The sequence below is a fragment of the Leucopleurus acutus genome (assembly GCF_964270905.1).
Source record: "Leucopleurus acutus genome assembly, chromosome: 2".
NCBI classification, from domain to species: domain Eukaryota; kingdom Metazoa; phylum Chordata; class Mammalia; order Artiodactyla; family Delphinidae; genus Leucopleurus; species Leucopleurus acutus.
In genome coordinates this window covers 169,375,179-169,445,711 of record NC_139143.1, presented here as the reverse complement: position 1 = coordinate 169,445,711, position 70,533 = coordinate 169,375,179, and the positions used below count along the sequence as shown (strand labels likewise).

Sequence of the window (70,533 nt, the reverse complement as noted above, 5' to 3'; positions counted from 1 at the left end):
AAAGCTACACTAAACTCAGGCTCTAGGGGACACACACTGGGCTCTGTGAGCTGCACTGGGGGCAGGGAGATGGAGAGGTCGTGGGGGACAGGTAGCCTTAGACGATTCTGTTCTCCAGGATGGCCAGCCGCTTACTCACAGCTTCCAGTGGACTGGGAGTTAAGGAGATATGCAGGTTGGCCAGAGCAGGGCAGTGACGGGGTGGCACCTGCACTCAGGGCCCCCCTTCCAGGACTTTCTCTCACTTCCCCCTCATAGCGTGTGTTCCCCCCAATGTCAAAACTTATCCATCCACAGCCCTCGGAATGGTGCTTTCCAAAAACAAGCAAGCAGTTACAGTGAGCCCGGAAAGCCCAGCGCTGTCCAGTTGCAGGTTTAGGCCTGCTGGGTCCCCACCTAGTTCTGCCTGAGCCAGGGGAACTGCGAGGGCTCCAGCCCCATCTGAGTGGAGACTGGTGGGTAGTCATGTCACCGAGAGCTTGAGCAATGGAAGTCCATGGGCACCATGTTTTCCTGAGCGTGTCCAGGACTCTGTGTGTGTCCAGTCTAGAGCTTGGTTCCTGCCTGTGCTTTGGCAGGGTCAGTATCAAAGCCGGGGCCAGCCTACCTGGCCAGGATCCAGCCTGTCTTCAGCAGGAGGCAGGCAAGGAGGAGCCTGCCCCGATCACACCACACAAGGGGCACGGCTTTCTCCTCTCCTGACAGGGACCTCCCCTCCCCTCCCCTCCCCCTCCCCCTCCCCTCCCCCGTCCCCCTCCCCCCCTCCCCCTCCCCCTCCCCCTCCCTGCAGCAGCCTCTGGAAAAGGATATGCTTCCTGGTCAGGGCCTGCAGCAGCCCCTCCACTTTGGTCCGGAATTTCACGATGGACTCACAGGCACACAGGTCTTCCTCTGGGGTGGACAGAAAGTAGGGAAAGAGAAAGAGGATGGTAAGCGGTTGCCTGCCAGAAAGGTGGGTCAGGTGGGTCACTGCCCAGGGCCAGGACTAGGGTGTCTTGGGGGAGTGTGGGGCCTAGGAGATGCGAGAAGGCAGAGAGACATGTGAAATTCTTAAGACAGAGCTCCTAGGAATGATGGAGGGGGGACGACCCCTGAATGTCTTCCTGCTCCCTCAAAGCCCTGATAAAGAACTCCAATATTAGCTTCCCCACGCTGGTCACCTACTATGCAAAGACACTGTCATCAGGGGCCTCTAGGTCATCATGGTGACTCCTCACCCCGATTCTTTGGGGTTGAAGTCATTAACCCCATTTTACAAATGAAGAACTTGAGAAGGAAAACAACTTGTCCTATGGCCAACAGCTAGTTAGTGTCAACAAACATGCAAACCCAGGTGTATCTGGCTCTGGAATCCATACTCTTTACCACTGGGAACCAGCTGGCAAGGTCACCGGGGAGGATCAGGGGAGGAAGCACGGTTCAAATCCTGGTTCCTCCAGTTATTAAGTGGTTCCACCCCTCTGACCTTGGCTTTCCTGTCTGTAAAATGGACATAACAATATTCCTACCAAATAGGATTAAATGATTCATATTTGGAGTGCACTGAGAAGAGTGCCACATGTGTAAGAGCATTCAATATACAGTTGCTGGTTGTTAAAGTCTGACAGGCCAGCCTTCCTCCTGATTCTGCCAACTCATGATGCCACCCCAGCTCCCGTTTTCCCCACCCACATCCAGTCCAGGATGGTTACACACACACACACACACACACACACACACACACACACACACACCCCAGAGCCCCACCTGCTCCTCCCATCAACACAATTTCTGGCCTCACTCACCCATGCAGATCTTCTTCTGCAACTTCTTGCCAATCTGGTTGATGGTCTTGAAGTCAGCCGTGTAGAAATAGTGCTCTGCCACGGGCTCCGAGGCAATTTCCCTCAGCTCATCCTCCACAGCGTTGCCCACACCCACAGCAAACATCTTAAAGCCTGCCAAGAGGAACAAGATGAGTAGCAGTGGCCAGGGGGACAGGCAGCCATAACTGAGCCTCCCGGGGAATCCCCAGGCAATCAACAGCAGACACCTCCTGGTGGCAGATGCTGGAATTGCAGGTACAATGATTGAGGAAATCAACATCTGCTGAGCTTCTACCATATATCAGACTTGTACTGACTGTACTGGGAACTTTGCAATCTCATGTAACCCTAATAACCATCCATCTGGTGGTTATTATTATTCTCACTTAATAGGTGATAAAACTCAGGCTTGTCCCAAAGTGGGGTTGCCTGCCAACAGTTGGTATGTTCTTGGGAACATTCAACTATAAAAGTTCCAAGCCTCACCTACCAAAGGACCATTAAGCCAGCCACTTACTTTTCTGGGACCTCAGTTTTCTCATTAGTATAAAAAAGAGCTGGACAAACCAATCCCTCCTCATTCACACTGAATCTGGGTTTAGGGCACTCATCAGAACAGACATAAGATAAACTATAGTTGAGCTGTTCCATGTGTACCCTTGGCCACTGGTGGTGTTCAGGGTTCAGACAGCACCTACCAAGGTCCTTGGCTTTCTTGGCAGCATCATTAATGTAGTCCTGGCTCCGACCATCAGTGAAGACAATGCCCACCTTCTGGGCACCAGGCCTGGCCCCGCTGGACACACTGAAGGAATTGTCGATGAGGTACTTGAGGGCAGCCCCGGTCATGGTGCCCTTCTCCATGTAGGACATGTTCCGCACAGCTGCCTTGATGTCCTTCTTGGTGTGGAAGCGGCCCAGTGGGAACTCCTGGCGCACAGAGCTTGAGTACTGTACCAGTCCCACTTGGGCCAGCTTGTCCGACACATCCAGCGTGTCCACAATCTGGTTGATGAACTTCTTCACCAGCTCAAAGTTCTCTGGCCGCACACTCTTGGATCCATCAATTAGGAAAACCAGGTCAGTAGCCGAACTGCCACCTCCACCGCTGCAGCCTGAGGGGGGCGGGCAGGATAGGAAGGCAGGGGAGTGATGCTCAAGTTCATAGTCATTCATCACAGCCACTGGCTGGGTACGCACCACACCCAAGATCTGTACGGAGAATCATCCCATTTGGTCCTCAAAACTTCCTCTGTGAAGCCTAAGTTCCTGGCCCCCATGTTACAGCATTGAAACCCGAAGCTCTAAAAGCTGTTAAATCAGACAGCTCAGAAGTAGTGGCACCAAGATGTGCACTCAAGACTATGTAACTCCTTCCACCATATTAAACCTACCACCCACTGTGACAGAAGGAGGGACGGTAGTGAGAAGAGAACTTCTGCTGATGCCAAACTCCAGAAGGCATCTATTGCAGATTGGTCCAGAGGCCAAGTACAGAGAGGCTCAGGTGGGCTTCCTGGGGAGGGGCCAAGGCCCCGTCCCCTGCCCGCCACCTTCCCCAGGCTTGCCTGTGTCTGGCCCACTGACCATTGCAGGTCTTGCCATCACTGTTCAGGGTGAAGCCCTCGCGGCAGGCGCAGGTGTAGGAGCCCGGGGAGCTGAGGCACATCTGCTCGCAGTCATGGTCGCCTGTGGCGCACAGGTCTGACACCACTGTGGGGACAAGAGGAGACTCAGAATCTCATGGTCACGGGGCCTCGGACATCTTGGCAAGGATGGCCCCTCAACACGCTCAAGGAAACTGAGGCCCCCGACTGGATGGGGTCCCAGACCCTCAGCCCAGGGCCAGAATCACTGCAGCAGGGCTGACATCCCCGGAGAAGATGATATTGCGGATAATAAGCTAAAACTTCTCGCTAAAAATGTAGAGGCCAAAGAGGCGGGGCCTTTAATCCCCTTTGTTCACTTTTGTATTCCAAGTGTCTAGAACAACACGTGCAGCAGTGAACACAGCACAAAGAAGATGCTCAACGAATACTTGTTAGATACCATGTACTGAGCATGGTACTATGCATGGAATTCTCACAGTCAGATTCAGACTCTTCCTAGGCCCGCCCCGTGCCCAAGACCCACCTCTCCTCTGCAAAAGACTCTGAACTTTCTCCTGCCCAATGCCCAGGCCCCTCAGACCCTTCCACATCACAGAAGACTCTGGCACCCCAATACCCCACACCCCCCACACACCCCCACCCCCTCTACCCCCCGCTACCCCCACACACACACACTCCCCCACACCCCCACCCCTGTCCAAATAGCACAGGTTTTTTTAGGCCCTCCCCTTACTGGCTTCTGGCCCCTCCTTGGTCCCTGCCAGTACTCTACCACGAAAAGGACTTCTTTTTGGTATCGCTTTTCCCCAACTCCCTTAACCCCAGGCAGGGGACAGCCCCCAGATCAGGCGGCTCTGAGCCCTGGCCCCGCCCCCGAGGTTGGCTCTGTCTCAGTCCCTGCCCCCGTATAGGGCACCTCCAGCCCAGGCCCCGCCCCCACGCTGCGCTCTAAGCCACGCCCCTTTTCTGGCCCCGCCCAGACACCGGTACCCACACCCACACACCCCTCACTCCCCCAGCACCCCTCCCAGCCTGGTCCATCCCCCGCCCCACGCACAGCAGAAGGCCTCCTGGAACTTCTTGGACAGCTTCTCGATGACGCTGTAGCTCTCCACGTAGTCCACGTGCTCGTCCTGAGGCTCGCTGGCGATCTGCTGCAGCGTGGCCTTGTCCACACGGCCTACGCCGATGGCGAACAGCTCGATGCCACTGGCCCTGGCCCTCGCAGACACGTCCCGCACGCTGTCCTGGGGCCTCCCGTCCGTCACCACGATGACCACCTGCGATACACACGCGGGGCCTGTGTGAGGACCCGGCCTCCCTCCCCGCGCTGGGTCAGCCGCTTGGCCCTCCAGTAAACCCTTAGGATGGTTGGCATAAGAGGAGGTTGACCCAGAAGGGCGGAGTGGCTAACCCAGGTCACACAGCTAGTCGGCAGCAGGTGGATCTGGCCCCTCACCAACACCAGGGTTTGGGCCTAGGGAAAAGAACCTGGATAGCGGAGGAGGCAACAGGTTTTCTCTGACTGAGAGACGTGGCTGAGCTGTTCTCTCATCTGACTATGGGCTCTGGGTGTCTCTTCCCTCGGGCATGACCGCCTGAGGGCAGCGCCTCCTCTCCCCTGTCAAACGAGAGCCTCTGACAGTCAGGCCCAGCCTGCGCGCAACACCGTACAGTTCTACCCTTTGGCCACCAGAGGGAGGCAGAGGCTACGGAATGGCAGTTTTTCCTCCGGTCTGGACATTTTCTCCCGTATGCCCTGGGAAGGAGGCTGTTCCCACATTGATGCCCAAGGAATGAAGGAAGATGCTGCCTTTTCTCCCTCCATTCCCCAAGATACTACCTGCCCTTTCCTAAGAGGAAAACACTCTTCCCCTCCCACAAGGCACCTGTGTGCCGTACCCCAGAAAGGGCAACAGGAGGGGACCCTGGCGCTGAGCCTGGCCCTCATCACCCCCTGCCGGAGCCCGCCCTGAAGTTGGGTCCTCACAGCTCTGCTGGAGTCTGAGACTCGGCATCCAGCCCCCTTAGCTGCTTTTCTCCTTCTGACCTGGGTCTGCTTCTGATTCCTGAGTCCCCACCCCTGGCCCAGATGCCCAACCCCTTGGATTGGGTCTTGGTGATCTGACAGGCCTGGGTTAGAAATGCAGCTCCATGAGGCACAGCTCACCTTCCTGAGCCCCTGTTCTTTCATCTGGATAAAGGGGGTGTAGTGAGGCCCACATGAGACGATTCATGGTAAGAAGCCCGGAAGGGGCAGCATTATTTTTAATATCATTACTCTGGGGCCCCTGGGGAGCAGCCTTGCACAATCTCTTCCCCTCCAGAGGCCTAGGCTCCTGGCACTGAAAACCTAGCTCTTCACTGTCACCTGCTGCCACGTTCCCGTGAGTCCCCACCTTGCTGATGTCCGGTGAGCTGGGGCGACCGCCCTCAGCATCACTTAAGGCCTTGGTGATGGCGAACTGGATGGCCAGGCCCGTCATGGTGCCTGTGGACAGCGGCTGGATGCGGCGCACGGCCTGCAGCAGCATGGCCTTGGAACCGTGGGCCCGCAGCGGGAACTCCTGCTTCACGGAGCTGGCGTAGTTGACCACGCCCACGCGGGTGGCATTGGGCCCCACGTCCAGTGACTCGATGACCTGGGACAGGAACACCTTCACCTTCTCAAACTCCACTGGCCGCACGCTGCGTGAGCTGTCGATGACGAACACCAGGTCTATGGGCCGGGTCCGGCAGAGGTGCCCTGGGAGGCGGCAAAGGTCAGGAGGATGGACCAGAGACACTCAAGACAAAGGAGCAGCGCACCAGCAGCTACTTAGGTCTGGACGTGAGGCCCCAGGCAGAGTAGACCAGACATGAACCGGGCTGGCTGGGTCCTATCATCAGCGTGGGGACACTGGAGCAATCAACTTGCCAGAGGTTGCTCAGCCCGTGGGAAAGACAGAGGCTCGAATGGCGCCCTCACCTCTCTGAGCCTCAGTTTCCTTTCTGTACAATGAGCAGGTGGTCCCTTACAGGATCCTTTGAGGACAAGCAAAAAGGCACGTAGGGTGCCAGCACAGGGCTGGGCATGCAGGGTGTTCAGGGGGCAGCAAAGGAGAAGACAGCCTTCGTGTCTCAGATTTCAGCCCAGAGTGGCTACCGCCAACAAGGGGCAGCTCTTTCCCCTGGCTGGGCAGGAGGGCCCTGAGCGTGGGCCCTCGGGCGGGCGCGGCCTTGAAGGCCAACGCAGCACCTGTCAACATGGCCTCTTTCATCTGAGCATTAAAGCAAATCAGCAAAGCAGACCCAGTTTGCCTCGATCTGCCAGCTGGTGTCCAAGAGCAGGAGAACAGGCAGGAGTTCCTACTGGCCACCTTGGCAGCCTGACCAAGTGGGCCCCCAAGACACACCCCCAAGGAGCGATGTCTTCCCAGACAGCCTGGGAGGCAGCACCATGTGCTGGGTGGTACACAGAGCCCGAGTGAGGTAGACAGGGGTCCGAAGCCCAGCTCAGCCACTCTGTGGCCCTGGGCAGATCATTGCACCTTTGAAGCTTCACTTTTCTCATCTGTCTGGAGGGAAGAATAGGCCTAATGCCTGGTGTTATCACCAGCCTGGACCTGCAGACTGGTGGGACTTCGTACAAAGGCCAGCGCCCTCCGTCCCACACTGAGTCTGAGCCGCTCCCAAACAGGGATGCAGGAAGAAGAATCAGGAAAGGCAAGGTGTGCGGGACTGTCCCAGCCCCCAGCCACAGTGCCCTAGGCCCGGGCGTCAGAGGTCCTCAAGGGACCTCAGAAATCACCTTGCCGCTGGCTCCCCAGTCTCCACTAGCTGAGGCTACAAATGGGTAAACTGAGGCCCAGAGAGGGTGAGGGAACTGGCAGTGGACCAGGAGCCCAGGGGCTGAGGCTTTCTCGCTCTGTGGTCTTAGACAGGTCCTCTCCTCTCTGGCCTCTTTTTCCCCATCTGTACAGGAGGAGTTGGGCATTCTAGGATTCTGTGTCCAAGGCTGAAACTCAGAGGGGTACAGCCCATGGGGAGGCCAATCGGGAATCTGCTGGAAGGGCTGGTGGAAGGGGTAACCCCTTCTTGGCCACCCCCACGTCTGCACTTATTGGAGAGCCGTGAGCTCAGCCCTGGGCCTGGTGCAGCCCCAGATGTCAGCAGGCTCTCTGGGTAGCGTCTGCCCTTGGTGACCCAGAAGACCGAGGGCCCTGCAGTTTGCGTGGTCCCTGAGGACAACCTGGGAGCTGCAAAGCCCAGAGAGAGGCTCAGAGAACCCCACTCATGTCCCTGGACAGACAGGGTCACCCTGCCCTAGCCCTTGTGACTGTCACCACCTCTGTCTGCTCCTGTAGGCCACCCCTGCCTCCCTGCCCCTCTCCCCATCCTGGATCTCACTTAGCCTCTGTCTGTCTCGGTGCCCGGTGTCCCCCACCTCACATGGGCCCCCTCACCTCTGGACAGGGGCGCAAGGCCAGGTACGCGTGGGACCTGCAGCAGCAGCAGGCCGCAGAGCACGAGGCAGGGGCCACAGAGTGCCCTCATGGTTCTGGCAGCGCGGGCAGTATCGGCACAGTGGTGGGGACCAGTGGGGGCCAGGTCTTATCAAGCTCGCTGCCTGCCCAGACGGCCCCCCACTGACGTGGGGCGGCCCCCTTCGGGGGGCGGGGCCGGGCTGAATGGAGGTGTGTGTGCCAGGGAGGGAGGGAGCCGCCCGGCCTGGGCTCCGGAGGCCCCTCTGACCACAAGGGCTCCTTTGCCTGCAGGAGCTGCAGCTGGAATCCAGGAAATCTCAGGTGGGTGGAGGGTGGCTCCTCCAGGGCGCAGAGCCTGCGCTGGCCCGAAGTTGCCACTCCCAGCCCAGGGAGACCTGAGTGCAGCGGCCTCGCTCCCCTGCACTGCCCGCACCCTCATCCCGCAGCCACGCTTTTCTCGCCCCTACCGTTCCAACCCCAGTCTCCCCGTTGGCCTCCGCTGCCTCTCCACACACGCCCTGCTCTCCAGCCGCGCCTGGATTCTGAGCTCTCCTCAAGCCTTTGTATACGCAGGACCATCTACCCATAATGCCCTTTCCTCCCGATCACTCTCTGCCTAACCATCTTGCAAGGTCATATCGGGGCGAACATGTACCCGAGCCCCTAGTATGTGGGGGGCAGTAGGGAAGGTGGTTGAAAGCTCAGACTTAGGAGCCAGGTGACCTGGGTTGGCTTTGTACTGCCTGTGTGACTGTAGGCAGGTTACTTCACCTCTCTGTGCCTCAGATTCCTCACCTGGAAACACCGGGAGGGGTTGATTGGAAGAGCAGATTTATATGAACCATCTCACTGAATTCTCTTGACAGCCCTGTGAGGCAACCAATATTATTACTCTCACTTCCCAGGTGAGGAACTGAAAAACAGTTTTGAAGTAACTTGTCTAAAGTGCAGCTCAGTGTCGGTGCCAGGAAAGGTCCCCAAACCAGTATTCTCAGCCACCCTGCTTGCACGGGTAAAGCTTAGTGGCGGGGCCTTCTCCATGCCCACCTCTCCCGTGGCTCCTCTGGGGTTAGGACCCCCTCCCTGTGCTTCCGTGCCTTGACCATTTCATCCATGAGTGGGTAAGTGTCTGATTGATTCATCTCTGCGTCTGGGACCAGCCCAGGGTCTGCACAGAGGAGGCAAAAATAAGGCTTGTAAGTAAAGGAGTATAATCAGGAAGGGTCCCCACCATTGCATCTGGGTCCAGTAGTTGATGGGATAGAGCAGAGAGAGCATGGGCTTGGCCATCTGAGAGAACCACGTTCAAATGCACTTCTGCTGCTCACCAGCTGTGTGACCTGGAGCTGGTGACTTAGCCTCTCTGAGCCTCAGCTTGTTGCCATACAAGATGATAAGGGAACGGTAGCTCTTGTCTTGCCCGCCTCACTGGAACCCTGTGAGGAGTCGATGAGAGGACGGAAGCGGAGATTGGGGACTGAAAGGTTATCATCTTTGGGGAGGTATAATCGCTAATACTTAAGGCCTGTGACTTCACTCTGTATAAATTATACCTCAATAAAAGGAAGTGTACAGATGCTTTTTAAAAAGTGATTGCCGGGCACAGCTGATCCAACAAATATTGTCACAATCTTCAGCGGTGATGATGATAACAGTCCCTTCCACGTGTGACACGGCACAGTCACTCGCTCTATCACCCTGTCTCCTTTGTTCCCCCAACAAACCGGTGAGGTCAGCAGATCCAACTATATTAGCCCATTTGTCAGATGAGGAAACTGAGGCCCAGAGGGGTTCGTGACTTGCCTGAAGCCACCCAGCCTGTTTAGGGGCAGAGCCAAGCTTAGAAATCAGGTCTCATTCCCCTTTGCCCCTATTTAGAGAGCAAGGAAGTTAAAAGCATTTCCCTCTGAGTTTTCCCATTTTCATTTCATTTTTTCACAATTCACAGTCCTCCCCAGTTCCAAAAACCAGTTGAAATGGATTTCTTTTCTTCTCTGCAACTTGAAAGTCTAATTCTCTTCTCCAGAGATGCCACAGGGTGTGGTCATTGTGGCCCTTATCACTTCCCCAAATTGTGTTATGAATGTGGTATCTGGCCCCCACCCCCACCCTTGCCCCAGAGGATGTCAGCTCCCTCCCAGCAGGCAGCTTCTCTGTCTCATCACCAGTAAACCCCCCAGACCCAGCTTGGTGCCTATCACAGGGTATCTGGTGAGCAAATGAAGAAATGAATTAAAAGAAGGAAGTAATGATGAACTGGGTCCATTTCCATGTTAACCATCAAAGGTCAGGCTGGGGTTGGTGATGGTGACCAATGGCGAGAGAGGCACAGTGCCCGCCCCCCACTCCCCTGCTGAAGGTAGACGAGCAGAACGTGAGCTGGAGTCTCCTAGCCCACCACCCCTCTCCCCAGTGGACAGAACTGTGTCTGGAGCTCAGGGTACAAAGCCCTCTTGGCCAGGGCAGCAGCTGGGCCCATGAAACAGCTCTTTCAGCTCTGTCTCTGAATGGCAGGTCTATGGGCTCCTCAGAGGAACAGAAGCGCCTTTTCTGTGTCACTTCGCTCATTAACAGAGCCACAGAAACTGCTACAGGTAAGTTTTCAGGAACAGAGATGGGTTCCCCCCAAAGGGGCAGCTTTAACATTCCATAGTGGGAGTGGGGGCTTGGTGGGGAGGAGACCTGGAAGTTGAGTATATACATTGAGGAAAGAAAATAAATATTTGTGTTTTGAAAATGTGAAACATTTTACCCCAGGAATCAAAATCGGGAACAGTGTGGCCGGTATTAGCCAAGGAGAAAAACCGCGTTGAGGGGCCTCCATTAAGGCAGCTCCCGAGACACCAGGCAGCCGTGAAGGGCTCCCCCTGTTCCCTCCTTGTTTTCACACACCTCGGGTTTCCAGAAACTTAAATGCTTTAGTGTTTTATCCAAGAGAGAGGTTTTGTGATCCATTGAGAGGCCCCTGGGCACAGTGTGGGTCAGGAGAAAGCACACAGGACTCCCCCTCCTGTGCCCCAAGCTCAGCTCTTTTCCTGAAGAGCAAACCTGGGTATCTCTCGATGCAGGGCAGTCCAGGGCTGCCTGTCCCCTAGACCTTCCAAACCATCATCACCGTTTGCTGGATCCACATATACCTTTACTCTTTTTTGAATTAATCTTTCTAACATTAAACCAACTCACTTTTGGACAAAAATTTCTCCTCTTTCTTATTTGAAACAACAGCCGTGAAATCGCTGGTTTGATGTACCGATGACATACTTATTCCAAAATGCCTTCAAATAAATTCAAAACTAATTAAACTTAACTTTTTCTTCCACGTATCACCGAAATTATCTTGCTTTCTGTCAGTGGTGCTCATGCCAGACATTGAGGAATCCTATGAAGTGAAAAAGTTTTGGAATCAGACAGAGCTGGGTTTGAGCCCCCGTTCTGTCACCTGCCAGCTCTGTTGACATCAGATGAATCCCCTCACTTTTCTGCTCTTCAGTTCTATGTCTATAAAGTGGGGATCTCAATGCCGATGTCAGAGGATGGTGGAGAACGAAAGGTATTGAGTGCCGCATCCATGCTTACTGCTTTCACAGTGCCTTCTTGTATTAATCAGCATAGAAGAGGCCAAGTTACTGCAACAAGCAAGCCCTCGGATCACAATGGCTCAACACAAGGGTCTGTTTCTCTCCTGTGACGCAGCCCAGCGCTAGACAGGACCTCCCCAAAGCTGCCTCTCTCTTGGTAGCCCATCATCATTTCCACATCCTTTGTCTCCAGACACACGGACAAGAGAGAGAAAAGGAGCACACATCACCTGACTCCACCTGGGGATGGAATGACTCCAAGGGGTGGGATGTGGGTGTTTAGCGAGAAGGACGTGCTCTATCACGCTTCCCAAGGAAAAACAGCTTCTGTTGGCCTTATATCACCTCTAGATGAAAATTCAAATTTAGCTGGGCATTTAAGGTCCTTCAAAATCTGTTTCTTGACACCTTTTCCAGGCCGTTGCCAATCTCTCTCCCTCCCCCCACCATCCCCCTCTCTTCTCTGCCACAGAATGAGTCACTCCCTCCTCCGTCTTCTCTCACTGCACATTTTTATTGGCTTTTATCCCTTCTCTGCCTCACTTCCCTGCTCACTCTACTTCCTGGGACCACCTCCCAAATAAACAACCTGTACCCAAGTTCATGTCTCAGGATCTGCTTTGGGGGGAACTTAAGCTAAGCGAAGGTAAAGCTTTGGGGTCCAAGATGAGGATGCCTTTGGGGCCGTCCTGGGGGTCGGGAAGAACAGGACCCCAACAGGTGGGGAAGAGGAGAGCCAGGAAGGGAGGTGCCCCTACAGGACCCCAAGGGCAGCTAGGATCTGCAGGGCACTAAGCAGAATCCTCATTCACATGCATCTGCAGGTCACTCTCTGTTTTACACTTCCTTCCGTTACCTGCAAACTGTCGATAGTTTGGTTAAGGTGGTTCGAAAGAAAATGCAGATTCCCAGGATCCTTCCCAGACCCAGTGAATTGCATTTCTCAGGTGCTTCTGATGTAACTAAACCACCGATCTCACCCAACCTCCCATACGAAACATAAAGTCTCTCTCTGGAAAGCTGTCGTCCAGCCTATGGTGTTCAGCCTCTTGGACGGGGAGCTTGGTGCTTCCCAAAGTATTTTCCATCCGGCTCTGAGAGCGAGCCAGTCTCCCGGTATACCATGTTCAACGACCTGAAGATCACGGCCACACCCCCACTAAGCTGATTCTTCCCGAATGAAAACGTCCTCACATCCTACAACCATCCTTTACAACACATGGATTTCAGCCCATTACCAGTGGCATTTCAATTTGTCTCTCCCCCTCCTAAAAATGTGAGCTCTGAATTTAATATAATGCTCTGGCTCGCAGAACAGAATATATTTTCTCTCCCAATTTCTAAGGTACCTAACTTCCCTTGATGTTGCCTGAAATCCCTGCTGTTGTCCCCTCAGCCTCAAAACAGAGCCTCTGGAGACCTGAGAAGACCACCTGAGGTTGTGTAAACAATGGTTGGCTTACCTGTTTCATCTTTCAGAACTCTGGATCTACACTGACCAAGACTTCAGACGTACAGGATTGTCGTTACTGCCGTCACTTAGACGTTGAAGGACGAAAAATAAAACTTCCTCCAAATCGGGAAGGGGTGCTACATTCTTTTTCCATTGCTATGTAGCAGCTTAAACACAGCACAAATATAGCCCCTCATGGTTCCCGAAGGTCAGAAGTCTGGGTTCTCTGCTCAGTGCCTCACAAGGCTGAAATCAGGCTGAAATCAACCTGTAATCAAGGCTGGGCCTTGTTCTTCTCTGGAGCTGAGGATCCTCATTCAAGCTAACACGGTGGTTGGAAGAATTCATTCCCTTGCGGTTGTCAGACTGAACTCCCTCCCCACCTCTGCTTGTAGGCTGTTACCCAGGGGCCACTCAGCAACCAGGGGTCACCCGACAGTCCTTGTCATGTGCTCTCCCCCAAGGCCTCTCACGCGTCACATCTCTCCCATGCCAAACCTCCTCTTTCTGAAGAGCCCAGTCCCTTTTAAGGGATCAACTGATCAGGTCAGTTTCACCCAGAATAATCTCCCTTTCTCAAAGTCAACTTACCAGCTAACATAACCCAATCCCAGGAGTGACGGTCCCATCAGAGTCCCAGGCTCTGTCCACACTCGAGGGGAGAGAACTAGACAAGGTCATAGGTCATTGGAGTCTTCTTAGAATTCTGCCCACCCGGTGGTATATATAGGCATAGAACAAGGGGAGGGAGGGAAGAGGACAGGAGATTGACAAGGAAATACAACATTTTTATAATACAAGTGAATCTACAAAGACAGAAACAGACTCACAATCATAGAAAACAAACTTATGACTACCAAAGAGGGAAGGGAGGGGGCGGGGGGAGGGATTAGGAGTATGCGATTAAAAGATACACACGACTATATATAAAATAGATAAACAACAACGATTTACCGTATAACACAGGGAATAATATTAACACAATATTGTAAATCAGATCTACTTCAAAAAAAAATCTGATTCAAAAATGGACAGAGGCAGTAAATACACATTTTTTCAAAGAAGACACCCAAATGGCCAACAGATACCTGAAAAGATGCTCAACATCACTATCAGAGAAATGCAAATCAAACCACAAGACGTCTCCTCACACTTGTTAAAATGGCCATCATTAAAAAGACAAGGTAAAACAAGCATGGGTGAGAACGTGGAGAAAAGGGAATCCTTGTTCCCTGTTTGCCTGTTGGGGGAAACGTAGATCATTTCAGCCACTACGTAAAACAGGATGACGGTTTCTCAAAAAATTAAAAATCGATTTGGAACTTTATGCTACAACAAGGCCACTTCTAGACATATATCTAAAAAGATAAAAACTGGATCTCGGGGCTTCCCTGGTGGCGCAGTGGTTGAGAGTCCGCCTGCCGATGCGGGGGACACGGGTTCGTGCCCCGGTCCGGGAGGATGCCACATGCCGCGGAGCGGCTGGGCCCGTGAGCCATGGCCGCTGAGCCTGCGCGTCCGGAGCCTGTGCTCCGCAACGGGAGAGGCCACAGCAGTGAGAGGCCCGCGTACCGCAAAAAAAAAAAAACTGGATCTCAGAAAGGAAGAAAGAAAGAAATACAGCATTTTTCAGTTCAGGAAAAGTTGCTTCAGGGTCAGTAGGGGGAGGACTAGGTGATAATTACACCAAAACTACGCCTGGTGGTTACTGAGTCTGTAGGTCCTTCTGCCTCCGGTGCCTTCAGCGATGGAGGCTGCTGGGGCAGCACCCTGTGGAGTCTGACCACCTGAGAGCAAGGTTTGGCCCTGTTCTCACTCGCAGAGTGACCATGGGCAACCGAGGGATGTTACAGCGTCAAGGTTGTTCCACCTACAGCCTCCATAAGGACACCCAACGCCACGAACATCTAGATCTTTCCTTCCCACACTCTCCCTACAACAACTGCCGTCACCTCTCAGGGCAGAGGAGCTGGGAAGGTGCACGGTGATGTCCCTGGCGGGTTTCTGTTCCTTCCACTGTCCCACCTGAAGCCCCTTAGAACACCTTGGCTTTTCCCCAAACCCTCTGACAGGAGCTCAGCTCCACCTACGTGTAAAATTTCAGCAGCTTGGCCCTGGCAAGGTCAAGGCTGAAAGAATTATGGTGTTGTAAGCTGTGAGTTATCAGAGGGGAGACTCCCAGGCTGGAGTCACCCTCTGACCTGTGGTCGCGTCTCCAGGCCTTTGCCAAGGTTGCCTCCCTGCCTGGACTGTCCCCGCAGCACGTGGAACAGAGGAAGCTGCAAGGTCAGTGTCCTGCTTAACCACCTGGGCCGGGGAGACGGCAGCAAAACTGTTTACCAGATGGACTCTGTTTGTTTAAGGCTGCGGCTCCCTCGTGCTGGCCGCTCCCTGCCAAGCCCACTGCCTATTGAAACGCCCTTGTGGCTAATGAGGCCCGCTTCCTCCGGGAGTCCCAGGGGAGAGGCTGGAATATGAGCGCCAGCTCCCAGACAGCCCATCCAGGTGGGCAGTGGGAGCCCATCCAGGTGGGCGGTGGGAGGGGCCTGTGGCCGCAGAGACCCACAGGAGCAGCTTCTCACACCCAGCGTAGGTGTTCTCACACCCCCCCGGGCCCAGCTTCCTTTAACCTGGGACTTAAAACTTGAGTCTTTAAGACTTAAAACTATTTCATTGCAAATTGGAGATTTCATTGCCTGATTGGACATGAATCCCTGGTCTCCCCAAAGTCAGCAGAGACCTCACAAAATGGAGAATTTGCCCATAAATCCAGGGCAAGGCCTCTTCATCCGCCATGTGGGTATCATCCCCAGCGCCCGCGGGGCTGTTGCAGTGTAGCTGCGCTGTCCAGATTTATGGCCCCTTCAGGCCACAGCCTCTGTGTGTGTGAACCACTCTCATGGGCCGTCAGACCTCACACGTGCTGTCTTGGTCTCAGTCCCTACAAGCAGTCAGGCGGGCTGGAAGCCAGAGGCTGGACAGGGCAAGGAGACGTGTGCTTTCATGTGAGGGCATGCCCTGGGAGGCCATGGGCCAGTATCACGTCCTGCTGATGGGTTAATGCCTCCGTGAACCCAACCGCTTGGTGACACGCCATCCACATGACATCGCACCCACGTGTCCACAGATGGCACTCACATCTCAACCTCCCTCCTTCCTCACTCTCCTGACTCCAGATCTATAGACACAGCTGCCTCCTGAGTAACTCCCATCGTGTGGTCCCCAGGGTAGCTCAAATGCAAGCTTAGTGCATCTTCTTTTGTCCCCCGTCCTATATCCTCAGCTCAGAGCTAGGCACCATCATCCCAAAGACTCTCCAAACCTGGGCACCCGTCTCATGAGCCTCCTCTTCCTCACTTCTGCCCTGCAGGTCCTGCTTCCCTAATGCCTCATGGATCTACCCAGCCCCATGTCCACTGCCTGAGTTTGTGCCCCCAACATACCTCACCTGGACCACTTCCCCTGTCAGCTTCTGTCTGGGTCCTGCACCCACAACGGAGGCCTCCTCTACCGCAAGCAGCGTAGGGCTCTAGAGCCAGGCCTAGAACGTCCTCGGTGCCAGGACGTTCAATGATAATTATGCCTCAGTCCCCATCTTCAAGGGACTCTTCAAGTTTCGGAATCATGTCGTCACTCTGCTCACCCTGCAAGGTGCCTGAGGTGGGCCAGGAAGGACCAGAGGGAGAAGCTCGGGTTCCATCAGGCCTGTCGGAGTCAAAGCCCAGCTCTGCCCCTTAACCAATGGTGACTCTGGGCAAGTGGCTTGCCCGCCCTGAGCCCCAGGAAGCATCCTTGCATGGCACCTGCACGTGGGGCAGGTGGGAGAGTCACACAGACGACACACTGAAGTGCCCACTCAGTGACCTTTCCTGCTGCCATCACAGCCTTGAGAAACTGGGGTGCGCCCTCCCGCTCCGCCACAAGGGCTTGACTTTGTCGACTCTCCTTCCCTCCAAGAGACAGCCCGTCTGGGCGGCGCTCACCTGCCTGGCCTGCACGAATTCCCTCTTTCCTGGGGCCAGCCCCTTTCCAGGCTTCTGGTTCAAACAGGCCCTCTCAGTGGGTCCAACCTGCCCCGTCAAAGGACCCCTGCATGAGCCTCAAATGGGCATTGATAGGGCCGTGGTGAGGGCTGCCCAGCAATGGTGGGCTGCCTTGGCTTGGCCCGGGCCACCGTGACTTCCCCAAACACAGCTATTTCCTGTTCCTCGGGCCAGCCCCCTCCCAGCCGCCTGGCCACAGGGCACAATTCCACTATACACCTCTGCCCGTTCTTTGGCTTCGAGCCAGGGTTGGGGTGGGAATGAGGATGGGGGTATCACCTCAGCTGGTCCTCAGGACACACGGCCATGGCCCCTCGGCATCTTCTTGATGAGGATGCAAGGCTGGAGGAAAGGCTAGTCCCCTCCTCCTGTGACCTCTGCCCCCAATCCCCATTTGATGGGGGCTTCTGGGGGGCCTCTTCATATGGATCTTCACGAGAAGCAAGAACTCACAGAGACTGTGGCCCCAGCCCTTTTAGCCTCCACTTAAAGTAGAATGAAAAGGCACTTAGTCTAACCCCTGACTGCTGTGTGGCCTCAGGAAAGTCACTTGATGTCTCTGGGCCTCAATTACCTCATGTGTGAAAGGGAGGTCGCTGTCCGTCTCTATTAGAGCCTCACTTTATCAGTTGTTTGGGGATCTGATAAAGAGCAGATAAAACCCATGAAGAAATCTGCTGTCCCCAAGAAAAGCTGACAACTCCAGAAGGTTGACAATTCCTCTCAAATCCCCTTCTCTCCTCCACAGGAGGACTTCACCAGCCTTCTTATGGGTCCCTGACTTTGGTCTCTTCCTTTCTAAAGCCCAAGCCCGATCCTGTAACTCCCCTGCCCCCAAACCCTCAAAGACTCCCCCTGTCCCAGGATGAGCCCATGCTCCTGGGCACAGCATTCAAGGCTCTGTTAGGTCTCATTTGGTACTGGGGGTGGAGCCCAACTCAGACTGCCTCGTGCTCTCTGCCAGCTTCACTCTCAGGCAGCTCAGCCCGGGAGGAAGAAGCCAAGAGGTGGAGAAAGAGAGAAAGAGGTGACTGGAGAATTTGATTCCTGGGTCCAGCCACGCCTGACCGGATTCCCTGGACTTTCATTTATGTGAGCCAAGAAGCATCACGACCACCCTTCAGTTGTTGTTGTCATTGTTTTCAATAAACTTGGTTCACTAAGGCTCCTGTTACTTGCAAGCATCTCCTTCCTGTAAAGGCCCTTCTTGGCTGAAGTTAGCCAGGGTGGGCCTGCAGCCAAAGAACCCTGATGTTCACAAAGGCTCTTTGTGATCCAGGCCCCCAGCCCCTGGCAGCCTCCTCTCCCTCCCCTCCCCACTTGCAGCCGCACTAGGCTACCTCTCCAGCTCCTCTCCCCACTTCCACATCCTGCCACTTCAGCCCAAAACATCCTCCCCCAGTTTGCTCCCTGCTGCCCCTTCATCCTTCAAACTCAGCTTGGTGAAACCCTGTCCAAGAAGCCTCCTCTGGCTGTCCTAGGTCCCTCAGACTTTCCCCGTGACGGGGTTATCATCATCACAGGCCATGATAATCATTTACATATCTGTCTTCCCCTTCCCCAGATGGGGGGTAACTGGAGGCTAGTCTGACCTATTGTGGTCACCCCAGTGCCCAGTGTAGGGCCTGGCTCCAGGTGGGTGCTGTCCAAGTGAGTGGGGTCCATGCCTTATCAGGGAGACATCAGGGTGCTTAGAGGGGCCACGATTTGCGATCAGAAACAGTGCCAGGTCATGACACTCCCTAGCTGGACATGGCCTCTGAGAGTTTCTGGACTGAATCAACTGTCGTGCGTGTGTGTGTGTGTGTGTGTGTGTGTGTGTGTGTGTGTGTGTATGTGTTGAGGTAATGGAGGATGTGTTCCCAGGCCTGGCCATACACCATATTTTAGGAACCACATCAACCAGAGAGAAGCGTGTTGCTGCTTTATTGAAACTTCTTCCCCGTCACACAAAGCAATGACACAGGGGTGCGGTGGGGAGCCCCTTGCACAGCCCTCGCCCTCTGCACCCCCCTCGCAGACCCCAGAGAACCCGCCTCTGTGGCCTTATCTCCGCCTTTGGGTCAGCGACCTCAGGAATCCCAACCCCCAGGGAAGCAGGCAAAAGAGGGGGTGCAGGGACCAAAACCTCCCCTATGGCCCCACCAACACGAGCCCCCCGGGCGGGGACTGTGCCCACAAAGGGTTTGCCTGTTTTGACTGAACTAACCTGTGGATTTAGTCCAACAAATGGGTTTGCCTGATTTCAGCACTGAATTTCTGCTCGACCACAAGTGTCGGGCAGAATTGGGTGGCCTACAACCTATCTGGCAACGGATGGGCTGTGGGTCAGGACTCACAAGTACTGAATTGACCACAGCGGGCAGCCGGTTATTGGACTAGATTGAATTGAATGGTTTGGGGGGCTAAGTTGATTTTTCTATTATTGGATTTTATCACTATTCTAAATTAACTGAGGGTTGGCTGACTTAATAATTGCTTAAGGAACTATTGGAAGAGAATGGATGGATGTATTTGGTGGGGAGGACTAACTGATGATTACTTGACTAAATTGCTCTGTGAATTGACAACTATTTACAAACTGACACAATGGACTCTTTTGTTTGGCCACATTGTTTTCACTGAAATGACAAGTGTGTTTTTGATTTGTCAGCCACTTGGTAAAACTGGTCAAGTTGAGAGGTATTTAACCAAACTCACTGACTTTAGAAAGACCAGTCGTTTAAACCAACGTCAGAGCTGATCAAAAGAAGCTGAGTGCTGTTGGACTGAATTTTTGAGACCCAATCATTCAGCCTAAAGGGGGTGACCCAGTTGTGAGCATCTCCCAGGCCCCGCAGGAAAAGCAGGCCAGTGAGCGGGACACAAGCGGATTGTCCTGAAGTCAGCCAGGTGGTTCACCCAGGCCACAGGGGCCACCTAAGCAAAGAAGCGGATTGCGAGGTAGCTCCGCCCCTCCCAGCACCAGGGCTGGGGCCTGGTGAACGTCACGCCTCTGAGTATGGGGGTGGTGCTGGGCCCCCCTCCGGAATCTTGTATGGCAGAGACACGGCTTCCTCATAGGATGGCAGGACCACCTGGGAGAAACAGAGAGATAAGGGCCGAGAACTGACCAGATGGGACCACTACCCCAACCTGGGGTTAAGGGGCTCCAACCCCCACCCCTGGCAAAATGATGTTGATGATGATGATGACTAGCATGCCTTGGGCACTTACTATGTGCTAGGCATGGCATGCATAAGACAGGTACGGTTTCTGTTCCTGTAATGGACAGACTTGCCTCTGCCTGTTCCGCGTCAAGCCCCCTTGTTTTGATAACAACACACTGTTTTCCCTGGGAAAACATTCTCAGTCCATGTGCTTTCAGAAGAATTGATCAGCCCTCTGATCTGGGGAAGTGGGCATGAGACCTCACGTCTGATGGGGTGGTCGCCCAAAGTAGAATCTCATCCCCCTGGCAATCGTCACTGGTTTGGCGATAGGCTTGTAACCCAAGCTGGACCAATCAGACATGCTTCTGGGATGTCTTTCTTACTGCTGGGGTTGCTGAGAGGGTGGGATGACAGCCTAGGGATTTCGGCAACCATTTTGCTACCATGAGGAAAGGGCTGCCTTTCATCCTGAAAATAAGATCATGTCTGGACATCAGGCTTCAGCCATGCCTGAGCCAGACCTACATTGGACTTTCAAGTTCTATAAGCTAATAAATTCATTTTGTTTTTTACATAAGTGAGAGAGTGTTGGGTTTCTGACACTTGCAACCCAAAAAATTCTTGACTAATATAATCCCCGTTTTACAGTTGAGGAAAGTGAGCCTCCAGTAATTTAAACCAGCTGCACTTTTCCCATCACTTTTCCAATCAGCTGCTTCTAAGCGCACTTAATCCCTCTGCCTGGAAGGCCCCTTCCCCTTTCCCAGCTAACTTGTACCTGCTGACAGTCTAAGACTTGATCAAGTGTCACCTCCTCCAGGAAGCCTTCCCTGACACCCCAGGTGAAACCAGGTGCCTCCTCCATGCTCCCATTGCCCCTGTGCTTCACACCAAGTTGTAATTGGATCTCTGTGTCTAGATTCACTCTGGACTATACTCTCCTCCAGGACAGGGTGGCATCTTAGTTTTCTCTGCATCCAAAGGGCTGGATATGAGTCCAGGAAAGAGTAAGAAGCATAAAATGTTTAATGCATGAATGAATGAATAGAATCCTAGACAATCAGAGTGGAAAGAGATCTTCCCATTTCTTCTGGTCCAACCCTCATCTTACGAGTGGAGAAACTGAGGCCGAGCAAGGCAGAGAGACCTGCCCTAAATGATACAGTGAGTGGCAGAGCTAGGACTTGCCCCCCCCAGCAGGCTCACCTTCTGCAGCATCTTGGAGCTGCTCCTCTCCTCGGTCGAGTTCATGTACTTCATGAGTCTGTAGCATCTCCACACACACTTGAACATGTAGACCTAGAAAGAGACCCAGGTCAGGCTGTGCTTCGTGACCCTCCTTCGCACCACCCCAGCAGACCCAGGACAGATGCTGGGCGCTTCCTGGAGACCCCCAGCTTACCCCGAAAGGTCAGCCCCTCTTCTGGTTGGAGGGGGCCTCACCTGCCCATCTCAGGTGTTCCAGGTGTTTCCCTTTTCACTGCCCCACAGACTCATCACAGAAAGGAGCTTTTTAGAGGCCTCTGCACCACCCTCCAGCCTCCCCGGCAATAATCCTGCAGATTCTACTTCTCCGCCCCTGAGGACTGAAGCTTACCATCTCCTGAGGTGGCCCCACCCATCCTGAGACAGAGCTGACAGTGGGAAATGTTGTCTTCAAAACTGCTTACGATATGTTGTTGTTGTTTTTGCGGTACGCGGGCCTCTCACTGTTGTGGCCTCTCCCACTGCGGAGCACAGGCTCCGGATGCGCAGGCCCAGCGGCCAAGGCTCACGGGCCCAGACGCTCCACGGCATGTGGGATCTTCCCGGACCGGGGCACGAACCCGTGTCCCCTGCATCAGCAGGCGGACTCTCAAGCACTGCGCCACCAGGGAAGCCCGATATGTTGTTTTTTTAAAGCAGATTATCCAACAGTGTATGCAGTAGTATCCCATGTTTATAAATGCAGAAAAATTATATGTATGGATGTATATATCTGTCAGATAATGTGAGCAACGGCTTTCTCTTAGCAATTGATGTAAGAATAGGGGAGAAGGGTTCCAGGGTGGGGAGTGAAGTCCCCAGGGGTGTGTTCAAGGAACAATAGCCAGTAAGTCTCTCTCTGCCCCCAAAGGAAGGAGAGCAGGTCTTGGCATCTAGAAGGTCCCTTGTTTTATGGAGCCCCATGATGGGGACTTAAAAGGAGCAGAAATAAATAAAATGAATTATGAAAGAATGAAGTACGAAGGGCCAGGGCAAAGCACGTAGGTGAAGGGTAGCCAGTGAGGCAGGGTTGGGAGTCGGGGTACAGAGAGAACTCCCACTGGATGAAGATAAAGAACAGGAGAGGGGTGGGGAGGGATGGAGGTGTGCGGTGGGGTTTGGGCAGTTTCTCTCTAGCAGAGTATATGACGTAAACCTCCACGTTGGTCCCCCCAAGCCTTCAGGAATGTTCTCACTGTGCAGCACTAATGCGCTTGTGCTAGGTCAGTCCTTTGAGGAAAGGTTAAAAGGAGCGAAGTTGTTTCCAGTTTGGCACTGGGTGAGAGCAGAGACTGCTCAGGGCCTGGGATGTAAGGAGGCAGTGATGTCTGGCTACACCACCCACATTAAAAGAGGGGGCGGAAATGCACCCAGATATCAGAGGTGCTGCTCTCCGAGTGGCGGGGGTTGGTGGGCTGATCGTCTTCTTTCTGCTCATCTGTAGTTTCTAAATTTCTACAGTGATCATATGTTACTTTCACAATCAGAAAAGAACACTTTTAAAAACCCTTCCTTTTCTTGAGTCGACATCAGCCTTCCTGTGGCTTCCGGCCACAGGGCCCCATTGTGGCCTCTAGAATCCCCATGAGAGTCCTTTGGGTACTTGGAGGCTGCGATCAGGTCCCCCTTGAGTCATTTCTTTCCCAAGCTGAACTGCCCTGGTTTCCTTGACTCCCGAAGACGGCAGCGTTTTCTTGCCTCTTCACCCTCCTGTTGTGCTGCTATTTTTTTTTTAATATAAATTTTTTTATTTATTTTTGGCTGTGTTGGGTCTTCATTGCTGCACACGGGCTTTTCTCTAGTTACGTCGAGAGGGGGCTACTCTTCGTTGCGGTGCGCGGGCTTCTCATTGTGGTGGCTTCTCTTGTTGTGGAGCACAGGCTCTAGGCACGCGGGCTTCAGTAGTTGTGGCACATGGGCTTCAGTAATTGTGGCATGTGGGCTCAGTAGTTGTGGCTCGTGGGCTCTAGAGCACAGGCTCAGTAGTTGTGGCACACAGGCTTAGTTGTGGCACACGGGCTCCGCGGCATGTGGGATCTTCCCGGACCAGGTATCGAACCCGTGTCCCCTGCATTGGCAGGCGGATTCTTAACCACTGCACCACCAGGGAAGTCCTGTGGTGCTGCTATTAGTGCACTCCTGTCTGTCACCATTTCTCCAAGAACTGGGACCTGAAACAGGACTCTATCTTCTGGGCCTGACTACCCGTGAGAAGAATAAAACCAATCCCCTCCACCCTTCTCATCACCAAACCTCTAGTAATATGACCTCAGGGCTCATCTACATTTTGGTGCCTGAATCACGTAAAGCTGTTAACGTGGGCAAAGCAAGACTTAGGGTGTCCCTTTCACAGGTGAGACCCAAGACCCAGAGAGAAGTGACTTGAAAACCAACCACACAGCTAGTGAGGGGAGAGCTGGGATTCAGACCCAGGACTCCCTGAATCTAATTCCAGACAAAATAGCTCCTCCTTCCCCTCGATCAGGTCTCTCTGAGTCACACATTAAGTCCCCGACCCTTGAACACAGGTGGGTCTTCACAGATCCACTTGCTCTAAAGGGGGTGTCCCCGAGGATCCCACGTGTGGGCACAGGGGCTGATGTGGGGAGGGCTAGAGTTAGGAGCTAAAAGCAGGGGGGGCGGGGGTGGAAGACACACTTCCCTGCCTCCTAACAGTCTGGCATGGGTGGGCCCGGGGCAGCTCAGCCTCTCCACCCCTCCCTGAGCCGTGGGGCAGGGGCCGCTCACCTTCAGGATGAGGACAGTGATGAAGGCGATGGAGAAGATGAACATCATCTTGATGAACTGGTTGTGAGCCATACCTTCCTGGCTGGGGAGGTAATTCTGCAACAGATGTGGGGGCCACGTCAGTGTCTCTGGCCATAAGGAACTCTAACAGTACCCACACATCGAGGACTAAAAGCCAGCTCTCCACGCACACAGGAACGTGCAGTGGCACAGCCATTATCCTGGCCCAACCCTTCAAGGGCCCTAGGAGGCCCCCTACCATCAGCCTCATCTGACAGGTGGGCAAACCCAGGGAGACAGATGCAGCTGATACCTGTCCAGGTGACCATTATCTGGCTGCTGCCCCATCCCCCAGCTGGTGGGCCACACCCGTGTCCTTCTCTGGAGGATAGTCTTGGTTGACGGAACCACCTAATCCTGAAATACCTGGGAGGTATGCCTCGTCCCCTAGGGGCACCTCACAAGCAGGACTTGTTGATGGAAGGTTCCTGCTCTGGTGGGACAACTGCTGTGGCATTTGCAAACATGTGCACACATCCTCTGACATTCTTCCCTCGAGTGTGGGCTAGAGCTAGAGACTCACTTCTCACAAATAATAGGATGTGGCAGAGGCGAGTGTGATCTCCAAGACCACAGGGCCGCTTCCTCCTTGCTCTCTCTCGGATACTCACCGGGGGTGGGGGGGGGGAGGGGACCGGCAGCATGAAGATGCTCAATCAGCCTCATCAAAGGCGCACACGGTGGGGAACCGAGCCAAAGATCCCACAGCCACGCCAGTAAGCCAGCTTGGGAGTGGATCCTTCAGACCTAGTCAAGCCCTTGGCGTCCACAGCCCCATCCTCATCTCAGGTGCAACCTCAAGAGAGACCCTGAGTCTGAACAACCCAACTAAGCCACTCCCACATTCCTGATCCTCAGAAACTATGTGAGGTAACAACTGTTTATTGTTTTAAATCACTACGTTTGGGGATCATTTGTTAGACAGCAATGAAAACACCAATACCATTTCTGCGCTGCAGTTCATACTCCAGGGCACCCTCTGGGATCCAGCAGTACTAATTCTAAAGCCACATGTCTGCCTGGCTTCTTCCTTTTGTCTAACTTGCTTCCCTCATTCCTTTCAAGTTTCTTCCTGAGAGCTCTCCTTCAGGAAATCACTCGCACAAGAATCCCTCTCCAAGCTCCACTTTTAGAGAACCCAGCCTAAGCACTGAGGCACAGAGAGGGAAAGCAACTTGCTCAAGGCCACAGAGCCAGTGATAGGAGCAGACCCTCAGCCCAGACTCACCATGTGGTTCATGGACTTGAAGTTGAGATAGGTGGGCACTTCCATGTAGGAGCTGCAGAGAGTCAGGATGCTCAGGCAGAAATCCAAGAGCTGCAGGGTCATCAGTGGGACCTTGGAGGGGCCCTTTGGAGGAAGAAGACAGACAAGCAATTCAGCCCCAACCCAGAGGCCCGGGTACCACGGGGCACAGTGGCCCCTCAGCTTGAGAGACTGTCAGCCAGAGACATCGACGACTCCCTGGTCCATGGTACCCAGAAAGAAATGGAGGTCCATTTCTCAGACGTTCACACCATGGGCTGGTGCAAACCCAGGACTAGAACCAGGGTCTCCTGACTCCCAGCCCAGGGCCTTATAATGTAGCTTCTCAGCCTCCTCAAGGACCACAGTCAGGGGAAGTGTGAAAAGCAACTTTGGGGAACTGCGTCTGTGATTGGCACCAGGCGTCACGGGCATTCCCACCAAGGATGCTCACCATCCTTACCTTCCTTTCTTCAACGTGGTTACAAAGGAGAGACAAAACAGGGGCTGGGGAGGGAAACGGGGCATGTCCTGGTTCCTATGGTGTAATTCACACGTGGTTGGCATTTTTTCCGTTCTTACCACGTGCTAAGCACCCTGTGCACGCTTTCCTCATGTAATGCTCATAAGACATATTGATGAGACATGATCTCAAGACACATTTTACAGGAAGAAACCTGGGGTGAGGGACTTCCCTGGTGGTGCGGTGGTTAAGAACCCATCCACCAATGCAGGGGACACGGGTTCGAGCCCTGGGCTGGGAAGATCCCACATGCCATGGAGCAGCTAAACCCGTGCACCACAACTACTGAGCCTGTGCTCTAGAGCCCACGAGCCACAACTACTGAGCCTGCATGCCTGGAGCCCATGGTCCGCAACAAGAGAAGCTGCCACAATGAGAAGCCCACGCAACACAATGAAGAGCAGCACCCCACCCCCCGCCGCAACTAGAGAGAGGCCATGTGCAGCAACGAAGACCCAACGCAGCCAAAAATAAATAAATAAATTTAAAAAAAATAATAAGAAATGTGGGGTGACTTGGAGGAGCTCAGGGACTTGCTCAAGCTCACCGACTAGAAAGGGCCCTGGGGGCTCCCACGCTCACTGGCCTGGGCTCCTGCACCTGCCCCGCTGGCCGGCTATGGGACATGGGACATACTCACCGCCCGGCTGCTGCTCCGGGAGACAAACTTGAGGTAGGCGGGCAGCTCGATGTAAGAGCCCAGCAGGGTGAGCAGGCACAGGAGGAAGTCCATGGTTTGCAGGGACAGGAAGGGCAGCAGGTACTTCTCCCGGTTCTGAAAGGCAGGCCCAGCATGGCCAGGGGTCCCTTGCACAAGGCGCTTCCATGCAGCCTGACGGCTCCACGGGCCCCCTGGCCCACAGTTCCCTTCCGTCCCGGGGAACTCGGTGCTCTCCTGAATCACCTGTGGATCTTGGCCGAGGTCACCCCAAGGGGATCCCCATGCCTTCCTCTGAGTGAGGCTCTGGGCGCGGGGAGAAGGTAAGGCCCAGGCCCTGAGGGTGAGCAGTCTCGGCGTCCCAGGAGGAGCCGGGAAGAGTTCCCATCTACAGAGGTAAGCGCCTGGGGGCTCCAGGACCAGGGTCTGCCTCAACTCGCTCTTAAGAACCCAGTGACGAAAGACTTTGTGTCCATTTGACAAATGAGGAGGGATCAGAGAAGACTTCCGGGAAGCGGGGGCACCAGGGCTACAGCTGGAAAGAAGCAGGAGGGAAGGGGAGGGTATTGGTGGCAGAAGGGCTGTCCTGAGCAAGGCCCGGAGGTGAAAACACTTGTGCTGCTTTAACAGTGGGTCTTGCCTCTGTGTGGGCCACCCCCGGGGATGTTCAGTCATAGTGAAGGACCCTGGGAGGCTGAGGCTGAAGTCCCTCTCCTTCAACTGAAAGCAAGTGACCACTATGACCAGTATAAATGTGTAGGAACCCACAGCTGGGGACAAAAATCACAGAAAAGGTGGTTTCGTGGTTTCTCACGTGGTTGTCTAAAATCACTCAGGAGGCAGCCGAAACAGCCCAGACTGAAGCTCAGAGGCTTCAGGGATGACCTGACCCATTTTCCTAGCTGGACCATTTGTGTTTCTGCATGGACCACCGGGAACCAAGGTGAAATCACTCCCTGCGGTGTAGGGCTCCCGAGAGAGCAGCGTTAGCTAGGGAGTGAACAATGGCATTTCAGGCAAGGTGGAGCCATTCCAAACTAGCACCAAATCTCCACCCCATCCTGCCGGCCCTGGGAGTGCCAGTCCACCACTGTCTGTCCGGGAAGTATTCTCTTTCCGAGGTCTGCTCTCATGGCTATGTGGCGGGGCCCTGGCTTCCTGCCCTGCTGGGGGCCAAGGGACAGACAGGCTCCTTTCTGCAGGAGGCTGAGTCACAGCCCGCCTCTCCCTCTCAATCGCCAGCTGGATGGCACTGAGCTGGACGCATCTACACCCTCCCCTCTGCTCCTCTCACTGATCTCAAACCCCACTGCTTTCTCCCCTCCACCTAGGCCTCAAAATGACCCTTCTTTTCTTCTCTACCAAATTCCCTGCCACCATTTGCAGTTCAAAAGGATGTGGGTTGCCAGCTAGTTCAGCCGAAGTGTCAATGATCGGCAGTGGCCGCAGCCGGCTGTGCACACCCCCGTGCATGGAGGGTGTATTTTCACAGGGAACCGAGGCCTCCAACCTGACGGATCTGGTGTGAAAAAGGGGGTTTCCAAAAAGTAAGTGCGAAGATTTCTAGGGTGCCGTTTGGATCTCCTCCAAATACCCACCTCCCACCTCCCAGCATCCAGTGCTGTCCACATAGTGGGTATGAATAGGAGGGACCCGGGAGGGCAGCTGGGCCTCCTTGCCAGCCCGCAGATCCTGGCTCCCCTTCCCCTCCCCGACCGGCACTCACCTTGACCACGCCCACCAGCAGGCTCAGGCTGATGATAAAAAGCATGGTGATGAGCAGGAAGCTGGAGATCAGTTCCGCTGAAAGGCAAAGAGAGCGGTGAGGGGCCCGGAAGTGCCCCCAGGAACCCACACCTGGGGTTCCAAGGACCGCACTTTGGGAACCACTGGTGTGGGCACTATGCCAGTGAACCAGAAAGCCCAGGCCCCGCCCTCCTGCCGTTCTCAGTCTCGAGGGGCACACAGCACATTTCAGGTGACACAGGACAGTATGACACAGGGTGCAGGGTGGGAAGGGGGCCTGGGGTCTGCTTTCACCAGGATGAGGTGGGGGAAGGCCTCTGAGGAGGTGGCCTGTGGGCCGAGTGGCCAGGAGTCCAGATAGGGACCCCAAGACAGGGCCCAGCTTGGTGGGGTCAGCGCAGCTGGAGCGCGGGGAGTGAGGGGGAGCGTGGACGGAGCCACGAGGTGTGGGAATGTGGCCAGGGAGGTCAGCAGGGGCTGGAGCCCCCATGAGGAGCTGCGATTTTATGCTGGGTGACGGGCTGCTATCGAGCAGGAGAGTCCCGCTGTCACCGTTCTAAGCTGATTTGGTTTGCAAAGCGCCATCCTATCTGCTCTCACACCTGGAGACTTCAGTGTGAACAAGTGGAATTTCTCCATTTGCAGACGTCAAAAAGGACAAGTGGCAGAGCCTCAACTCCACCCCTAGCCGGTGCCCATCCCCCTGCTACCCCACCCCACTTTGGCTTCCCCTGGACCTACCGATCCTGAGGTAGCCTGTCTTCGAGAACTTGCAGGAGGCCTTGCCGTGGGCCACCTCCACTGAGTGCTCAATGAACAGCAATATGCTCATGATCTGGGGACAGAACAGAGCATCAGTGAGCCGGGGCCTGCACAGCTCCGCCACCAACCCCTCCCACCCCGAAGGCGTGCAGTCAGGGCCTGTGAGGAGGGGTCCTGGAGGAGATGGAATGCGGGTCAGTGGGGCACCCCAGGTAAAGTGTGGCCTGTACAGATAGACAGCTCAAGCTCGTAGTTCCTCCTTCTTCCTCTTCCTAGCTGTGTGAGCTTGGGCAAGTTACTTGACTGCTCTGTGCCTCAGTTTCCCCATCTGTACAATGAGAATAATACTGATAGCTACCTAAGGAGGCACATGGGAGGAGTAAATGAGAACATCCCAAGAGGGCACTTAGAACCACACCCAGTTATCCGTAAAGTGATAACTGTGACCTCTGAAGGTCAGGCTTGAGGAAGTGGGGGAGACTGAGGGCTCTCACCAGTGACTGGGCCCCTGCTCTGCACCCTCTTTTATAATGACAAACTCTGAGCATCATGGGATCTTAGTCACAGCATCTGAGCATCACAGAACTTCAAGTTCTTGGGATCATCAACACAGGCCTGGGAGCATCTGACCTGTGAATCCCAGCCCCCATGGCCCCTCAGTCCCCATAGGCAAAATGGAGATAATAATAACACCTGTCTCATAAGGTTGCAGTGGGGCCAGATGGGATAATTCACTTACAGTACCTGACAAATAGTAAGCGCTCAATCTGTGCTATTATTATTGTTATTATTCCCTCTAGACTATAGGTTCTAGGTAGGGAAGGACTGTGTCTCTCTTGTTCACTGCTCTAGCTGTTGTAGATGAATGAACAGAAGGATGGACAGAGGGATGGATGCATGAATGAATAAACCCTATTCCCTCAGGGGAACCTTGCTAAGAATGACAGAGAAGGGGCAAATCTAATGGGCATGAGTGTTGCCATGGCCCTGGCAATAACTGAAGTCCAGCCACAAAACTGCAGATTGAAAGAACCTTGGAGGTCACCTTACCCCTGCCCTCCATCTTCTAATGCAAGAATACTGTGCCATGCAGCCTCTACTTAAATGCTTCCAACCACGGGGAACTCACAACCTTATGTGTGTCCATGTTCTTACAGCAAGGCTTTCCCCCCACCATACACACACACTTCCCCAGATGCCATCTGCCCACTCTGCCAACAAGATGTCTCCTCCCTTGTAGCGGATGTCCTACCTCTATTAATATGGCCTAAGTTTACACTGGCTTTCTAGGCGGCCCTCCACTAGTAACTGATGCTCGGCTGACAAGCAAATAGACACCCACCATCTGTTTCCCCCTAGCTGATTGTGTGGGTTTTTTTAGCTCAGACATAGGTTTCGATTTGTCTTCCTACCATATTACATCTTGTTCAGGGGACAGAAAGGGACAGCAGAGAAGACTGATGAGGAACTGGGCTCCAGAGCCAGTCAGAGGTGGATTTGTATCCAGGTCATTATGTGACCTTCAGCAAGTCACTTTACCTCTCTGAATTCCCTCATCTGGAAACTGGCAATCACTGGATTTAATAAGGAACAAATTGCATTTTTGCAAGGAACAAATTGTATTTGCGAAGCACTGAGCTTGGAGGCTGGCAGCGGGTGCTCAGCAAGTATAATCTGCTTTTGGCTGGTGTGAGCTTACGTGGGGCAGTCTAGCAGTACCGTGAGGAGAGTGCCAGGGGGCTGACAGTGAGCTTGTTCTAGCTGCCCCCTCTACGTGGTGTGGGGTGAACCAGAAAGGCTTTGTTTCACCAGGAGAGTGGAAAACAGCTCAGAGCGGAAAGCAGACATGGCGGGGGCTGTGGCTGGTACCCACAGGAAACAGCTCAGAGAGAGAAATGTGGCTTCCTCATCCCCTAAAGCCTGGAGCTCCAGCCCCTCTTCTCCCAGTTTCCCCTGTAATGAGGAAGAGAGAAAAGGAGGCAGATGACGGTTCAGTCCAGGACAGAACAGGGCACCCTGAAAGACTGGGAGCTCTGGGGCTCCTGCGGTATGCCAGCAGAGCACAAATGAGTCACCACAGCTGGGCTTAGAAGGGCGCTAGCATTCATCAGCCGTGGCACGAGAAGGCTTTTGAAGTCCCAAGAGCCCAGGATTGTCTGAGATCTAGATAGAAGCTCAGAATCAGACAGCCCCAACGTCCAATCACCGGAAAGAGCCTCTGCCCACTTATCTTATAAGTTCCTTCTGCTTGTTTTCTAAGCTCAGAGAGGTTAGGTGGCTCGCCCAAGGACACACAGCAAGTTGGGGACAAAGTGGAGACTGGAGTCCCAGTGTCCCAGTGCTGTCCTGATGCCTTCCCACACACCCCACTCCCCGAGTCACCTCAGAGCCCTGCTAGCCCCGACCCCAGAGGGCTCAGATATTTTGATCATGTGCCTATGTCAACAAAACCTTTTGCACACACTACTCTCTATTTCTTGATTTCCAAATTATATGCACGTGCTCCTGTCTTGATTTATAACGAACATCATAAAACACACATACCAAAAAAATCCAGAAATGAATAAAGAACATGACTGACAAATTTAGAAATTCTAATATTGCCATTCTGAGGCCCCAGTGGTCACCTTGGGTATCACCCCACTTTGGAGACCAGTGCTAACCCACAAACCACTCCCCAGATCCTCAGTTCTGGCCCCAACATCTCCCACAGCCCTGCCACCATGTCTGCAATCCTGCCATTAGCGTCCCAGCTGCCCCTCTCCAACCACGCCTCCTGAATATCCTGGGACCCCAGGAAGGGGAGGGAAGAGGAGGGACATTTGTACAGCCCGACTCCATGCCAGCTTTGCCACCCACACCATCCCAGCGATCCTCCCAAACCCAGCCAAGAGACTGTTCTTAATGCTCCCACCCCCATATCACAGATGAGGAAAGCGAGGCCCAGAAAGGTCCAGTAATTTGTCCAAAGCCCCCCAGCTGATCATCTGTAGGGCCGCGATTCAAACCCAGGCCAGTGGGCCCTGGATCTGATTCTCTTCCCCCTTCCACTGTCCTCCCAGCATCTCCCAGCCTCCTAGCTCTGCCTGAGGCCTGCCCTCCTCGCCCACTCCCATGTGGGTGCCCAGCAGAGTCAGCAGGGCACCCACCTCCTCTTCCCTCTGCCGTCTCCTCCACCTCCCACAGCTTGTGCAAGAAGCAGCAGCAGACACCAGAAGCATTTCTACTTTTGTAAAAACCACCTGTGTTTAAAACCAACCTCATCCTTTACTCCATTTCACCTTCTCAACCATCCTGTAGAGAGAGGGAGATAATTCTGTCCCCATTTGCCAGACGAGAACCCTGAGTCTCACCGAAGGCAGGAACCAGGCCCAGGTCACAGAGCAGGGCAACCTCAGAGTCTGACTCAGACCCTCTGCTGGCCCCTAACCTTCAATGGAAGACACCAGTCCCTGATCCAGGAGAAAGATAGGCGTCTCAGCTCCCTGGGAGATGGGGTGGAGAGGAATTGACATTTCTTGTGCACCTACTGTGTGCTTGGACCTGTACACACAGGCTTGCACCACCATCTCCCAAAACCCTGCAAGAGAGGCAACATTTTCCCCATGGTATAGATGAGGAATAGAGGCTCAGCAGGGAAAATTCACACGCCCTGTGTCACATGGCCAGCCTGGGATGTGATCACTGTTGCCTGGGTTCCCAGGGTCCAGGCTCCACTCAAGGCTGAGTGGTTGCTCTGGGGCCCAGCCCTGGTCTCACCAACCATCTGCCCACTCTCCCCTGGCAGCTGACCCCCATCCTTGGACACCCGCAGCTCAGAGGACAGCAGCTGGAACTTGAGACCGCTCCCACTGCCTCACGGCTGTGTAACCCCGGCCAGGTCCTGGCTCCTCCGTGGTCTCAGTTTACCTCCTCCAGTCAACGTGGAGAGTCACCCCTATTCGCACTGGAATGATTGAACTCCTGCCAACTGCAGCACGTCACACCTAGGCTGCCCAGGGTCTCCCACCCCAGAGCTGCACCCCACTCATCAGAAGACCCTCACTGCTCCACCCAAGTCCCCAACCAAGAGCTGTTTGTAATTCCAGAAAGTGCCTGGCTTACCTGTAGCATAAGCTGGGAGAGGCCAGGAAACTCCAAGAGTCAAGATTTCCCAGGCCACCTGGCCCTCCCCTTCCCCTCACGCCCCTGGTTTCCACCTGGACACAGAGCTGCCCTCTCCCTGATCTCTGAGGACCTGCCTGGGCCATGACTCATGCCCTCCTGCTACAAGAACGGGGCTTCTCTCCTCCCACAGTGCCCAGGCAGATGGCATTCACTTGCCCAACTTTTCCTCCATAATAGCATCTTCTCACTCACTGTACCTTAATTCCACATGGTGAGATCACGTGGTTAAGAGCCAGGTGCTGGAATCAAGTGGCCAGGGCCCCAACCCCAGCTCTGTGGCCTTGAGCAAGCCGCTAACCTCTATGATCCTCAGTCTCCTCATCTGGGAAATGGGGATAATAACTGGACCTGCCTCGTAGGGTTGCTATCAGGTCAAATGACGTGGCAGCGCCAGCCCTGGCATACAGCAAGTGCTCCATCAGTGCACAGTGCTGGGCAGGCATACACTTGCTCCCTCGTTTCTTCATCCAGTAAGCACTCTCTGAGCACATACTGCCTCCAGGCCCTGTCTGGGAAAACCACGGACCCTGGCCTGCAAGTGTCACAGTCCCCAGGGGAACCCAACAGGTGACCAGTGTGTTTAGAATCACGACATGGGACATGCAGGGGACTCAGAGTCCCTGATGAGGGAGTGACGACAGCTGTTTGGAAGGCTCAGAGAGGGTTTCACAAACAGGAAAAGCTTGACCGTGGCAGAGAGGAGAGAAAAGCATTCCAGACAGAGTGATCATCGTGTGTAAAGGCCCAGAGCCAGCAGTACAGACCCAGCGAAACTCGGGGGCAGGGAAGAGGCAGGGAAGGCTTCTTCCCTGAAAGAGGGGATGTCACTGGTGGGAAAGTGAAGCCCAGAGAGAGGCAGTAGCCAGCCCAAGGCCACACAGCAAGCGTGTTGCAGAGTCAGAATCAGCCTCAGTCCTCCTGACACCACACCGGGGCTCGGGCTGCATGACCGAATCAGTCCTGGCCACGCTCAGCACGCCCACTGCCACCTCCACTCTCCATTCCCCTTTCTCACCTCTTCCCTCGGCTTCTCCCTGGTTTCAGTTCTCATTTTCATCCCCTCCCCGACTCTTCTTTCTCAGTAACAAACACAACTTCCCTAAGCTGAGCAATGGAGGAAGTGGCTGGGAGGCCAGGAGAATTTCTACTTGTTTTCCTGGTGGCTCAGAGAAGCAACCAACAGTCTGAGCTGAAATGAAGGGGGCAGCAGTTGTAGGAGGAGAGGAAGAATCAGGGAGGGTGGAGGGATGAGAGCGCTACTGAACATGGCCGTGGCCATAACGGTGGTGATGCCGCAGCTGAATGGAAGAGAGATGAGGGTCAGGCGGGACTGACAATGGTGACGTGCTGGGAGGCGGAACTGGCCGTCCTGTGGCTGCATTTGGCATGCCGGTGACAGTTAGGACCCTCTGGGCAGTGATAATAGAGGTGGCGGTGGATGCAGGGGTGCTGGTGATAGAGGTAACCACAGGGCTGCTGGGAAGTGGTAATTAACTGCAATGACCGTCAGGCCGTGCTGTGCTGCTGCTGTTGATGGCAGAGGTGAGAGCATGTTCTGATGGTGGTGACACCAGATCCCCTGGCTCTGGGGATCAAACACCAATTCCCAGTCCGAGAACATGGGCCCACCCTCTCGGACCTCCTGGGGGGCTTAAGACACACCCTCTCATAAGCAGGCAGGCAGAAACCCATCCTCTGAGCTTCCGGGGGATAAAATTTACAGGGACACCCAACACTCAGTGAGCATTTACTATGTGCCAGCCGGTGCATGGACACTTTACTGTCTGTTAACTCCACTTCTCCTCACAAGTCTGTGAGGTCAGGACTGTTTACCCACTTATGTCCAAGGAGAACAGGGACTGTGGGTGCCTCGGCCGAAGCGGCACAAGGAGTCCAGCCTGGGCTTGTCCTCAACCCTTCCCAACAGAGATTACGCCGTTTGCACAATGGGAAACCGGTCCCAAGTGCACAGCCCTTCCTGCCCCTCTCCCCTTCCAGGGCTGCTCCACCCTGACCCTACATCCTCCGGCTCTGGCGGCCTAAGAACTCAGGGGCTCTGACACTCAGACTGTTATTATTATCACTGTCGTCCTCTTCGTCTTCAGCAGCAGCAGCATCGTCCCCACCCTGAAGCTCAGTCCCCTCTACCTCACCCACCCACCCTGTTTTCCCTGGGGGTCCCCTGGGGCTGTCTGGCGAGAGGATGGGAGCAAAGAACCAGATGTGTCAGCGTCAAGAGGAAGCTCCCCTCCCCCAACCCCACCCCATACTTCCTGTCACAGCTTATCGGGGGCAACTGCGTGGGGATCATTCCCCCGCCGCTGCAGCACTATCTCCCCAGCCGCCTCCCCAGCTGGCCCAGATAAACATCACGATGTGTGCCCCCCCCCACCCCCGCCAAAGCCAAGGCTCAGCTGTTGCCCCAGCCGGGCAGCCTTCACCTCCCTGGGAGCCTGGCTCCTCTGGAGGCTGCGGCTCTGCTGTCCACCCTCCCATCCCCACCCCCTCCTACTATTAATTGTCCCCCCACAACCCCGCCTGGCCCCTTTACTCCTCTGTGCCTCAGTTTCCTCATCTGTAGAACAGAGAGAAGGCTCCTCCCACCAGCAAAGCTGTAGTGAGGAAGGAGCACATGAGGTGACATATGTCTGCTACCAAAGATGATGATTCAGAAAGATCGAGTGACCAGCAGAAGCATTTGGTGTGGACTCCAAGCCACAGGTCCCCGTGGCCGTTGTAATAGCCCACCCTGGAAACAACCCCAATGTCCTCCCCCAGTACAACAGGCCAAATACATTGTGATATATTCATGCAGTGAAATACTAGACAGCAAGGGGGAAATGAGCTGGATACACACGGCCACACGGAGGAAGGTCACAAATGCAACGCTGAGAGAAAGAAAGAGCCCATGTTGTGTAATCTCATCCCTGGGTACTTCTAGAACTACGTGTGCTGGAAGAAGTCAGTAGGGCCCACGTAGTGACGAGGTAGGGACACCAGGGGCTCTTGGGGGCTGGTCCCATCCTATTTCTCAATCTGGGTAGAGGTTACCTGGCTGTTCACTTTGAAAAAGGTCACCAAGATATGCACTTATATAAATTATGCATCAATAAAAGGTTTGCAAAAGTAAAATAAAATCGAGATTGGTTGCCACTGGGTCAGACCCTGGGGATTACACAGATGGATCAGGCTGGGCCAAGCCCTGGCTGAGCCTCCGGGCCTCCAGGGCGGACCACATGACCCCCAGGACCCCAGCAGGTGGGGGTGGGAGCTGCCCTGGGATGGAGGGAAACGCTGGGAGCTCAGGGTCCAGGAGTTGGGGCTCCAGGAAGGCTTCTGAGAGGCAGTGAGTCTTAAAAGAAGATTTCTCCCAAAGAGCAGTGGGAAGGGTGTTCCAGGCAGAGGGAACAGCAGGGGCGAAAGCAAAAGAGAGTGAGACGCATTTAGGAAACTGCAAGAAGCTTCTCTTGGGGAACTGTGACTTGGGCTTACCATGTGCCAGGTACAGAGGAGGCCCCCAGGAAATGGCAGCTTCTGGGTGGCTGGGCCAGTGGAGGGATGCAGGAGATGCTAGGGGGACATGTGGTTTTACAAGGATGTGACTTTGGGGTCAGCAGGGGTGGGAGAAGGAGCACCCCGGGCAGAGGGGCAGCTTGTACAAAGGCCGGGAGCTGGCAGAGATCACAGTTCGGATGGCGTGTGCCAAGGTTCATCACCCTGCAGGGTGGGAAGGGCCAGGACGGGAGCAGCTCGCTCTGGCACCACGTCCAGGAAAGCCAGCGTGTCATCCTCTGAGCCCTGTCCCTTGCCTGTGCCCTGCGTGTGACAGCCCAGCAAGGCCTGTCCTCTGCTCTCTGCCCTTTGACCTTTCAGACCTGCCCCCATGAAAGAAGACAGGATGGCAAGCCTTCCCCTGAAGGAGCAGGCACTAAGGGCAAAATTTCTGGCCCAGTGAATCCCAGTGGCTTCTGCCATTCTTGGTAGGGGGGGCAGTGGTCATCCTTTATGGGCACCCATTTGGGAGCTCAGAGTCAGCCTCCAGGCTTGGTCCACACCCCCATCCTCCTCCACTTCTTGAGTATCTAGAGAAGTACCCTGCACCCACCAAACAATCCCCATAAAACATCAATTCCTTATGTACCTTCAGGGCAAAGGTCCCCACGTGACAGTAAATGTTACTATGACTGGAGCATTTAGGAGATGCCAGGTCCTCTGAACACTGACACACACTCATTCATTCGTCCTCGCCTCAGCCTTTTGAGGCAAATTCAATTATTATTCCCATTTTCCCCCGTTTTGCAGGTGCCACTGAGACTGCATCTTTGCATGTGGGCTCCGTGTTTCTAAGAACGAGGCTCCCCGGATATTACGGTTGAACCCCACCCCATTGCTGCCAAGAAGACTGCCCCTCCCCCACTGCAGCCTGGAGCAGCAGCAGGGGAGCCTGGGCCCCGAGCAGGACACCCGGGCTCTTGTTCTTTATCTACCCCGGGCTCCAAAGTCGTTTGGCCTGTCCAAGCCTCAGTTTCCTCTTCTGTCACATGGGGGCTCCAGGGGTAGCTACAATGTGTGGGGCACTCGCTGGGCGCTAGGTGTGTCTCCCATCTGGTTTCCTTTGAGTCTCTGACCTTGCAGGTCATAGTTATTGGCCCCCAGTTGACAGGGGAGGAAACTGAGGCTCGGGGAGGGGGAGGGACACGCTGGGCCTGCAGCAGGGCTGCGGGGTGGAAGGCGGGAGCCAGCGCCTCACTCTGTACAGCTCCCTGCTCAGCTTCCTGCCTCATTAGAGGTTCTGTGCACCCTCCCCTTCCCCTGGTGGGGTGCGGGTCCCCTGGGAGACCAATGCAGGCCTCATAGAGAGCTCAGAGCGAAGTCCTGGTTCCAGGCCACTGCCCTGGGCTCAAAATAAAAGCCTCACTTCCTGGGAGGCTCTGGACTAGGGTGGTGACCAAGAACCTCGGCCCACCCAGGCTCTGCCTTCCAGCCACAGGGCCGGGTCTGAGTGGGGCCCCAGCCCCTGCACCAGCCCCTGGACCCTCCCCCAGGTTGGTGCCTCTCCAAGCTATGGCCCCCTGACAGCAGTGGGTCCCTCTGACCAAGGTGATGCCCGATGTCTGGAACCACCATTCCCTACCCCCCATTCCCAGAAGCCCCTTATTTCCCTTCCCTTCCCTTCCCTTGGGCCTGAGAACCAGGAAGTGGGGAGGGGATAAGGCCCAGCCTGGGGTCTGGCCTGTCCTGGCCCACCTCACACAGATGACTGGACACCATCACTCGGCCCACCAGGCCTGGTGCAGGAAGAGACCAACTTTGCCCCCAGAAGGCCCTGCATGTCACCCTGCTTTGGCCCAGGGGGTCCAGTGGTCCTCTCGATGGCTCCAACATTTTATAAGCTAGAAGGCAGAGTACACACCCCAGAGATGGGGAGCACAACCGAGTTCCCACCAGGGCCCCTTGGCCAGGGCACTGGGGAGGGGCCACGACTCCCACTCTACCCCACATGGGAGCATCAGGCGTGAAGGCAGAGGTTCTAACAGACGACCTAACAGTTGGGACCTATTTTTAGGTCCCAAACAGATGAGCTCTCGAAAGGGGAGTGGCCTCTGGTCACGTCCCACAGCCCACACTGGGCACTCGCCTGCCAGCCCTCCTCTCCAGTGGGGTCACATCAGCTCAATACCTCAAAACAGTCACCCTGAGACAGGGACCACTGGCCCCATTTAACAGAAGAGAAAATTGAGGCTCAGACAGCAAAGGCACCTGCCTGCTCAAAGCCACGTCATGAGTGAGTGATAGAGACAGGTCTGTGATCTTTTCCATCCGAAAGTGGAGCAGAGAGAGAAGAGCCACTGGAATTCTGAGGAGGACAAGCAGGAGGGCTTCCTGGAGGAGGAGGCTTCCCATGAGCTGGACCATAAAGAAGAAATGAAGACTGGGTGACAGAAGCGTCTCTCAGAGAGACAGACCACCCCTGGGCTGTGGGCCAGGTAAAGAATTCATTTGTTCACTTGCTGGCTCATCCCACACATCTGGGTGCTGGTAGCTGAGACCTGGAGCAAGACCTTCCCCCACCTCCCTGTGTGACCTGGAGCAAGTCAGGGACCCTCCTGGGCCTCTGTTCACTCATCTGTTAAATGAGAGAACTGGGTCAAACAGAGATCCATCCTTCTACCATGAAGCCTGAAAGAAGTCAGGCATTTGGTCCAGTCTTAACCCTGCTGACCTCTGTAGCCTCCCCCACCACACCTCACGACCATCCTGCCCTTGACCCCAGCTCTATGAGCTTCTCCGTGCTTCCAGAGCATCACCTGGCCTTTCCTACCTCCCCGCCTTTGCTCTCTGCTCCCTCCACAAGCATATGCCCTTTTCCTCCCCAACATTCCCAAGCAAAGTCCCACTCATCCTTATCACTCCGGCCTCCTCCCAAAAGCCCTTGCTGAATCCCCAGCGTCCACCCCAGGGCTGGGCTAAGGCCTCTCGTCTGTGCCCCCATAAGAGCCAGCACTGTCATCCATCAACGCCATTATTACAGTTTTTCCGTGGCGGGTTGGAATCCCTAGAGGGCAGAGGCCAGGAGTGAGTCAGGCCCATGTGCTGGCCTGGGGCTGGGCACCAAAAAGAAAGACATGTTTGAGAACAAATCTGCCTTCACTGGAGGCTCCTTTAAATAATGGAGGTTAAGTGCTTTATCATTAGCAGTGCCTCAGACACGGAGCCTGTTGTCAGCACAACCGTAAGTCAAGTGGTCAGACCCCAGAGCACCGGTAGAGCAAGTCACTTCACAGTAGAGAAACCTGACAAACGCGACCTCAGCCAGGTGATCAAGGTCAACATCAAGTGATAAGACACGCGGAAGTACACCCCCTTGATATGAAGTGCGGAGAAGGGCACTTTACCTCTGTGGTCATCCTCCCAAAACACATTGCCCAAGTCTAAACATAAGAAAGCACCAGGCAAGTCCCATTTGATGAATATTTGACAGAATACGTGACTAGTACTCTTCAAAACTGTCAAGGTCTTCAAAAACAAGGAAGATCTGAAAACTCTCACAGCCAAGAGAAATCTAAGGAGGTGTCATGACTATATATAACGTGGGATCCTGGAAGAGAAAAAGGACGTTAGAGAAAAGCTGAAGAAATCTGAATAAAGTGTGGACGGTAGTTAATAATAGTATATCAATATTGACTCATCAGTTGTGACAAATGTACCATATTAATATAAGATGCTAACAGTCATGGAGCCCAGAGGTGGGGTATACAGGAACTCTGTGCTATACAATTTTTCTGTAAATCCAAAACTGTTCTAAAATAAAACATTTATTTTAAAACGTAATACATGTTCATTGTACCAAATACAGAGAATACAGAAAAGTAGCAAAAAATTAGAGCTTTCACAATCTATAACCCAGAGACAAGCCATGGCCAGCGTCAGTCTCATTTCCTCCTGGCCCTGTTTTGGTGTATCCTGTTGCTACAGGGTTGAAATCGCCACAGCTTTAAGCTTTTGATCAGACAACACATTTCTAATGGAATTCCAGGCGCCTTGGACAGGAGAGGTTAGGGAGGGAGATATTTCTAGGCAAAAAGGTCTTCTGGGTCCCTATCTCCCGCCATTAACTTGGGACAGACATGCTTTGGCTTGCCAGGCAAACCAGAACCAAAGAGGCCAATTTACAAAAGTTCTCTGACTCCTCTGTGTGTGCAAGTTGGAGTCAGAAAACGTTCATGAACCAGAGAATCGTCTACACAAACCCAGTGAAATGCTGAGGAAGGTCCTCCAGCCATTGGACACGGAGGTCCTCCAGTAATAACGCCCCGATGACTCAGTAAAGTGGGGCATTGTCTCAGGATGCCAAGAGCCCGATTTAACCCTCCCCAGAGGGGTCCAGTCCACGAATAGCTCTCCGTGTGCAGGGCCGTCGCCCATGACTGGCTCCAGACGACGACCAATCTGGGTGATCAACACATCTGGACGACAGCTTCTCTTTTTCCATCCAGATGTTCGAGGCCCTGACAGCACACCTGCCGCCCAACTGCCAGGCCACAGAGAAAGCCCCCAGGCCCTGCCCTTTCTGGGAAGGAGCAGAGGCCTCTTACAGAGGAAGCAGGAGGATGACCCTCCACTGGAATCACTCAAGGACCCCAGCCCAGAGAAGACCTCCTGGGGCCAGCTGTACAGCTTCCAGACTTTTCTTCTGTTCTCCTGCCTTCGGGTCTAGAACATCCCATGGCTCCCCATGACCCACATTAAAGACAGTGGTTCTCAACTGGGAGTGATTTCACCCCCAGGAGACATTTGCAATATCTGTAGATATTTGGGGTTATCACAGCTGGCAGTGTGCTACTGGCATCTTGTAGATAAAGGCCAGGGATGCCGCTAAACATCTTACAATGTACTGTTCAGTCCCCACAACAAAGAATTCTCCAGTTCCAAATATCAATAGTGCCCTATAGTGAAGACCCAGCCTCCAGCCTGTCCCTCCAAATCCCTCCCACCTCTTGCTGCCCAACCTAAAGCCCCCAGGTTAGTCTATGTAGGGTCCCCTGCACAAGCCACTGTCCTCAGCCTCCACACCTCTGCACACCTATCCCTCCCCCATCCATACTCCCCACAACCAAACTCTACACCTCTGCCAGTGACACCTCCTCCAAGAAGCCTTCCTTGATCACTTGCCCACACATTCTCCAGCTCTTTGGGCAGGAACTGATGTCACTTAACTGTGTACAGGTGAGGACCTCGGAAGGCATGATCAAAAAGAAACCGCAAGAGTTACAAAACCCAGGGTTTGCAAGTCAGACTCAGGGCCCAGCAGCCTGCAAATGGATTTGACTTGGTCTGCACAGGGATTTCTTTTTTACCTCAAATCAGTCATCAACATGGAAATAGCAGAAATTGTGACATAAAAGCCTCTGTTTCCTGTTTCTCCAAATGTCAAAAGAGCGGCTGCTGGGGCCCACATTCCTCCATGGCAACAATCAGCGGAAACAGAGAGCGGCCTCCAGAATAGACCCAGAACAGGCTCCCCAGGTCACTGCAAGGTCCATCTGCCCCACTACGCTCACTTACAGGAGCTGCCTGGCCCCTGGAGGCACTGGAGTTTGAGACCTCTGAGCTGGTCCATACCCTCTTATAAAGGAAAAACTGAGGCCCAAGGGAGCAGCTTGTCCAAGGTCACATAGCCAGTTAGAGGCAGAGCAGGGGTAGGGACCCAGGGGCCTGCTTCCCACGGCGACACCCCTGCTTACTACACTGTGTTTCCAAGAATGCTGCACAATCTCAGAGCTTGAAGAGGCCCTAAGGACTTGGTCTGGGGACAGTCAAGAGCCATTCACTCCTCTCAGGAGCACTCTTGCGTTGGAGAAGCTAGGCAGAGCAACCTCTGAGCCCCACCCAAAATCAGTGTTCTGGGGTCTGACTGCTTGACTTACAGGTGTGCTGGCAGCAGGCTCCGTGTCTGAGGCACTGCTAATAATAAAGCTCTCAAACACCTGTCAAGCACTGCTCTGTGCCTTGTAGATATTTACTCCCTTGATCCTGAGAACAACCCTAACAGAGAAGTATTATTATTCTCATGCCCATATTTTAGACGAGGAAACGGACATTCAGAGAGGTTAAGTAAGTGGCCTGAGGCTGCACAGCTAGGAAGTGATGAGGCCAGGATTTGCACACAGGAGTCTGGATCCAGAGGCTGTGCACCAAACACTGAAGAGCACCAGCCCTCCGAAGGCTGGGCTCGTGCCAACAGCCCTGCCTGCTCTGCGTGCGGCAGGAAGCAGATGCAGCCAGGTCTGAGCAGTTTCCAGCGGCCCACCACAGTGTGCCAGATTTAGGCTAATTTTGAGGAAGACCTTCCAGGCTCATAAAAGAACTGTTAACCGCAGGCCCTGAGTCACCCTGGGAGGAAGGCCCCCGGGTCTGGGGGAGCTGAGTGTCGCTTGGAGCTGTGGGCTGGGGGGATAGTTCTGGACAGGGCAGAACAGAGACCCCAACCTTCAGCCACCAAGACAGAGGGGGAGCCTCTGGCCCCAGGGGCTGTGACTCACCCAGAGTCACTCTGAGTTAATAAGAGACAAGACTCCGTACCCGGCTGTGCACACCAGCCTCCAAAGGGGAACCTCTGGGCCCGTTCCTCCTCGGCTGGGCCCACAGGCGCTCAGGCCAGGCCAGGCACCCTGCTCGTATGTAAGCTAAGAGGATACAGCCCCCTCCCTCCCCTCTGGAAGCACAAAGGGGAGATTCGCACTTCTCATCCCCTCCAGTGGCCCAGGCCCCGTGCCTGTGACCTGACCCCATTTCCTGACAATGATCCCAGCTCACACTTCTCTCAAGATTCCTGGCTTCCAAAGCACTTTCACATCTGCTGCTCCGTTTGTACCCGGATGAACTTGTGGCTGTTAAAGGTCCCATTTCACAGAGGCAGAAACTGAGCCTCAGAGAGAATGTGAGGTACGTTCGCTTAGAACAAGGACCCCGCCTCCCACTCCTGCCCCTGCTGCAGGGTCCCCTCCCCCGCTTTGGACAGAGAAGGAGCCCAAGGCCCGGAGCAGGTCAGGGACTTGTCCAGGGTTCCAAGAGGAGGTGGTGAGCAACAGTCCTCCCGTTCGAGGGGTCTCCATAGATCGGGGCCGCCCTCACACACACACACGCACACAGTGTCCCGGGCCGCCTGCACACTCACCACATGGTAGACGGCCAGGGCAGTGGTGGCGATGCGAACGTTAAAGCAGCAGCAGGTTTGGCGGATGGCGGCCGCACGGGGGGCCATGGTGTTGCCTCCCCTCCTCCGAGGCACTGACAGGGAAGGAGCCAGGAGCCTGGAGCAGAGAAGGAGCCAGGAGCCTGAAACAAGGCAGAAAAGGGAAAGCTGCGGGCGCCCTCCTCACTTCCTTCCTGCCCCTCAGACAGGCAGGGGTAAGGGCGTCACAACTGGGGCGGGGCAGCTGGGAAGGGCCCCAGCTTTCCTCAGAGCACGGCAGCAGGCCCCTGCCACTCCCAGGAGGGGCTTCCCTTGCACCGTTGGTACCTACCATTTGCCAGGCCTGGGGTTTAAGCAGTTTCACCCATGCCTTGCTTAGAGGATGCCCACCACCACCCTTGGAAGCAAGGACTGTTAGCAATCCCATTTCCAGATACAGACACAGAGGTCCGGAGAGGTCAAGGCATTCAGCCAAATCACACAGTAGTCAGGGCTGGTGGCAGGATTCAAACCCAGGTCTGTCCGGCTACAAAAATAGCTATTGTCTAGTATTTCCTACATGTTCTAAGCATGTTCCTGGATCCTTACCTTGAATCCTCTAACCACCCCTTTAATCCTCTCCTCAACCCTTTGAGAGAGATACTATTATTATCCCTACTTTGCAAATGAAGAAACTGGGGCACCGAGAGGGGAAGTGATTTGTCCGAGGTTACACAGTTAGCCCGTGGAGGAGTGGGGATTTGAACTAAGGCTTGACTGGTTCTAGAAGCTGTCCCCTCGGAGCTGGTGTTCTCTTCACTCTACCCCGAGCCTCACAGAGAAGCATGTCTTCCTGAACTCTGTCCAAACCAGGACAAGAATAATTACTAAACAAGTCCATCAACGTGCGTCAGGCCCTGGGCTAGGCTCTTCCCACAGCTGGGTCATTAATGCACCACAGCAATCTGGGAGACCTGCCATCAAGCCCCCCTTTGTGAGCCTCAAGGCCCCCTGATGCTCCCAGGCAAGCAGGGATTCCCCCCCACCTCATTCCTGGGAAGAGTTGGAATTAATCTACCATGATTATTAAGCAAGCTACACTGGGATCTATACTCCCTTCTCAGATGGTAAATTATCCATCCATAGGGCAATAAAGGAAGGGAATATGAGGCATCTGCAGAATTCCTGTAAGAAGTCTGCTCTGCCCAGACACTGAGCTCACTATGTGAATCTTCCAGTGGAGAACACAGCAGGACCTGCCATGAAGTCCCACCCTCTTATGAGATCTCAGATTTAGGATTGGTCACTACAGCTGCCCATCATTTTTACACCATGAGAGGTTATAAAAGGTCTCTTAGCTCCCCCCCCCTTGGCAGGGGTTGCTCTATTGGACCTACAAAACTTGGCTGGAGGACTTGATCAAGCCTTTCTCTTTGCCAATGAGACCAAGGGGGGCTCTACAAGCTTGGGGCTCCTGGGTGACCCAGCCAATCCCTTCACTACTTCATTTTCAGGCCTGTCTTTCCTTTGTTATAGGCGTTGCTGAGACCAGGCATCATAGAAAGGCGGTACAGTGTAGTGATTATCAGCTTGGCTCCAAGGCTCGTGCCTGGGTTCAAACCCTGGCACCTCTTAGCTGGGTAGCCAATGAAGCAAGAAAAGCCCCGTTTTGCCCAAGAGCAGCAAGGCCAGACTGGCTAGAGATGAGGACAGCAGAGGCCAGTAGAGCCCTGAGGCCAGGCTAAGGAGTCTGGATTTAATGGTGCTGGGAAGACATTTGAAAATTTAATACTGTAATAAACGATAGCCATGAATAGTATTATGATTTGGTGAAACCAGAGCAGGTGTGTGAAACCACAGCCAGTTCCCAGAGAGAGGGCCAAATGTACTAATGGAGAAGAGATCATTTTACATGGCAAAAGGATGAATACTTTTCATTTTTATGATGATAAATTCATTTTAATGTGCATTATAAAAATATATATAACTAAATATATATATATATATATATATATATATATATATAACTAGCCCATGAATTCTGTGATTTTCCATTTGGGGAGTAATATAAAGTCTCATTTTAAAACAGGTGCATTTGGGCTTCCCTGGTGGCGCAGTGGTTGAGAGTCCGCCTGCCGATGCAGGGAACGCGGGTTCGTGCCCCGGTCCGGGAGGATCCCACATGCCGCAGAGCGGCTGGGCCCGTGGGCCATGGCCTCTGGGCCTGCGCGTCCGGAGCCTGTGCTCCGCGACGGGAGAGGCCGCAGCGGTGAGAGGCCCGCGTACCAAAAAAAAAAAAAGTAAAACAGGTGCGTTTAACTAAAAAAGCAGTAAGTCGATTTAAAGAAAACTAGCAAGGCAGCCAGAGCCCAGGAGGCAGGCAGATGTGGCAGACAGCCATGGAGGCGGTGTGGGCGTCACCGGTTTGGGAATGCTGGCGCATGGGAAATCCCACCGTGGTGTGTGGCCTCAGGCTCGGCACTTGATCTCTCTGAGCTGTTCTTTCCACATCCGCAAAATGGAGGCAGAAGCTCCACCTCAGTGAAGATGAAATGAGGTCATGTGCACACGCATCTTGTTTGTTTCCTCCCTTTCCGGCCCACCCTACTCCCCCATCTCAACCACATCCAGGCTTCTGGGAGGAGGCAGAGCTGGGATTTGAACTCTGATCTGTCTGATGCTGAGTCCTGGGGCACGCCTCTAGGAGGGGAGGGGCCAGTGACTGCAAGGAGCAGCCGCTTTGTGGGCAGGTGACATCCCCCAAGCACTGTCTCCCTCCCAGAAGCACCAGGGTTCTGAGGGATCTTCTGTTCCTCACTGGGTGGCCAGCCTCCAGCACACGCTGGTCCCTGCGGGCTGGAAGCCTGACCCTCTTTATTTTCACCCCCTCTAACTTCCTAGGGAAAGGATAGCTGTTATCCCAGGTGCTAGGTCCCTTGGCCGAGATCGCCGTGGTAGGCAGAATAAAGGCCGTCCCGGGAACTCCCTGGTGGTCCAGTAGTTAGGACTCTGAGCTTCCACTGCAGGGGGCACGGGTTCAATCCCTGGTCAGGGAACTAAGATCCCGCATGCCACATGGCACTGCAAAAAAAAAAAAAAAGGCCCTCCAAGTGTCACATCCTAATCCCCAGAATCGGCAAATATATGTTACCCTACAGGGCAAAGGGAACTGGCAGATATGATTAAGTTAGGGATCTTGAGATTATCTTGGATTATCCACATGGGCCCAATGTAATCAAAAGAGACCCCATTAGTGAAAGAGGGAGGTAGAAATGTCAGAGTCAGACAGAGACTGCAAGATGCTACACTGCTGGCTCTGAAGATGGAAGAAGGGGCCACAAGCCAAGGAATGCAGGCAGTTTCTAGGAGCTGGAAGAGGCAAGGGAACAGATTGCCCCTATCCAGAAGGAATGCAACCCTTGATCTTAGCCCAGTGACATCCGTTTCGGACTTCTGACCTCCAGAACTGTAAGATAATAAATGTGTGTTGTTTTAAGCCACTGCATTTATGCTAATTTGTTATAGCAGCAACAGGTAGCTCATACAGCTACTCAGCAGAGTCCACAGTAGAACCTGGGAGACTCTGACCTTGGAGTCTCAGCACACTCCATGGAAGCCCCAGTCCCCACCTTCACAAGTGCAGCCCTTGACCTCCTGCTGTGTGATCTTGGACAAGTCACGGACTTCTCTGAGCCTCAGTTTCCTCCTGCACAGTGTGGGGATAATGATAACACCCATCTCATCGTCTGTGAGGACTAAATAAGAAAATGCACATGCAGGTGGCAATGCTGTATATGCCCCTGACTCCTATTCTGCCCTTTTCCGTTACAAATGACAAGTTTTGAGCTCCTCCAGACTAGTCTTTAAACTAACTTTGTTCACTGGTGGAAGCTTTGAAAACTTCAGACCTTCCAAGCTACTCAAAATAAGGAGGATGAAATGTTCCACATCTCCGCAGAGATGGAACTGCTTAGGAAACTGTCCTCCTAAATTCTACTTCTTTCAAAAGAGTCTTCTAAGACTCCCTGACTTCAGGGATGATTCCCATATCCTAGAAAGTCTTAATCCAGAAAAAGTCTATAATTCTGGCTGGTTGTCTTGCTTAATAATTTGCTGCCATGGTATATTAATGTTTAACAGACACCTCTGTTTCCTCAAAGGCAGAATTACTTGTGAGTTTTCTTTGTGAAGCCAGAAGAACATCTTTGGAACTTCCCTCTTCACCCACGTGCCTGGATGTAAAAATAAAACCCATGACTCTATCAGGTTTCATATTTAAACAGAGTTGGGGAGGGACTTCCCTGATGGTGCAATGGTTACGAATCCACCTGCCAATGCAGGGGACACGGGTTCAAGCCCCGGTCCGGGAGGATCTCACGTGCCGTGGAGCAACTAAGCCCACGAGCCACAACTACTGAGCCTGCACTCTAGAGCCCGCAAGCGACAACTACTGAGCCTGCACTCTAGAGCCCGCGAGCCACAACTGCTGAGGCCGTGTGCCACAATTACTGAAGCCCACAGGCCTAGAGCCCGTGCTACACAAGTCAAGCCACCGCAATGAGAAGCCCGTGCACCACAACGAAGACCCAACGCAGCCAAAAATAAATATAAATAAATATTAAAATAAATTAAAAAAAAAAAAAGAGTTGGGGAATCTTGTGTCCTTTCAATGAACCAGGCAAACACTTTGGAGGATCTGGCTCCCAGCAAAGACCCAGCACAGGGAGCTCTTTTCATTATGATTGCTGTTATGATTATTTCTGTTATTAGCTAAGCACTTTCCCAGCTCGTAGCTCAGCTGAGCTTCCCCCAGACCCAGCCTGGAAAGGAAGGCTGCATAAAGGTGTTGATGTGGACCTGGCAGGCCCAAGGGGACAGTGGCCTGCCACAGGACACACAGCTGGGCCACAGCAGAACCGGAAATCGGGTCCTGCTCAGGGTCAGCTGCTTGGGAAGCATGTGAGTGGTGTAGCCAAGGGTAACTCCAGGGCTCTCTACCCCGGGGGGGTCTTGGGTACCCTCTGTGGCTCGCCCAGGCCGAGGCTCAAGCTTCCTGCCAGACCACTGGCCTATAATTTCCTCCTGGTAGCCCTCACCACCTCACTTCTGCCTTTGAGATTTGGAGCTGGGACCTGCAAGGCCAAGGCCAGAGGCCTGGAAAATATGAGAAACCACATAGGCCTCTTTCCCCTTCTCCTGCCCCCCAACTCAGCAGGCTCACCAGGGGCTGGGGCCTGCATGTGCAACCTGAGGGCCCCTCCCTACTCGTGTGGAAGGGAGCTAGGCCTTGACCTCAGAGGGTCAGCCTGGGCAGGACAGCCAAGGCTCCAGAGTAGGAGGCTCTAGGGTGATGGAACTGCAGTTGGAAAGGGTGCTAGCTAGAAACAGCATGAAGAGCCGTGCCAGCGCCCTCTGGCGGAATATCAGCTCTGGGCATTCACCAAAGATTCACCAGCATCTTGGACCATGGGTGCCACCGGTGCTGTCTATGGGGAAAAGAACGCTGATCCCGGAGCTGGGAACCCAACTCCCCTCCTGGCTCTAGTCTCCACCCAGCCTCTTTCTTGCTCTGAGGCTTTAGAGTGGGAACTGTCATACTGTGTCCAGGGCTGCTTTGAGGACTGGAGGGTAATCCCTGTGAAGCATCTGTATCCGGCAGCACTTCCCTTCTCCCAGCTGTCAACCCCACCCTCGGAAAGAGCCTCAAAGCTCCAGGTCCCTGCAAAGCCGCACACCTGCCATTAACCCCACATTAAGAATGACCTCATTAGGGCATTTCCCCCAGATAGGGGATTTTTACTTAATCAAGTAAAAACAACAACAACCAAACAACAAAAGTGATAGGCCCTGCAAAGAGCCAAGTCCCTGGAAGAGATTTCTTTAAAAAGAAAGACTGAGAACTAATATTTATGGTTCTGACCAAAGCACTACTAAGGGACTTCTAGGAAAACTATGGTTATTCTGATTAAAAAGGGACAGACTCTATAAGTACATGCTGTCTACCCGTTGTCCTAACTCTCCTATTCCTGCCAGGAATGTAGGCACAATGGCTGGAGGAGCAGCAGGCATTTTGGAATCATGAGGACAAAAGACTAAGAATACTTGAGGAGAAAGATGGAAAGAGCCTGGGGCCCTGATGGCATCATGAAGCCTCTGTAACAGGCCTGAACCCCCTTTCTCTGGTCATCCTGTACTGTGAGAAAAAGAAACCATACCCAGGAATTCTGACTTCATTCATCCATTCAACAGCAGGCTTGTGTTAGGTGCCTGGGACACAACAGTGGACAAGACAGACAAGGTCCCTGCTCTCATGGGGTGAACAGTGTAGTAGGGGAGATAGTAAGTAAACAAGAACCCACATAAACAAGTTCACTTCAATAAGTGATAATTCCCAATCACTTTGTTCTGCTGCCTCTGCTACCCTGCCTTCTGGTCTCTACTAGAGAACAGACTTGCTGTGGGACTTTGGGATAATCACTTGCCCACCGTAACCTCTGTGTCCCTGTCTGTAACATCAGGGAGTGGTCCAAAGCCATCCTCCTGAGGCCTGGCCCTCCTCAGCCAGGCCCCAGTGCCAGGCAGGTTACTTACCCTGAGAAGCTGCACGCAGAGCCTGGACACCCTCCAGGCTGTCTGGGCTGTTGCTGCCCTTGAACTTCTCGGCATTGGGTAAACAGCTGTGAGGCCCCCGGTCAGTCAGCCCAGGCCTCCTGACTGCAGCACTTTCAGAGTCTCCAGTAAATCTCAAGCAACTGCTGAAAGGTCGGCTCCCGGCCGGTTGCAACTGAAGAGCACCATTGTGGTCAAGGCCTCTCCCTGCCAGCAGTGGGCAACACCCTGGTCATGTCGGAAAGCCAGGCCAGAGGGGGCCAGGCTGTACTCTGCAGCCACCACTGCTGCTGTCCCAGGCCACCATCCCTGCTCTGGGGAACCCCTGCCCAGGAGTGCCTCTGAGCCTCAGCTCCACCCACCCCTACCCCTGCGTCCACCTTGTACTCAGTACGTCCCAAACCAAGCCCTCTGCGTGTGGACCCTCCAGCCTCCCCATCGCCCAGCACCCCTCTCACCTTACCCTCACCTTCACTTCCTCCCAGTCACCAAGCCCTGTGGATTCAGCCTCCCTCTCACCTCCCAAATCCTCTGCCCTTCTCCATCCCCACCTCCAGGGCCCCAGTACCACCACCTCCCACTGCACTTAGCTGTGGAGAGAGGCTGGGGCAGAAGGAGAAGCGGCGCCCGGGCTGAGCAGGCTCCGGGGGCTGCTGCCCAGGCCCAGACCACACACTCTCCCAGGAGGGAAGGTGTTTCTTTGGCCCGAGGGCTTTTGGAGAGCTGGATCTGCTGTCAGACCTGGACCTCAGGGCCCTCTGCCCTCCTACAAGTGTCTGAAGAGGAGGTGGTCTGGGCCACCAATTCAGAATCAATGAATAGATGGATAGATGATATATATAGAGAGAGAGAGAGTGAGAGAGAGAGATGGCATCACAGGGATGGGTAACAATACCACCTCCTAGCAAAAGGCATAATTGACATGAATATATATATATACTTTAACCATTAAAAGCACTGGACAAACTACAAGAAGCCCACCTAGGACACATGCCTGACTCGAAGGCCGCATCTCCTCGCACAGAATCTTCCCAGGTGCCTGAAGTCCAGCTCTGTGCTTGTGAGGATGCCCTGTTCAGACCCTGCAGCCCCATCCATGCTGGCCTTATGGTCCAGGGAACCTGGGTCTGTTCCGGCGCCTCCTCTGGGGGGACAGTGCAGAGATGCTAATCTGACAGGTGACAGCCTCATCCCTGTATTCATTTGACAAGCTTTTACTGCCTGCCTACTGTGTGCCAGGTACAGTGCTAGGCCTCGGAGATGGAGCAGCGGGCAAGACAGAGGCCCCGCCTGCAAGGGTCTGCCGTTTGAAAGAGCTCCAGCTAGATCCCAGCCACCACTCTTAGAAGTCGAAGTGAGGGCCTCCTGCCAGTCGGGGCTGCCTCAAGCCTGGGGCCACAGGTGGCAGCCCCAGGGATTCCAGCCAAAACTCAACTGGGGAAGGCAGAGGGCAGTAATAGTCACAACATTATTAATAGCATCACAGGGACAGGTGACAATACCACCTCTTAGTAAAAGGCATAATCAAGATGACTTTGGTGGCCTAAAAATAGCTGGACCCTCAGTTCGAGAGGCATCAGGTTTAGGGGAAATCCGCAGACCTTGGAGGGGGACAAACTTGGGTTCATACCCCACCTTCGCCCCTGGTAAGCTGTGTGACCTAGGGCTAGTCTCACTGCCTCTCTCAGTTTTCTCATCTGTAAAATAGGTATAACAACAGGCTGGCTTTTCTGGCAGAATCACTATGAAAATTAAAACAACGATAAGGACGTTGGACTAGACAGGTGGCATCTGAGGCATCTATCCCTGCCCCAGCCTATCACCTTTCCCCTTGCCAATCACACTTCTTAAAGGCTGATTCTGGGCAAGCCCTGTCTGGCTCAAGAATTTTCAGTGGCTCCCTAGGGCCTACAGGGTCTATGCTTTGGCAGCCACTAATCAGGGGCTCTGTTTGCAGCTCCCCAGGGAAGCCAAGACTTTCTCTGGGGCAGAGCTCTTCCGGATCCCAGAGAGCAGGGCAGCCATGAGGCTGGAGCCCCTGCAGATGCATGCTTCACCCCCGCACAAGGATACCTTGGCAAGAGGCCTTGGGTGTACAAGGCCTGAAGGTGTCACTGGTATCACCCACCTCAGCCCCACCCCATTCCCCCAAAACCCCCTTACACTGGAGGGAAATGTGGGGGTGTTTGTGGTTGGAGAAGCGTGCTATTTCCCATCAGGGCTAATCTGATGTTGACATTTTCCACCCCACCCCCCAGGTGCTTTGCTAAGCAACACGGCCCTGTGCTCCGGCCTGAGGAGGGCAGGGGGCTGAGCCCTGCCTCCTGGGGGGTTCCCAGGACGACAGAGGGTAGTGATAAGGTCCGGGGAAACTGAAGGGGCAGCATCACAGGGCATCTCTGGAGGGCTGGCCTTTCACACGCATAGTCTCATTTTCACTCTGGGAAGGTGCTGTTCTTGTCCCCATTTTACAGACTAAGAAACTGAGGATTCCAGGGGAGAACGGGTTTGTTGGGAGTACATTCTCCCTATGGGTAAAGTCATACCCTTACCATTCACTTTTTAAAATTTATTTTTTGAATAGATAACATGCACATGGTATAAAATTTTGTTTTTTATTTGTTTATTTAGCTGCACCGGGTCTTAGTTGCTGTGTGCGGGATCTTCGTTGAGGCATACAGGATCTTTAGTTGTGACATGAGGAATCTTTAGTTGCGGCATGCAGAATCTTTTTTAGTTGCCGCATGCAAACTCTTAGTTGTGGTATGTGGGATCTAGTTCCTTGACCAGGGATCAAACCCAGGCCCCCTGCATTGGGAGGGTGGAGTCTTAGCCACTGGACCACCAGGGAAGTCCAAAAAGATATACAGTGAAAAACAAGTATCCATCCCACTCCTGTCCAAAAGCTGCCCCATTAACCTCCCCTGGGGCAACACTATGACCTGGTTTCTAGTGTTTCCTTCCAGAGATTTCTACACATGTACAAGCAAATTCATATACATCTCATTATCAAAAATAGTAGCTTACCTTACGTTCTGCACCAGGTGTTCCCTGAAGGATAAGTTTGGAGCCTGTGGCATTTAAGTGCATAAAGAGAGTTCCCATTCTTTATTATAGCTGCATAGTATTCCTTTGAGTGACTATCTCATAACTAAATAACCTTTAACCAGTGGATATTAGATTGCTTCCAAACTTTTGCAATTACAAACACTACAGCAGTAGGTATCATTCTATATGCATCACTTTCACATGTTTGAGTACACATGTAAGATAAATTCTGAAAGGTGGAATTATTAGGTTCACAGGTACAAACATGCCAGTTTTGATCAATACTGACAAATCATTCTTCATAAAGTTTGTACCAATATATACTCCCACCAGCAATGTAAAAGAGTGCCTGTTTCCCACATTCTCACCAACACAGTGAGTTATCAAACTTTTTGATCTTTATCAACATGATAGATGAAAAATGGCTTGCATTGCAGTTCAATTCATTTTATAAGTAAGGTTAACAATATTTTCATATGTTTAGGAGCCATTTGTATTTCCCCCTCTAATAAAACTGTCCAGATCCTTTACCCATTTTTTCTATTGGTTGGTGATTTATTTCTTATTGATTTGGAGGTGCTCTTTATATATTACGTAAGTTAATCTTTTGTTAGTAATATAAGTTGTAAGTATTTTCACACAGTTTATCTTTTGATTCGCTTGTGGATTTTTTTTTTACCATTTTTAAAGGCTACTTGAATTCATTGCTATTTGAAGTTATAGTTATTTGTTTAAGTGTCTGATTATAAAAATGTTCCATTTTTTTTCTAGTATTTTTATGCTGTTGTTTCTACATCATTCCCTCTTCTGAATTACTTGTGTATCCTGATTTGTACCATTTTTCAGGCCCTAATTATACAGTCTGTTCATCCTGTTTTTGTGTTAGTCTAGAGTGGAGGCTCAACCAGGCAGGGGTGAGGATGGACACAGAATGGGTGTCATAAACGTTTGTCCACCGCTTTCCCCCCCCGCCGTGGGTGACTGGAAGGGAAGGGATGCAGATCACAGGAGGTCAGCATTGTGCTGGGAAGAGCACCATACTGGAAGCCGGTCTTACTTGCTTTGTGTCCAGACAGAGTCTTCTGTGCCTCGGTTTACCCATTCACCAAATAAGAGAGACATCCCTCCTGGATATTCGGTGGTTATATCACTTGGAAAGACATTAAACGGGAAGAGCAGGGGGATTACAGAAGGAGGAACAGTGGGGACTTCTAGATCCAGCTCTGTCCCTCGGTCACTGTGCAACCTTAGCTCAAGTCCCGTCTCTTCCCTGAGATTCAGAGCAAGGAGGTTGTCCTCAGTGCTCATGAAGAAGGTCCCTTCCTGTTTCCCATCTCTCTCCAACTGCTAATCTATTTATTCTTTGAGGCTGGAGTTTGGAATTCAGCCTGGGCTGTGGAAAGCAGGGAAGGCTTCCAGGAGAAGGCAGGCCTCCAGCCAGGCCTGATGTGCTGAGACCTGAGTCTCAGATCCAGTCTTGGAGCCGGGGATGACAGAAGCGTCTGCTTTGTACCAAACTCTCTTACCTTATCTGCTTCAGTCCTCGAAACAACCCAGTGAGACAGTGAGACCTCACTCTTTCCATTTCACAAATGAGAAAACCAAGGCTTTGAGAAGTTGAGTAACTTGCCCAGGATCCTACAGCCAGTCCATGGTAGAGCTGGAACTCAGATGCCGGCCTGGGATGAGCAGAAGCTGGTTCTCAGCTTCTCTGAGATTCGGAGCTGGCGGTGGTGGGGGGAGGTTGTCTCAGGGTGTGGACGGTGGTTGGCGGTCAGTGATGCTCCTTCGTGGTAGGAGGCTGGATGGGGAAGCAGCTGGAGTTGGGCGATAGGAGGCCAAGAGCCCACAGATAAGGCAGGAGGTGGGCGGTCAATGTGCACATCCCGGCAGCTGGAGTTTAGACGAAATCTCGACTAGCCCAACGCAAAGGCTAGAATAGGGATCACATTGCTCCCAGGCCCCAGTAAGCCCACTCCCTGCTTCTCGCGGCTGCGCCTCACGGCTGAGCTCTGCAACACCTCCTGGGATGTTCCCCTGCGCTTTGGATGCTGCAGCCCCAGCCAGGCCTCCCTCTCCACTGGGTCCTGGGAGGCAACAGGACAAGGAGAGGAAGCACGTAGTCTGTCTGTCTGCCTCCCGGCAGCTACACATGAAAACAGTCAACAGGACCTGCAAACTCTCAGTGCCTCCTGTGACTGGCTGGTGTGTTCATCTCGTTGTACCGTGAGCGCCGTCATGCAGGGCCCGTGTTTTCCAGCTCGCCCTGCCACCTCACAACTGCTCGCGTCACACAGCTACCTTCTCTACCTGGCCCCCAGTGACTTTTCAGTTTGAGGACCTGAATTCGTGGAGCAGAAGCACAGAAGGGCAGAGATGACGGTTTGCAGGGAAAGGGGGTCTTTGAGATAAAGGGAGGGAGAGAGTAACATCCCGGAGTCCCACCGTGGACCCGGGCAGCACCGGGAATAGAATCCAGGATCCCTGACCCCCAGTCCAGTGCTCGCCGACCTGCCTTCCGCTGCCTCTCAGAAGCCACAGAGGAGAAATCGGAAGCACCTAAAGGAAAAGAATGGAAAACACAAATGAATGTTCCACTGATGGCCAGTCTCACCACTCACACTGTGACGCAAGGCAAGTCCCTGCCACCTCCAGGCCTCAGTGTTCCCATCCACGCAGAAGGAGGTTGGACCTATGACATCTAGGGCTCCCGTGAGCTCCTGAGCCTCCGCCCCCTCCCTCCCAGAGGCCACATGGAACAGACCGCGCGTTCCTCGGACCTGTTCCGCACGAGCTAATATTGACCTAGGGCTCTTTCCTTTGGCCTGTGCAGGGGCTGTGTTTGCTCTGGTGGGACCCCCAGCCTCGCCTGTGCCCCTCTGAGCTCCAGCTATGCCGGCCAAGACAGGAGGGGCCCAGACGTGCACCTCATAGGCCAGGGGGCAAAGCAGAATCCACAAGAAGCCCAGAGCACCTTCCCATGACCTCCACCCCGCCGCCCAGCTTTTAAAGCTTCTAGTGTATTTTTTAAAAATAAGAACTTGGGGCTTCCCTGGTGGCGCAGTGATTGAGAGTCCGCTTGCCAATGCAGGGGACACGGGTTCGTGTCCCAGTCCAGGAAGATCCCACATGCCGTGGAGCGGCTGGGCCCGTGAGCCATGGCCGCTGAGCCTGCGCGTCCGGAGCCTGTGCTCCGCAATGGGAGAGGCCACAACAGTTACAGGCCCGCGTACCGCAAAAAAAAAAAAAAAAAAAAAATAAGAACTTGCCCAAACACAGTCAAATGTCTGGGTTTTTCTTTTTTTTAATGTATCTTATAAATATACTCTCAACACACATCTAACACTCACCCATACACACACATATGATACAATAACTGTTGGTTCTCCCTCACTTGGGAATCACATGCAAAGCTTAAAATGAGGCCCTTCCTTGGAGAAATGGCTGATTCCAGGGTCAGGCCAGGGACAGAACGAGATAAGCCCGGGACAGCTTTCTGTGCCAGGAAGTAAGGAAGAACTCAAAGAGCAATGAGGCCGTCATTGGAGCCACAGAGCCAGCAAGAAGGGCCCCCTCCAGCTTCCCCTGAGCATCGGAAGAAAAAGGATAGTCACACATTATCACCCACTGAATAAAACAGGAATTATCACTTATCGCCTTGAATAAATGAACAAATGAATTAGAAGTGTGATGAGTAACGGCAATTTGCACTGCCTCAGAGTACCACCCTGAAAATGCTTTTCCGATACAAAGGGGAAAGTGTAGCTTGACTCTGGAGAGCCCTGCAGGCCGAGCCCAGCCGAGGGTCCGGAGCGGCTTCATCAGTAACGGGGCAAATCCCAAGTGCGTGCCACCTGCAGGAAGTAGCGGGAATCCCAGCATCACTTCTGTGATAGCTCAGCTGAAGAGGCCCAGCTTGAACCTAACCACGAGGAAACAAACCCCAAGTGAGGCGCACTCTGCAAAGCAGCTGGCCCGCCATCTTCAGCAGCATCAAGGCCAAGAAAGTGAAGAATAGATGAGGAAATGAAGGACTAGCTGTTCCAGGCCCAAGGCGACTGGAGAGACAAGACAACTCAGCGTGAGGACAACTCCACGCGAGGACATTCCTGGGACCACAGGCAACCTCGTATGGGGCTCAAGAATGTCCTTTGAGATGTGTCAGCATCAGTGTCCTGATTTCCAGGTCGAATCGTGTTTGTGGGGATAAGGTCCCTGTTGGTAGGAAACAGACACTAAAATATTCAGGGGGATGGGTCACCACGGCAGCAACTTACTCTCAAAGGGTCAGGGGAAAATGATTTTTCATACTTGACCTGCAACTTTTCTATAATGTTCAAGATCATTAGAAAATTAGAGAGGGGAGGAGGACTTCATGAATCTACAGCTTTGAGTCCCGAGCTAAGGTGCCCGGGAGAGGCCAGGAGGAGAAAAGTGTTGCCTCGAAGGAGGCCAGCGCCTCTACCTCCTTCATAGCACTTCCAGCAAATGAAATGAGAAATGGACATCCAGAGAGGGCACAGCCCTGCCCGAGGTCACACAGCAAGTGGGGCAGCAGGCACTAGCAGCTCCTTTCTTCTTGTGTTTCTCTCTCCCTCCCTCAGGCCTTCTGAGGCCTCCCAGGATTCTGGGCAGCACCTGGTCCCATGGGGCCAGCACCAGACAGAGACCAGAGCCCTGAGTTCCGTCCTCGCTCTGCCTCACTCACCCATGGCTTTCTGTGGGTCTGGGAGTTGCGGGGATTGGGTTCAGCGGGTTCGGTCTCTGACCCGCTGGATGACCTGGGGCAGGTCACTGAACCTTTCTGCATTTGTTTCCTTATCAGCACGTGGTAGGATAACATGTGGAAATATCCACCAGTGCCTCCTTCCCCAGAATTTTCTGTGTCCTGTCCCACTCCTGCCCCCCTGCTCCCCGGTGCCCACCTTGGGGCAGCCTGGCACACTGCTGTCCTCAGGGGCATGAAACCAGAAGAGTGCAGATGACAAAGAGTCAAATTCACTGGCTTTTGAGTTTCAAAAGTCCAGACTCTGCCATAGTGTAGAAACTGTGGAAGCCCTGGTGATGAACCGGAGACATCCACTCTTGAGACCAGGTAGATTTGGGGGCTGCGGGGGAACAGATGCAAGAAGCAGTGGGGGGAGCTGAGAGGCTGGGGGTCCCTGAGCCCCCATGAGAGTGGGAGTTCTCCGGATGCCCTGGAGACCCAAGACAGAGGGAGACAGCTGAGATGTGGTGAGATCGGAGTTCCCGCCTGGCACAGGAGCTGGGGACATGGCCTTTTCTGGGGGCGGACAGGGCAGCCAGAGCCCCACCCCATGGTCGGCGAGCAGAGAGCTCGCCCCTCAGAGGGACAGGTGCAATGAACATCCTCCCCTGCACCCACGGAGGCACAGGCATGGCATCCACGTGGCCCCAGGGAGCTGGTGGCTTCAAAGGGACGTGGTGATGAGGAATGAGGGAGGACTCAGCAGTGCCCTCAAGGACTAGACAAGAACAGGGACAAGCCAGCAGATAACAACACTAGGGTCTAATGTGCTCCTCCCAACAGCGTCCCAGTGCTACTTAGACCCTCAGACCTTCAACAACCCTGGGGCAGGGGCCAGGGGGACCAGGAATGACCGATGTTTCCATAACTTAATGCAGTGAAGGCAGCACATAGAAATTAAGGTCAGTTCAGAATTTATCAATAGAAAGAAAGCTGCTCTCCTCACACCCGAGTTTGCAAATTGCACTTGCTAATTACAGTGTGTTAAACGAGAATAGACCAGGGGCACGCTTGGGGCAGGCTCCCACCGGCTCGTGTGGCTAACTGCGCACACGTGTTCCTAACTCTGCGGTCAGCGACCTTATCGGCCACAGTGGAAGCATTTACACCATGGAAATTGGCAGGTACTACCAGGCGGTACGAACTGTAATTTGTTTTCTTTTTCAGAGGGCCTGTTTGCTAGCGTGTCTCTGAATAGACTCTCCTGCACAGGGTTGCCGTGGGCATTAAGTGAGATTGTTCAGAGTGCTTGGCACCGTGACTGCCACGCAGTAGATGCTCAGTAAGTGGTCGCTGCTGAAGCTGCTGTTGCCCTCACGGAAAGACAAAGGAGGTCAGGCTCTGCCTTGGAGCTCGTCCCCTCCCTGTCTCACTGCTGGTGGTGGAGTCAAGGGATTTTTTTAGCCCTGCTAGTCACCAAAGCTGTCTGATACGATGGCCCACCCCTGAGAAAGCCTTGTCTTGAGGATGCTGTGCTAGAAGGTTTGCAAAGACCCAGGCCTGCTCAGCGGAGGACAGCAAGGCCTTCTCTGGCCCTCCCAGGCGAGATGGGAACACCAGTCTCTGGGCAGGACCCCATAGAAAGCTAGCAGCAGGGTACAAGCCCCTAGGTGGGGGGACAAGGTGGATGGGAAAGAGGAAGACAGACCCCTGGACACCTGCACAGTCAACCGTAGCCAACTCTGTAAGGGCTGAAAGCACCGGTGGAAAAATTACGCAGTTGTTTTGCCCCATCCTGTGGGCTGCATATGTTTTTGTGATCAGCTGACAGGAAAATGGTTTTCTTCCTGGTGTCAGGCTGTATCGCGTGTCCCGTCACACTCGGGAAGCCTCACAGAGGCGTGACGCTGGGATTGTTTATGTTCGTTTTATTTTTCTTTTTCTTCATTTCTGGATGCCCTTGTTCGGCCCAGAGACCACATTGCCATTAAGAGGTCAGGATATTTTAGGATCCTGTGCCCACTCCACCCAGCCTGGGCCGAGAGAATCCAGGGTATACGCCGATTCCGGCCACTGACCAGCCACGAAGGCTGGCAGGGCCGTAAACAAGAGAGGGCGGGGCCTTCCAGGCCTCACTGGTTGCGGCCAGTTTATTTGGACAAGAGCAGAGAGCACCAGCCGGGGTGTCCCAAAATAACTCACGTGGCCGGGGCTGGGATTTTCTCCCCATGGAAAACTTAAGGTAATTTTTCATGGCTGCAAGGTCCAGGCCCCCAGATAGACCACCCAGAATCACCTGATCACTGTGGCCCTGATGGTTCTGGAAGCCCAAGGAAACCATCTCCTTGTCTCTGGGCTCCCTCACATTGCCAGGGGTTGCGGTATAGCCAGAGAAGGATGACCCAACTGCCAAGCCCTCAGATGCTCAGGGTGTCACCCCTTCCAGCATTGGACAGATGGGGAAACTGAGGCCAGAGAAAGAAAATTAAAACTGTAAGAGCGGAAGTATGCTTTGTCCATTCCTTGTAGGTGTTGGGCACAGTGCTGAGTGCAAATTAACACCGAAGGGAGCAACTGAGCGAGCAGTGGAGGGGCAGGAGGACAGGTGAGGAGAATGGGGGCAGCAGCGGCAGATCAAGGACGTGGAATCCCAGTCAGGGATCTTGATAAAGGAGATGGGCCTCGAGGGGGCCTTGCAGATGCAGTCTGTGCCCAGGAGAGAGGAGGGGAGGGAGAAAGGCACTTCTGGTGGTAGAAGCAGCACAGGCAAAGGTAAAAAGGCGGGATGACCATGCCCCGCACACTCAGAGCTCCTCCACGGCCAGAGGCCACGATGCGACCACCCAGAGGGAAAGAGGCAGACCTGGGCTCGAGGCCACACCCCTGACCCTGAATCCCGTGCCCTTCCCATGACCCAGGGCTGCCCACCGAGGGCCTGGAGGAGCCAAGAGCGAGCTCCAGGGACCCCCTGCCCTTGGGCATACAGCACGAGGTAGGAGTCTTGGATGGAAAGGGTCTGGGCCTTGGGAATGTCCTTGTCCTCAGAATCCTCATCGAGGAAGGAGCCTGAGGCCTCTGGAAGAGGCCAGGTTCCAGAGTCGGACACTAGAGCCGCCCCCAGCTCCACTGCAGGGTTTGCTGATGGTCGTGGACGAAGCAGCTGAGTGCCTACCCACCTGTGCAGCCTCTCATCTGATCCCTCCACACCCCCAAAGGAAGAAGTGGTATCATCCCCATTTTGCAGATGAGGGGACTGAGGCGCAAAAGTTACACAGCTTGCTCAAGGTCGTACAGTGTTAAGTGGCCAATCCAGGAGCTCAGCCCCCGGTTGCCTGACACCAGAGTTGTCACCAACTGCTCCCATTTCCAGGCAAGTCTCTAAACCCCTCTCGGCCTCTGTATCCTCAAGGCCACTGTGACTCCTATGGGGGCATCGGGAGAGGAGTCAATGAGATAATGCCTGTCAGGGACCTGGCCTTTCCCCAGGCACACAGCCTATGTGTCTGGAAGCCCCATCCCCCTGACCTTCCCCAGGGACCCTGCCTCCCCTCCCAGGACAAGACGGGGCCCCTCTGGCTCAGCAGGGCAGGGGTTAAGGAGAACCGGGGCCGCTCTGGGGGCCCAGGTAAGGGACCAGGCAGCCAGGGAAACACAGGTCCACTTCATCCCCTGCTCAGCCAGTTGGATCCTCCCTGTCACCCTGGACTCACTGGGGACTTGGGGTTTTCATGCATCTGATTAGCATAAATTAGCAGCCGCCAGCAGGAGGGAGGAACACATTCCAGGAGGCCCAGTCTTGTTTTTGGAAACCTTATCGAGTTCTGCTGAGGGCTCCCCTTGTTCATTGGTCACTGGATGGCCGACCGTTGTTTGTGTACCCAGCGGAGGCCCACCCCAGCCCCCGGTGAGCCCATGACCCACGGCTCCAAGGATAACACAGAGGGAAGGATCGTGACACCCAGGAGGAGACACGATGCCCCAGCAGCAAGACGCCCTCAGACTCCAGACCTGACCCCAACCCCAGACCCTCGCCCGGGCTCTGTCTGCACTGAGAGAAGGACCTCTGTGGGGGGCAGTGGGGGCTGCAGGAGGAGGGCCGGAATGGTTTCCTCCAGTGCTCCCATCAGGGGAGGGAGCAGTGGTCCTCCTGAGCTGCTCAGGCTGGATTACAACCATAGAGCCCTTTCAACTGTGCACACCAACCCAGTTCCCTGGGGAAGAAGCTGGTGCCCTGACTTCCCAAGGAAAGGGGAGGGAACTTCCATCCCCAAAAGCCCACTGTGTGCCAAGCCCAGGTTTGAGTGCCTTCCATGTCATCAAAAGATCCCATGGGTGGTAGAAGGGAAATGGGCAGCTTTTGTCTGCCAACCAGCCCTCCCCTCTGCTTCTGGTAACTCTGCAACCATTAGAGTTGATCTTTAGGGGAAGCACGAGCAGGAACTCTGGAACCAGATGAAGTTCAGATCCCAGCCGCACTACTCACCAACTGTGTGCCTCTCTGCCTCAGTTCCTTTCCTGAAAAATGGGATCATTGTTCCGAGAGTGAAATGAATGAGTGCATTTAAGGTGCTTCTTAGAACAGTGCTGGCACGTGGTAAGCGTGATGAGTTAGTTGTGGCTAATCACCTTAGTCCCAATCCAAGTGATTCTAGTGAGACTGCTAATCACAGCACCTCTCTCTCCAGCCAGAAGGGTGGACATGTGACCTAGATCTGGCCAATAGGAGCATCTCATCTCCAACTGGCCACAGCGATTGGCCCAGGAATAGACAAGCTCAGCCAATCAGACTCTTGCCCTGGTATTTTATATTTGGATGTTGGTAGAGACACTCTCTGTTTCCCTGGTGTGGCTGAGCTGGAAAGACATAGCCCCGTGCTGCCCATGGCCCTGTCCTCCTGTCCTCACTCACCACATCAAGGAAGCCCGTGTGCAGTAGGAGAAAGTGAGGCCATCGGACAAGAGACAAGCAGAGCCAAGAGAGATGTAGAGGCAGACTGAGAAACCAAGAGACACATGGAGATTGACAGAGTGACTGGCTGACAGAGAAGGCCACGCCAATATTTCCATCCCTACACTTCCCATCCTGTGAGCCAGTTAAAATCTTGAATAATTCAAGGTTTATTATTTCTACTGTACAAACAAGCAAACTGAGGCTCAGGACGAAGAGTGTCTCAGTCTGTTCAGACTGCTCCAACAAAAGACCATAGACTACAAACAATGGTGGTTTACAAACAATGGTGGTTTACAAACAGTGGAAAATTATTTCTTACAGTTCTGGAGGCTGGGAAGTCCAAGATTAAGACAGCAGCAGATTCAGTGTCTGGTGAGGGACAATTTCTTGGTTCACAGACAGCAGTCTTCCACATGTCCTCACACGTGTAAGGGGTGAGGGGACTCTTGGGGGTCCCTTTAACAAGGTCACTAATCTCACTTAGGAGGGCTCCATCCTCATGGCCTAGTCACCTCCCAAAGTCCCCACCTTCTAACACCATCACCTTAGGGGTTAGGTTTCAACATATGAGTTTGCGGGAGACACAAACATTTAGCCCAGAGCAGGAGTGATCTGCCTATGGGGAGCGCAGCTATAGGTGATGGAGACAAAGGCAGGTGGCCTAGTCCCAGAGTCCAAGAAAGGGGGAGGGATGGAGACAACTTGGCCTCCTTGTCTCCCCATCCCTCCTTGGAGTAGACATTAGCCCTCTGTTTGGACGGCTGCCTGGAAGAAGAGAGAACCTGAGTTGGAACTCCAGCTCTGCCGTTTTCTGGCCATGGGAACCTTAGGCAACTCACGTCTCTTCTCTGAGCCCAGTTTCCTCATCTGTAAAATGGGTATAATATTCCTTATTTCATTATGTTGGCATAAACTCATGTCACACTGAGAGTGCCCAGCACATACTCAGCACCCAGTAAATGTTCTTTTTTCCATTCCCCCCAGAGAACATCAGTCATCTCAACCCTCCAGGAAGCCAAAACGCCTCAGACCTGAAGGGCCCTTCATGTTCTCAATGGATCACCAAGGCAGGATGGTAACCTCCACTTTAGAGATGGGGAAACTGAGGCTCAGGATGGTTCAGCCTCATACCCAAGGTCACAGAGCTTGTTAATGGGACCTCTCAAACTTCGACCAAGTTGCCCTGAGTCCCTGCCCCAGCGTTCTTTGCAGTCAGAGGCTGAGAGTCCAAGTGGGAGAGATGAGGGTAGGGTAAGTGGTGAGGACTGAAGCGGGTAGGGGTGAGCCCTGAGGGTCCTGCCCAGCTTCCAAGGGCTCAGCCCTCCCCACTCTCCCCAAGCCTAGACTCTGGGCCCTGGGTAAAGGACTCCCCCTGCTGGCCAGCTAGGGAGCCCCAGCCCAGGCTCTTGGTAAATCCCGTGGAACGCACCGCACAGACAGCTTTGGAGTTTGGAGCGTGTACTCTGTGTGACTTTAGGCAAGGGACTTCACCTCTCTGAGCTTTGGTTTTCTCATATGCCAAATGGGAATAATAACAGTGTAATAAATGAAGTAACACTGCAAAGTGCCTGGCACAGTGCCCAGACCAGTGGTTTTCACACTTGAGTGTGCATCAGAATTACCTAGTGTTGAATAAAACCCAGATTCCTGGGGCCCAGGTGCAGTTTCCAATTCAGTCTATCCTTCATGGGGTCTGAGAATTTGCATTTCTAGCTAGTTCTCAGATGATGGTCAAGCTTTCTGATCTGCGGAAAATAGTTTTAAAAAGTAAAAGAGTGATAAGTACATGAAAAGAGTCTTAACATCACTAATCATTAAGAAAATGCAAATCAAAACCACAAGGAGACACCACTTCACACCCATTAGGATAACTAGTATTAAAAAAATTTTTTTAAAGAACAAGTGTTGGCAAGGATGTGGAGAAATTCGAACTTTTGTGCATTGCTGATAGAAACGTAAAATGGTGCAGCCACTGTAGAAAATGATATGGAAATTCCTCAAAAAAATCAAGCTTGGAATTACCATATGACCCAGCAATTCCACTTCTGAGTATATACCCAAAAGAATTGAAAGTAGGGACTCAAATAAATACTTGTATACCTATGTTCATAGCTGCATTATTCACAATAGCCAAAAGGTAGAAGCAGCCCGATTGTCCCAACGGATGAAAGGATGAACAAAGCATAGTATATACACACAGTGGAATATTATTCAGCTCTAAAAAGGAAGGAAATTCTGACATATGCTACAACACGGATTAACCTTGAAGACATTATGCTAAGTGAAATAAGACAAATATTGTATGATTCTGCTTATATAAGTTACCTCAAATAGTCAAATTCACAGAGACAGAAAGTAAAATAGTGGTGGCCGAGGGCTGGGGAGAGGAGGGAATGGGGAGTTATTGTTTTATAGGTACAGAGTTTGAGTTTGGGAAGATGGAAAGTTCCAGAGCTGGATGGTGGTGATGGTTGCATAACAGTGTGAATGTATTTAATGCCACTGAACCATACACTTAAACACGGTTAAAACGGTGAATTGTATGATAGGCATGTTTTACCCCCCAAAATAATAAACATAAATAAAATAGCATTTGATATGACATCTGAAGGAGGAGCATTCCTCCGAGGAAGGGGACAGTGTCCAAGCAGAGGGAACCACGTGAGTCCGACCTGGGAGCACAGAGTCCCCAGGGTGTCCTGGAGCAGGGGGAAGGGTTTCAACGTATGAATTTGGAGACACAAACATTCAGCAGGGTGAGGCTGAGACTATGAACCTAATCTCTGAGGTCCGTGAGACTCAGTGTCCTCATCGGCAACATGGGGATGATCCACTCATTTCACAAAGGACCCACAACAGCTCCCCAGAAACAAGAGGGAAAACTCCCAGCCAGGAGGCTGGTTTCTCTGAGATGGGGATGCTGGTGGCGGGATTACATTTTGGGGTCAAAAAGCTTCCCAGGAACTATAGCAACCCCATCTCCACCCATCTCCCTTAAAAGGAGAGAAAACTGCTTCTCCTACACCTGGACCCTGCCCAACCCTCACCCAGCACAGAGGCCTTGGGGACTGGGGCCTGGACGAGCAGTGTTCCAGAGCAGCCACCAGGGGGCGCACTGCAACCACAAACCCAGCTTGTGTCCCGCTCTGGACTGAGGGAGGGAAGACTGTCCTGGGGCCCCTTCTTAGGCAGGAGGCTCCAAGGTCTGCTGCAAGCTGCCCCTGGGCAGGGGACACCCTGAGTCATGGATTCACAGTCACGGAGATGTCCAAGTTGGAAGAGGCTTAGAAAGAGAATCTTTTTACAGAGGTGAGGAACCCAGAGAGTAGAAGGCACCCGCCATGGTCACAGGACAGGGCAGGGCAGAACAGGACTGGAACCCCATGACCATCAGCCCCCAGCACATGCACCTACTCCTTCTCTCCAAGCCCCCTGAGAGTCTGGCCCAGACAGAGGCCAGGAACCAAGACAAAATGGAACTGTGGGGAAGGGGCTACCACATCCCCACCATCCCGTTTTCCCAGGGTGCAGAGGCACAGAGAGGTAAAGCTTGTCTGCATCCCTCCTAAGCAGGTCAGGAACCTATGCGGGGAGGGGGGTCCCAGTGAGCCGCCTCTGCTCCTCCAAGGGGCTTATTTTTGGACAGGGCTGTGACTGGCCAGGCAGACCAGGCCACTGCAGTAGATCGCTCAAAGCCCAGCAGAGAGCCGTTGATTGGGGCTGTGGTGGGGAGGACACTGGGGTCAGCCCATTACAGGCCCGCAGAGGACAGACCATCTGATGGGTCCCCTGGGCCCTCTTTGGAGGCGGCAGGACTGGGGAGGTGTCGGGGAGTCCCCCCAGTCTCTGCAGGGCCTCCAAACCCTCCACCAGCTCTTGACCTCATTTCCCTCCTCAAATTCCTGCTGGAAACAGCACCTTCTCCCTGTGGAACGAGAACTTCCAAAAAGGTCTCACCCCTCTAGGAACCTGTCCCAAAGAAACGGTCAGAAACAGTCACTGAAGCACTTTGGTGCTTAAGTTCATGTAACCCTCAGAACAACCCTACAGCACAGATAAAATGAGTTCATTCCCATTCTCCAGCTGGGGGAGCTGCAGCCTGTATGAGGATGGTGAGTGGCTCAGCCGGGCTCTACAAATGCCATACCCTGCCTTCCGTGGCTCTGCCACTATGGCCAGACTCCTGGTGCCCGCTGTCTCCTGTAGTCCTGCGGCCACCCCGCCAGGCAGGTCACATTTTACAGATGAGGAAATGAGGCCCAGAAAACAAACTGTCCTGATAGTCAAGCTCTCCAGGCTTCCCATCACTGCCCAGACCTTGGACAGCAGAAGCACCTAAAAGGTCCCTCAACTCCCCAGGCTGGAATCCAGCATCTATGGGGGGACATTGAACAGGTGAAGAGACCTACTTGGAGAGACCACAATAGAAGGCCAGGCAAGAACACGAGTTGGCCCCACATCACCTTTCCCAGCCACCTCCTTCATTGCTTTCTGCAACTCTAGAGGCTGGAAGGCTAATGTCTCATTTTTTCAAACTACCTTCCAGCCAAGCGTAGCCAGGGACACATTCTGGCCAAGGAGACCTAGGTGGGAGTCTGCTAGGAAGGGCTTCACTTCCGAAATAAAAAGACAAAGCCTTCCAAATTAGAGACCTTTGGCCTTTCCACTGCCTTTCTGCCTGGAATGCGAATGTGAGTGCTGGAAGTGTGGCAGCCACTTTGGAGCTATGAGGGCAAAAAACCCACAAGTTAGGGACAACAGAGTAGAGCCTGTTCTCTGACACTGTCACTGAGCTGCTGCTGTACCAGCCCTAGATTTCTCATCATGTGAGAATGCTAAACCCCTAGTTCTTTCAGCACTGGTAACTAAGTTTTCTGTTGGCTGCAGCCTACCTGGGTTTTCATTTCCGGCAGCCACTTTGGAACTATGAGGGCAAAAAAACCCACAAGTTAGGGACAACAGAGTAGAGCCTGTTCTCTGACACTGTCACTGAGCTGCTGCTGTACCAGCCCTAGATTTCTCATCATGTGAGAATGCTAAACCCCTAGTTCTTTCAGCACTGGTAACTAAGTTTTCTGTTGGCTGCAGCCTACCTGGGTTTTCATTTCCATCAGATACAGAGCAGCAATGAGTAAGGGTTAAGACCAAAGTCTTAAAATATTAGCCTATAGACACATTCACAGAAAGATAGACAAGACGAAAAGGCAGAGGGCTATGTACCAGATGAAGGAACAAGATAAAACCCCAGAAAAACAACTCAATGAAGTGGAGATAGGCAACCTTTCAGAAAAAGAATTCAGAATAATGATAGTGAAGATGATCCAGGACCTCGGAAAAAGAATGGAGGCAAAGATTGAGAAGATGCAAGAAATGTTTAACAAAGACCTAGAAGAATTAAAGAACAAACAAACATAGATGAACAATACAATAACTGAAATGAAAACAACACTAGAAGGAATCAATAGCAGAATAACTGCGGCAGAAGAACAGATAAGTGACCTGGAAGATAGAATGGTGGAATTCACTGCTGCGGAACAGAATAAAGAAAAAAGAATGAAAAGAAATGAAGACAGCATAAGAGACCTCTGGGACAACATTAAACACAACAAAATTCACATTATACGGGTCCCAGAAGGAGAAGAGAGAGAGAAAGGACCAGAGAAAATATTTGAAGAGATTATAGTCGTAAACTTCCCTAACATAGGAAAGGAAATAGCCACCCAAGTCCAGGAAACGCAGAAAGTCCCATACAGGATGAACCCAAGCAGAAACACGCCGAGACACATAGTAATCAAATTGGCAAAACTTAAAGACAAAGAAAAATTATTAAAAGCAGCAAGTGAGGGGCTTCCTTGGTGGCGCAGTGGTTTGGAATCCACTTGCCAATGAGGGGGACACGGGTTCGAGCCCTGGTCTGGTGGGATCCCGCATGCCGCGGAGCAACTGGGCCCGCGAGCCACAGCTACTGAGGCCCGCGCACCTAGAGCCCGTGCTCCGCAGCAAGAGAGGCCACCGCAGTGAGAGGCCCGCACTCCGCAACGAAGAGTGACCTCTGCTCACAGCAGCTGGAGGAAGCCCGCGCGCAGCAACGAAGACCCAGCGCAGCCACACATAAATAAATAAAATAAATTAATTAAAAAAAAAAAAAGAAAAGCAGCAAGTGAAAAACGATAAATAATACACAAGGGAACTCCCATAAGGTTAACAGCTGATTTCTTAGCAGAAACTCTTCAAGCCAGAAGGGAGTGGCATGATATACTTAAAGTGATGAAAGGGAAGAACCTACAACCAAGATTACTCTACCCAGCAAGGATCTCATTCAGATTCAATGGAGAAATCAAAAGCTTTACAGACAAGCAAAAGCTAAGAGAATTCAGCACCACCAAGCCAGCTCTACAACAAATGCTAAAGGAACTTCTCTAAGTGGGGAACACGAGAGAAGAAAAAGACCTACAAAAACAAACCCAGAACAATTAAGAAAATGGTCATAGGAACATACCTATCGATAATTACCCTAAACATGAATGGATTAAATGCTCCAACCGAAAGACACAGGCTTGCTGAATGGATACAAAAACAAGACCCATCTATATGCTGTCTACAAGAGACCCACTTCAGACCTAGGGACACATTCAGACTGAAAGTGAGGGGATGGAAAAAGACATTCCATGCAAATGGAAATCAAAAGAAAGCTGGAGTAGCAATACTCATATCAGATAAAATAGACTTTAAAATAAAGAATGTTACAAGAGACAAGGAAGGACACTACATAATGATCAGGGGATCAATCCAAGAAGAAGATATAACAATTATAAATATATATGCACCCAACATAGGAGCACCTCAATACATAAGGCAACTGCTAACAGCTGTAAAAGAGGAAATCGACAATAACACAATAATAGTGGGGGACTTTAACACCTCACTTACACCAATGGACAGATCATCCAAAATGAAAATAAATAAGGAAACAGAAGCTTTAAATGACAAAATAGGCCAGATAGATTTAATTGATATTTATAGGACATTCCATCCCAAAACAGCAGATTACACTTTCTTCTCAAGTGCTCACGGAACATTCTCCAGGATAGATCACACCTTGGGTCACAAATCAAGCCTCAGTAAATTTAAGAAAATTGAAATCATATCAAGCATCTTTTCTGACCACAGCGCTATGAGATTAGAAATGAATTACAGGGGAAAAAATGTAGAAAACACAAACACATGGAGGCTAAACAATACGTGACTAAATAACCAAGAGATCACTGAAGAAATCAAAG

At 53.1% G+C, this 70,533-nt stretch overlaps 2 protein-coding genes across 2 annotated transcripts; both read right to left on the bottom strand.

Moving 5' to 3' along the window:
• Positions 1 to 97: 97 nt before the first annotated feature.
• Positions 98 to 7,951, bottom strand: MATN1 (matrilin 1; the record flags this gene model as incomplete). Its single annotated transcript, XM_082834013.1, has 8 exons — positions 98 to 152; positions 816 to 891; positions 1,785 to 1,937; positions 2,504 to 2,920; positions 3,393 to 3,518; positions 4,473 to 4,695; positions 5,815 to 6,161; positions 7,861 to 7,951. The coding sequence occupies 8 exons, from the start codon at positions 7,949 to 7,951 to the stop codon at positions 98 to 100; spliced, it is 1,488 nt and encodes a 495-aa protein (XP_082690139.1).
• Positions 7,952 to 18,871: 10,920 nt separating this feature from the next.
• Positions 18,872 to 44,101, bottom strand: LAPTM5 (lysosomal protein transmembrane 5). Its single transcript, XM_082832911.1, has 8 exons — positions 43,941 to 44,101; positions 29,075 to 29,168; positions 28,314 to 28,390; positions 26,570 to 26,704; positions 25,389 to 25,511; positions 24,101 to 24,196; positions 21,314 to 21,406; positions 18,872 to 20,032 (listed from the first exon to the last, which is right to left on the bottom strand). The coding sequence occupies exons 1-8, from the start codon at positions 44,025 to 44,027 to the stop codon at positions 19,943 to 19,945; spliced, it is 795 nt and encodes a 264-aa protein (XP_082689037.1). The 5' UTR covers positions 44,028 to 44,101; the 3' UTR covers positions 18,872 to 19,942.
• Positions 44,102 to 70,533: the final 26,432 nt, after the last annotated feature.

What these genes read in the sequence shown, in the direction of transcription:
- LAPTM5 (XM_082832911.1), bottom strand. Translation starts at nt 44,027, where the DNA reads ATGGCCCCCCGTGCGGCCGCCATCCGCCAAACCTGCTGCTGCTTTAAC. An exon ending in CCCGGAGCAGCAGCCGGGCG is followed by an intron (nt 25,512 to 26,569) that starts GTGAGTATGTCC and finishes CTTCCTCCAAAG; the next exon opens with GGCCCCTCCAAGGTCCCACT. An exon ending in TCAAGTCCATGAACCACATG is followed by an intron (nt 24,197 to 25,388) that starts GTGAGTCTGGGC and finishes CATCTGTTGCAG; the next exon opens with AATTACCTCCCCAGCCAGGA.